At 46.8% G+C, this 67,655-nt stretch overlaps 1 protein-coding gene across 1 annotated transcript; it reads left to right on the top strand.

Moving 5' to 3' along the window:
• The first annotated feature begins 16,724 nt into the window (after positions 1-16,724).
• On the top strand, positions 16,725-62,838 carry LOC142564050 (acetylcholinesterase-like). The gene is made up of 4 exons (XM_075674868.1): positions 16,725-16,825; positions 44,304-44,589; positions 50,537-51,759; positions 62,670-62,838. The coding sequence occupies exons 2-4, from the start codon at positions 44,323-44,325 to the stop codon at positions 62,809-62,811; spliced, it is 1,632 nt and encodes a 543-aa protein (XP_075530983.1). The 5' UTR covers positions 16,725-16,825; positions 44,304-44,322; the 3' UTR covers positions 62,812-62,838.
• Positions 62,839-67,655: the final 4,817 nt, after the last annotated feature.

Genomic DNA, 67,655 nt, shown 5'->3' with positions numbered 1-67,655 from the left:
GAGGCCCAATTAAACGACAATTCGAAGTGCTAGGACAACAAATATATCCAATCAATTCTTCGAACATCCGCAATGTAGATGAATTTTCACGAAATGAAATAATTTTCTTCCATCCGCTTCGAGTTGCGCAATAATTCTGCACTGCTTTGGCACAGTGTTAGCCTCCTGGTTAGCAGATTGTCAGGTAGATATGGTCAGTAATGGTTACACTAAATGGTATTTGACCTATATAGATTTCGTCTCTCACGCCTGCGAAGTTTGATGTAGGTGACACTGTAGAACTGTCAAATATTCCCTGCAAAGAAAGGTATTCGGACAAGGCGCCTCTAGGACCGGACATGTGGGGAAACAGGAGAAGTCTCGGAGTACAAGTGTAATAGTGCAGAGCACGTAGAAATAAAATCAGAAGTGCTTACACATGCTGCTCTCTCACGGACAAAAGGGTGGTGAGATCGCGTACAGGGGTTACCTTGAACCAGTGGTGGTCGGTGGCACTTACGCTGAAATGTCCTAAAAACAGCTCATTTTGGTAGCCATCAACAGGAAAAGTAAGTGTGCACATAAAATAACCAGGGACAAAATAACAGGGATGGCAGTCATCTATTCATGAAACGGTGGTGTCAAAGAATAGTACAGTAAGCTGAACAGTACTGTAATCTCTCAAGAAGAAACGAGAAAGGTAGGGTGTGTTAATAAACGAATCACTTAGCACTTTTGGTTAAGAACAGATGGAAAAAGCACTAGAAAAAAGTACCAGGCTAAATTTTATAGACGAAGAGATAGCAAGCACAGCAGCTAGCATTTGGAAGACAACAGAAAGTAAGGAAAACTCAATAGTTCAGGCCTATATGCAAGATGATAACTGATGTTAGGAGCAAATAATTGTATGTGCTTTTTTCTGTATTAACGAGATTTCCCTTTTTTTTCTGCAACGAAGAACTACATAAATTTCACTTCCTTCGAAAGGAAGGCAAGATAGGTGAAAGCCACCAAGAACTTTGACAGCCGCTAAATCGCAATCTGTTTCAAATGCCGAACATTGATAAACACAAAAATCTTTGTTTTAGCAGCTAAGAGTTGCAAATATGGTTTCCGGTTTAGGAGCGAATAAGAAGCAAAAGAAAAGTCATATAATTCTTGGATAAAGTGCGCCTTCTTTGTTCGCAAATAAAATGACGTTTTCTGAAGAAAAACTGCCAAATCGTTCAAAACGTGCTGGAGAAATATTTTGCAGGAAGCGTGCGGTTTCTATCGTTCTGAATGAGCACAACCGCGTTTTTCTCTGACAAGACGCTAACCCACGCATTCACAAATGCACTTCGACTCGACCTTCCACTAAATATGCTCTTTGAGGCGCTTATTCACTTCACAAATAGACCTCCACGGGAAACGCAACTTGAGTGAAGGAAAGCTCTGGCTACTTACTCGAGTCTCAAGGACTATCCGCACCTACATTGAATCGCTCTTCGTGTGCAGTTAGTGCGTAAAAATCGCTGCCTTGTGATCTGTCGCTCGCTTCGTCGGCTTTTTCAGATGGGCGCCAGTTGCCTCCTGAGCTTTTCTTTCGTTAACGATGCTGCGCATTTTCTAGGACATTGTTTTACGGACCGATGCAACCCACTGGAACGCTTCCACAACGCAGAAATTCTACTGCGGTACCGAGACAGATCGGTCAACTAGTCCCGAAGACCGTTCTCTATTTCGTGCATGAACCAGTTGGTGACGTGCACACGAATATTCTTTGCGCAAGTGCTCCAAAACTGCTATAGGTGCCAGTGCTATCACCTGTTTATTGCCGTTGAAAACATAGTCTCTCAAATGCGACTACATATCTGGTAGCTAGCTGATAAAATTAAAGCAATTAGAAACGTTTTCTTTCTGGTAGTGCTTTAAGAGTCAGAATGTTGAATTCCGAGCTTCGAACACTCCTAAGTCACTTTTTGTGACTATTTCTTATGAGTTCCGGTTTTCTGTGGTATTATGGGAATCAATCACGCAACCCCCCCCCCCCCCGCAAAAGAAAGAAAGAACAAATATTGCACACAATTACGACTACTTAGTGAAATATATTTAGGAACACAGAATATGCGCAGGCACGGATGTTGGAAGTCTACAAGAAAGCGCAACAATAAGGTTACCAAAGCCCTCCAGCTTAAGTCGGGCAACTCATAGGGAGATATAAATTGATATGTGTGCCTCACAAGACAGTCCCTAAAAATATTTGTCACAGCATACTCATGAGGGATCATGTCAGGCATATCTACAATAGCCCCCAATTATAAACTCAGGGGTGGCTCCTTACGTAAATCGATTAAACTGAAGATAGGCCCGATTCTAAATATACGATTCAAGCAGCCCGACTGAAAGCGAAGAGAATATGGCATCTACAGAAAAAGTGTTGTACATTATCATATCTGCCAGCAGGTGAACTTTATATTTTGTAAAAATCCTGCAGACACAAAATTCCTCGTTCGGGAGATAGCACACATTTTTCTTTCAGCTTGCTCTCAATAACCGCATTGTTGGTAACGTACAAACTTTATTGACCATTATTTAACTTGACATGCTGCACAAGAAGCAGCAGTGAACTTTCAACACGAGATACTGACAAGATTGCTTTTAGTTCTTACAGAGATTTTTCAGTGCTTTTGCTGCTGCCAATTTAGCCTGCTTGAGGTATCTATATGTACAATTTTGCCTAAAGCAAAGCCTCCTATAATGTATTTGTTAGAGATTTCACGTTGCTGATAAGAAAGCAGCACAAGTACCATTATATTTAATTTTAACGTGCATTTTACCAATCCACCGATGTCTCAACTGGTTTAAAACATCTTAACCAACAGAACTACGTTCTAGTTTTAATGCGAGATTCGTAAAATTGTAGAATGAGCTCAAATTTGTAAATTCACAAAAAATTCAGGAGATTTGTCCTGTGTGAATTATACTAACAAGACCTGCAACTCCCGTAAGTGGCAGTGATCGCTTTGTACACGCCTTCTCCCAGCGTGCATATCCTATGAATTTCCGTACTGTTCAGGCTACAGAACTGCCGCAGGTCCATATATGGTGTATAGATGCCTCTGGCTCCCAAAAAATCGTGAAATCCCAAAGAAATAAGAAATGTTCAATCTATTGTAATCCCTGTTGAAACTGCCCACTGAACTTGTCATATCATCACAAGATCACGTTACTCTGAAAACAACCCCAGGCCTACATTAAGCTGCATATGGTTGTACAAATATCTGATAGATACATAAAACAGCTAGTTATTTAACATGTAAATAGAAGTCCAGCAAAATTGATCTACTATCAAAAACATCCCACATACGCACACCTGTATAAAGTGAAAAGTGAATTGCACTGCAAAGAAAATGCCGTAGCACATGAAAAGCGCTCCGATACCTAATTTGCTTATGCTGTAGAACAAAGCAGTGTCCCCGAGGACAATGCGCTCAAAATTGCGACAAACCACCTGAATTTCTGAAGATTGAATAAAGGAGGTTTTTTCGTTTAAAAATAAACATTGCAGTTTTAATCTTGGCTGCTCTACAAAATCGGAAACCTTCACAAATACACGAAAACGCGAAGGACACCAAAGCAGTGTATAGAGTGTTGTCAGATACATTCAATATAAGATAATTTGCATACAAGCTATAAATCTGGCCATGCGTCAGACGGAGCACTCGGTAGCCATCTCGCGTAGCCATTAGCTGTGAAGACGCACATTAATACTTCTAGAAATGCCAATACGATTTTTAGCTGGCAAATTATGTACACAAACAGTAAATTTCCCTGCTTGAATGTTTGTGCCCATTTAGATGAAGCAATCAGGAGTGCTACCATACTTCGTGGAAAAAAGCAAACAAACGATAGATAAAGCTCTTGACAACGTGAACACGTCTAAGTGCAGTTTTCATGAAATCGTTCCCTAAATCGGCACTGCCACATGAAGAACGAACATTCGAAAAGCACATTTACCATTTTGGTCCCTTTACTAATTAATCATCTTGTGATCCTTATAAAAGCGCACACTTACCGAACCATAGACTACACGAATGCGCGCAAGCGCCAGGCTTACCTTTCGAGGCGTCAAATGCTCGGCAAATGCTCCTTCGCGTCGCGGGTTCAGCGGCGTCGACTGCACCGACGGTCATTCCGGCGTAAACATTGTTTAATTCGGATGAACTACTGGACGTGATGGGACAATTTTCAACAAATGCTTCCGCGCACTGTGATTCTATGCGAGATTGCCCGAGGCTTTTCATGGAGCCGGGAACAAAGGAACCACGAAGGGGCCATTCCCCATTCTGCTTGCTGCGTTGCTGATCGAAAGCTGCCAGCTTTTCAGAAATCGTTATGGCACGTGGCCTACCCATTTCGTGGCCGGAAAGAAACTGCTCCGCGCGCGCTCGGCTGCGACAGAGAGCAATGACTTCACTACTGGCAGTGCTAATCTAACACCACGTAGATTGCACAAGGCCTTTTCACTCCGGTCAATAAAGTCACGTTACCTGAGTCGACTGTCACGGAATCTAACGGGGATGCTCCCGAGTAGGCAACAGTGATTTTGACGTCACCGCTTTCATCACACCAGCCTTGTTACTGGGAACTTCGGATTAGGGAGCGTGACATCATGGATCGGAGTAAACAGGCCTTGCGGTGTTGACTACTTGCGCGCCTCTCTTTTCGCGCATGCGCATGGGGTTGCGCCGGAGGAATTTTCGCAGTACAGGCGACCGAGAGACGGACGGACGAATCGGCCAGCAATATCAGCTTGGCTTTAAAAAGTTGCACTAACATTTCACTTCGTGAACTCGTGCGATGCGCAAGCGTATGGTTGCTCAAGCGCCCACAACGCTATCGGCCCTCGGTGCGCCTAGACGCCTACGCTGTCCGCACCGCTGATCGTATTCAAGACAGGGCTCGTGAGGTCGCCCCAAACACAGTAGCCGCCGGAGTAAAATGCCCCGTTGTAAACATTCGATTACTATCTAAATTACCTACATGGTCGCTCAAGTAAACATTCACACTTCACACTGGATGGCAGAGGACACAATAATAATATTTGGGGTTTTACGTGCCAAAACCACTTTCTGATTATGAGGCACGCCGTAGTGAAGGACTCCGGAAATTTTGACCACCTGGGGTTCTTTAACGTGCACCTAAATCTAAGCACACGGGTGTTTTCGCATTTCGCCCCCATCGAAATGCGGCCGCCGTGGCCGGGATTCGATCCCGCGACCTCGTGCTCAGCAGCCCAACACCATAGCCACTGAGCAACCACGGCGGGTACAGAGGACACTCGCTGTCGAAACGCTTACGTGAGGAATCGTGGTAGCAGCAGCGAGCGAAGTGGCCCTTGCTCTTCCCTCGCTTCAGCGGTAGCTGCCTATGGCTTCAACGCGAACTGAGTGGTCAGAATACAGCGCACGCAGAGCTGTCGGCCCACCTAGACTGTACAGCCAAAGCATATCGCTTTCAAGATGAAGCCCGCGTGACCGCGCGCGACCGGTGTACAACCACTCCCCCACCTCCCTGCCCTGCTCCGGTGACATGCGCGCGAGGAAATACGGCGCGCTTCCTCCCCTTGCGCACGCGGGATTGAGTCGCCATCGTCAGCTCGCCGCCGCAGGCTTCGTCTCGCACGAACAGCGTACGGGGCGCGAGGATGATAATGGGACGCGACGAATTCTGTACGCGATGAACTCTTGCGCGAAGGCGCGTGGACCCTGCCCAAGCGGATAATCGTGAAACGTTTTGGAAGGGACAACGCCCGAGGTAGCTTGGTGATAGTAGACTGTGACGTCACAGACGGGTGGTCTGCCATTTCTAGCGCGTTGGACCTTGCCCCAGGGTTGTTGATCGTCTCCATCATGTGACTGATTTGTAACGTTATCCTCTCGTAACCTTCCTTGAGGGTCACTACAGTCGTCGCAAGTTTGTCTTGCCCTTCCTTCAATGACGCGATGGTAGTTGCAAGCCCGCCGAGCAGTTCCTTGATTCCCTTAATGTCGCTGTCCGTGCTCGATGGATGTGTGTTTGTCACGGCTTTTCTCTTATGCGGATTGCGCGTGGATTCCGCGACCGGTACTTCCACTACCATGGCTTCTGATGTGGCTTCGGTTTGATTAGAGTCGGAGGGTGGTGGGGTTTTGCGTTGTCTGATTTCCTCGACGAGTGGTGTGATTGTTTGCCTTAGCTCTTTGTTTTCGTGTTCTAGTCTTTTATTCGTATTTGCCATTTCTACTTGCTCTGGCCGTGCCATCGGACTCACCTTGCTGGCGGCCTGCTGTTGGTGCCGCTGTTCTTGTCGCTCCTGCTGTTGGTGCTGCTGAACTCGTTGGGCCCACGTCAACCGATCATCACCACCAACTCGTGGGCTGGAACGAATCGTATCCTTGACGAGGATCTCTGGCTCGGGTTCCTGGAGCGTCCTCGCGCCGGCACCCCATTCCCAACAGACTTACAGTGACAAAGTTCTCAAAGACCGCTGTCGCCCGCTGGTTATACAGAAGCAGAGCGGGCCGGAACATCCGCGTGATGATATGGCAGCAGTTGACAATCAAATTGCCCGCCTTTTAGCGGAGGTATCCAAGCTCCGACAGCACCGTGAACTACTTGCGCGTCGGCGACGTGCAGTGGAATCTCACACCACTACAAGTATCGATTCCGCTGCATCATCGTCTCTGTCACGCCCTGCTGTATCGGTCGCAGAGTCTACCAGATCTTCAGCTCCATTGCCGGATAACTCTACAACATCCCTTTTGCGGTTCATGGTCAGCCAGTTATCGAACCTGACATCTGTGATTTTGCAATGCCTAGACTCGTAATCAAAATGGCGGGCACAGGTGTTTGTGGCATGCTTCAGTGGAACTGTAGAGGGCTCTCCACGAAAGTGGGGGAGCTTAAATCCCGTCTACGTATGAACAAGCTGCAGGTGTGGGCCCTGTTACTACAGGAGACCAACGCCTTGCCTGCCATTCGGGGCTTCAGTGGATACGTGTCGCCTTCGATGAGTGACCGTCGCGTGCACACAGCTGCCCCTCCGGAAAGGCGGCAGTGTATGTTGATACGCGCTATCCTCAGGTCTGCCTTTCTCTTGAAAACTGGTGTAACTCATATCAGGAGGTAGTGGCAGTAGCTGTGAAGTTACCCAAGGCAACTGTTGTGGTAGTGTCATACTACTTAAGACCAGCCGGTGGCTCTTCTTCAAGAATTAATATGGGCTGGTTAGTGAATGTCCATCGCCAAAACCCAGCGTGTCCTATTTTAGTTGGTGGTGATTTCAACGCCCCTCACCCAGATTGGGGTACCCTGCTTCTAGCCCTCGAGGTAGGCGTGTGCGGGACGCCTTCGCGGATGCGTTGTTCGTACTACTGAACCATCCCGATTCAGCAACGCGAGCTGTGCCTCAAGCTCGACGTACAACATACGCACCGGATTTTACGTGGTGGTCGGGTCCCGGCACTCCCACTTGGCACCTGGAGACCGACTGCTGGGGTAGTGACCACCACCCTATCATCATCGGCCTTCATCCGTCGCAGGCCCGCCGATTGCGCCGCAAGTGTTCTGTGGTCAACTGGTACAAATTTCGCGCCGTTCTCCAAGATACCTCTGTGGACTCGTCACCACTACTTGTTGACCGCATACAAAGCGCGCTCAGTGAAGCTACAACCATCAGCTGGGTAGACGTCGATCGACCGGCACCGGATATCGGCCTGCTCAACTTGTCGGCTGCTCACAGAAAAGCTGAGCTGGCAACATCCCGAGATCCCACTTCTGCACAAGCACGTACAGGACTGAATTTCCTTACTGCTAAGGCCCGCAGATATGAACGCGACCTCTCGCGGAGGCACTGGCATACGTGGTGTGAGCGGTTTTCATCCAAGACATCGAATGCTTCTCTCTGGCGAACCTTCCGTGCCATGGAACGCGGTGGCAGCCGTCCAGACGCGGCAGCCACAGCCTGCTTCGCTGCTGGCTTGTCGCCGGATGATTTCGCCAGAGTAGCAGCCCGGAAGTTTTTTCCCGCAGTACGACGTGTTGCCTCAAACAGCCAATGGTGCTTCCTTGGCAGGCATTCCGACACGTATCGACAGGTTACCATCTACAGCAGACTCCGAGGGGATTGCAAGCTCTTTCACCATGCCTGAGTTGCTTGCAGCGATAAATGGTACCAGTCGCAAGACAGCAGAAGGTCCAGACTCTATTACTTATGAGGCCTACAAGAACCTGAGTTCCACTGTGCTGCCTCAACTCCTGGACACCATTAACAGGGTGTGGCTAGATGGCGTTGTCCCTCCAGGCTGGAAGTCAGCTATTGTGATCCCGATTCCGAAACCAAGCAAGCCGCCGACTGACCTTGGCAACTTCCGACCCATTTCCCTAACGTCAACGTTGTGCAAGCTTGCTGAGAAAATGCTAGCCACACGAATGTCGTGGTGGTTAGAGCACCACGGTTTCTACCACCCTGCTCAAATTGGCTTCCGTCCATCCATAGGTACTGAAGATGGGCTGGCTGTCTTGGCATCCTCGGTTTTATCGTCAACTCGTAGCCAAAGTGTCCGTACTGTCCTCGCTATGGACGTCGAAAAGGCGTATGATAACATCAGTCATGCTGCCATCTTGGCTTCAATTGACATGCTGCATTTTCCCCCTAGAGTACGGAATTTTGTCAAATCTTTCCTTGAAGACCGACATGTTGCGATTCGCCTCAGTGGTGACGCCATCGGCTCATTTGTCCCTCTTCGTGGCGTACCCCAGGGATCTGTATTATCACCCACATTATTCAATATTGCTTTCATCCCGCTTTCATGGCGCTTACACGATGTACCCGACATAAAGTTCTTGTTGCACGCTGATGACATCAGGGTATGGAGCACTCATCCCGAGCTGCAGACTCAAGCCGCTGCCGTTCTATCAGCTTTAGATATCACGGCGACTTACGCTTCTTCGGTCGGCCTTAGGCTTTCCGTCAGCAAATCTGCTTACATGTCAGTCGCCAATCGCTGGGGCCGGCGTAAACTCTCTGCAACACCCATTCGTCTTCATCTATCCGGAACCCCTTTTCAACAATGTTCAACTATAAAAATTCTGGGTCTGATGGTACACGAGTCGGGAACCGGAACTGCTTGGCTCTCCAGCGCTAAAAAGCAGGCAATTCAAACGTTGGGTCTGATTAGGCGCATTGCTCCTAAAATGGGCGGCGCCAGCTCATATGTTGCGCGACAATTGGTGAAGGCGGTAGTGCAACCACGCCTTATTTATCAAGCCCAATTCCAGCATTTGACGAGGGCACAGTGGGATCGCCTTGAGGCTGGTAATCGCGAGACAATGAGGGTCATCACTTGCCTTCCCCGCATCACCCCGATCGTGGCTCTCCAAGAAAATGCGCAGCACAACACACTAGATGAGCTGGTGCAGCAGCGACGTGATGCTCGCAGGCTTAAGGCCAGCCTTTCACACGCAACGTGTGCTCCAGGGCTTACGCTTTCTCGAACTCGCTTCTACCACCACCATCGCCAGTTCTTCCTCCCGGAAGTTTTGTACAGCTGAGTGATAACAAGCCAACTGATATACATCGCCCGACATCAACTCACGCGGCGGCGTCGCTTCGTCACCGAATTGTAGATCAAGATGCCCACCTGCCGATGGCTCCATCGTCCTTTACGTTGATGCAAGCATTAAGGGCTGTGAAACAACCACTGCAATTTATTGCCCATGCGCACCTGCCCTTAATAAGACGACCCGGTTTCAAGTCCAACAACCTCCTTCCTCCTTTTGTGCTGAGCTCCTTGCTGTCCGAGAAGCGTTGTGCTCTGTGGCCACCTTTCCCATGTTCCCCACGGCCCGCATCGTCATCCGCACTGATGCCCTCCAGGCGACGCGGCTTCTGCGACGCGTCAGTCGCAGCCCTGACATATGCCAACAGATCCATCTTCTGGCGGCACGCATCCCGCAGTCAATATCTGTCGAGTGGATCCCACGCGACCTTCTAAGCTTCCAAAGCCGTGCGGATTCTGCGACCCGTCTAGCGACCTCTCCATCGTCACTGCCTGAACTCTTTCACCTAGATGATGCCACCCTCCTTTTACCAAGGAAGGAGCACCTCCGGCGCCGCACACGTGCTCTCATACCTGCGTGTGCGGTAAACCTCCCCCGCGGTCTTACCCGTGCAGAGGAGGTTGCGCTTCGGAGGATCCGGGTCGGGGTAGCCCTCACCCCTGCCGTGACTAGGAAGTGGCCGCACTTTCGCCCTCTATATTCTCGTCCTGAGTGTCCACTCTGCAAGTCGCGAAACGTTGAAGCCGACAACCACCACCTGCTGTGGGTTTGCCCTGCACTGAAACCGACGAGGATCAGGCACCTCGCAGCAGCGGGACTCTCGCCGCATAATCTGAGCCATTACACTGTTTGGACGCAGGGACGGCATTATCGATCCCTCTTGGACTTCATTAGGTCAGCAAATCTATTTTCATTCATTTAATCATCCTTATTCACCCCCATCCCATACCCTTGTATGCCCTGAGGCATTTATCCTCGCATAAAAAAAACTCGTCTTCTTCGGACGACGTAGAGGAGTTGGAAGTGGTTCGTGCATTCCTTCCTTGCCGTGACGTGATTTCCCTCGCAGAGCGCACACTTTCTCGAGGTGCACACATGATCTGCGTTAGGGTTAGCTAGTCCACAGCCTGTGCAAATTGCGTCGTCGGGCGAGGGGCATACGTCCGCATGATGGCCGAGTCTGCCGCACAGATGGCACATGGCGATCTGCTTGCGGTAATGAGAACACTTGATCAAGGCATTGTCGTATCTGACATAGTTCGGGACTCGAAAGCCGTCGAAGGCGATGATGACCGTGCCAGTTTCCCTGATTTTCTTTGCCGCCAGAGCGAGCGGGTTTCGTGGGTTGACGATCTTGCGGTTGATGGAGTCCAGCGTCTCATCGAGCGGAACCCCTCTTATAACGCCTTCGCACGTTTTGTGCGGCACCTCCCTATATGCAGTGGTTTCAAACGTTTGCTCTCCTATGGAAATGCTGCGGATCCTGAGGTATTTTGCTGCGTTCGCTTCGGACGATGTGCTGACCACCATGATGTTCTGCTTCAAATTGGGGCATATCGTGTCCTCGCTTCGCTCGTTGGGATCGATGCAAGCAGCCATGCAAATTGCTTTGGTGACCGTGGGTTGGCCTACCTTGGCTATGTTGATACCGCCATGTATGCGAATCACGATCTTGATGTCATCTTGGGGCAGCGCGGGAATTCTGCTTGCTTTGATCGAGGAGTTTCTCGCTGTTGAGACGGTTGCGTTCGTATTTCCTCCCTTTCTCTGGTGGTTAACGAGATTGATCTGGCTCAACGCAGTCTTGATTACTGACGGGCGCGGCGCCACGATAGTCCACCCAGCGTCTTCGGTGCAGACCTCCGGGCTCATGCCTTGACCATTGACTTCGTATGCGATCGCTGTAGGGTCGTTCTTGGGTGGAAGGCTTGTTTGTTGTGATAGCTGTAGGCCCCCGCAGCCGGGGTGGGCGCGAGGAGGTCTGGGGTCGGAAATTTGGGTGGGTAGAAAAAGAAAGACAAAAAATCAGCAAGCATACTTCCATAAATCAATACGCTTAAAAGTAAAGAGACAGTGTCAGGTTTAGAATTTCGCTATCAATGGCAGATGAAAACTGGGTAGTGATGTACTTTTATTAATGTGTACACGAAGTTTATTGCGTTTTGTTATTTCATAATGCTTATGTCTGGCTGGATGTGTTAGCAAGCTGGAGATGTATTCAGCTGCATCAATATTTGCTTGATCATGCGTGAGTAAGTAGATGAATTTCAAACGAGCTATTTTGGCCCTGTGTTGCAGTGTTCGTAATCCAGCGGTTTCCACCAACATGGTAGGTGAATCGTATGGCCCATAACTGTTAGATATAAACATGACGACCTCTCTCTATATAACAACAAGTTTATTAATGTCTTGTTTAGTGAAACGGAACCACACGATTTTTGCGTACTTTGGTATCAATGTTTAGTTTGGTGTCCCCTGGCTCTGATTTCTTTCTGGTTCAGTTCCGGTTCCGACAAACAAAAAAAAACTATAACAGTTCGCAAACCGATTTAGCGTAGTCCACTTTGCGTAGCCTCCTTGCTATACCTTGCCCAGCGCTATCTATTTGTCTACATGACACATGCGCAAATTCACACGGTCACAGCCAAATTGTAGCAGGTTTTATTTATAAAGAGTACATTGTACTTTAGCGGTATAATGCTGTAAACAATAAAGAAATGTATTGAATATAATGAACGAATGATAGTAAGTCTGATACAGAGCATATGCGCAGGCATGACAAGCGATAAAACCTAAAGAAGCATGCCGAAGTATTAAACATACAACCAATCACCCTACTTTCTGTGACTCACAAGTACCACAAAAACAGTTATAAAAAGTTTGCATATTGTGAAGAAGCAACGCGATCGCCAAAGGCGAAGCTCAAAGTGCGTAACCGATAAATATAACTGAAGTTATCCAAAAGCAATGAAAGCAACATAATTAGAATGGGAGCTGTTCACTCAATTTAGTAAGTTATTGTAGAAGCTGCGAAAAAGAACGTCAAGATTCTGTCGTAAATAGCGTGCACGGACGACTTATTATCAAATAGCGTAATGTAACCTGATGCCTGACCTAACTACGTTACGCGAGAGCGCACATGACTGAAATTGCGGCTCACATTACCGTTCAGGAAGGTAGCGCTGGACGCTCAACATTTCGAATGTCCGTGGTTGCTCCACGCCTGCAACAGGAGTACTAATCACCACACTAATTGCACACAACGTAGATGTGTACGCAGCACGCGTAGTGCACCGCTTTGGCATGACATGCACGAAGGCGCTCGGAACGCCATCGCCGCATTCGCACATACAAATAGGACAATACGTTTGTGTAGCATGCGCTTGCACGGCAGAAAACAATGTCGAGCAGGTTCTGAAAACGAATTCTAACTGAACCGAAGAAACTTGGTACTCCACATCAATCGCGATCCCTCTCCAGGATGCTGCCGATATTGCAGAAGGCTAAAGTAAAGGCGAGAGTAACGCTCGTTATGGTGTTATGGTGGAGAGAGGTATGGTGTGAGAGTTAGAAAGATAGTTATGGTGGAGAGATTGAGGCTTCCTCGTTCCCCTCTTAAACTCGCTGCATCATGCCAAGGATGCTGGAGAAGTGAGCGCAGATTTGGGAGCAAAGCGGGAGGCAGCGAGCAGGCAGGCTGGAAGCAGGCGCCGTACATATCGATTGACCGTGGCGGGCGCTGCGACGGCTCTCATCAGACGTTACATAAAACTCGCGCGCGCGCGTGTGTGTGTGTGTGTGTGTGTGTGTGTGTGTGTGTGTGTGTGTGTGTGTGTGTGTGTGTGTGTGTGTGTGTGTGTTTGTGTGTGTGTGTGTGTGTGTTTGTGTGTGTGTGTGTGTGTGCGTGTGTGTGCGTGTGTGTGTGTGGGGGGGGGGGGGTGGGTGTGTACGCGTTCATGCGCCCGGTTTCGTGCTGGATATTTTAATTAGGAAGCATAATATGACCCATTCCGCGAATATCCTCCTTTGTAGTCGGCGGCGTGACCGAATAATGGTGGTGCCAAAAATGGCCGACGAGAAAGAGTAAAACCGGATGAAAAATTATTCGAAGTGACATCAAACTTATCAGGGAGATTCCTGTAAACTAAGTAAATTAATGCGCTTGAAAAGAATATTACGCAAGCTTCGGTCTTAGTGGGAATCGAGCCCGGGCCTCCGGGGTGCCAGACGACCATGCTTCCCCGACTCGATGGCGGCTCGACTGCTTGACTAAATGTGTGCCTAGTGCGTTCTTCATTGGGCACGTGACGGCGCAGCCAATGGGTGTGAGGATGCGCCACGTCTGGAGTATGTAAAATGAGTGTATCAAATAAAAGCCTTCATTCTCCAAATGAACGCCGTTGAGCCATTTTTCAAGTTACGAGTTCCTTGCGGGCAAGCGAGCCCATTGACATGCTTGGCGCGTTTGCATTTGGCGTTACCAAGCCGCAATTAAAACCCAGGCGAGAATTTGCGCGGACAAGCAACTGGCAGAAGAAAGACTATTTCACCATTAGCGACTTTAATGATTTCTCATTCCCACACGTAAGCAGTCTTAAATGTATCTGCCGAATTTCCTTATTGCGATAGCAAATATATGGACACTACAGGCGCGTCTCTGCCGTCGTCGTACTATCCGTATAAAGTCCAAGAGCGATGACATCGTCGTTGAGGACCGTAGGCCACCTTTACGAGTGAAAGCGTGCCAGGGTGAGCCCACGATGACGTTTCCATATCACAGGCGCAAGGGACGAAAGTGCAAGGCACCTGAGGGAGAGGCTGGAAGGGGTTGTTCTATTCCGGCGGCTGCTGCATATGGCGCGGCAGTGGGGGCCCTATCTTGAAAGCGATCGGCAATGGGACAAAGTGCGCACCGAATGCTGATAGATTAATGTGCGCTGCGTTTTCTCCGCTTACTTCGCGTTGACGCGAGAGGCCGCACGAAGGTCTATTCGCTCGCTGCTGCTGCCGCCGTGCTTTTTCCAGGGTTTTCACACCGACTTTCCGCGGTCTTCGAGTACGACGCGTTTGTATTTGCATGTCCGCGTGTGACACCATGCTTCTTAATTTGGTTAGTCAATATCTACAAGTTTCTGCTGCTGATAAATCTACAATCTTTACTTCGTAAAGGTGTCTACCAATTTTCTATCGCTATCGATGCTTCGCCGTTCGGACGAAACTGCGACATTTTCCCGAGTGCGTAGGTGATAGCAAGCAAAGGGCTCCAGAGAGGAATATTGCCTAAGAAGAGCGGTTTAGCTATTTTTTTTTCTTTTTCTCAGATAGCAACGGACAACATAAGCAAAGACGGGTGTAATAGAGAACCACTGTGGAAAAGAAAAAGTTTCAGTGCAGCTTCCACGACCCTGTCACACATTGAGAGCATGGGTCATTTTTATAACGTCCTATTTTCACTGCACTGGTCGGGAACTTCTTCATTGTGCATCATTCTGATCTCTCCACCGGCGCTAGCTTGTTCGGCTGGCAGCGCTAGCCGTGCTGCCTTCACATCCACGCTTGTGTGCAACTAGTGTCGTGATTAGTACTCCTGTTGAGTCCGTGGAGCAACCGCGGACATTTAGTTGTCCGTTGAGATGTACTGCCTCCCAATCTTCGTCGAGTCTTGCATTGCTATAGTTACACCTGCACTTGCATACATATTAAGCTTGACCGCTTTTCACCGTCTAAGCGTGATCGCGCAGTGCAGGGCGCCCCTACATGTGTCGGAAATTACTGGAATGTTATCGATTGTTCTATCCACTGTCTGTTGTCGCCGAAGCTCATGTAATCTGATTGAACTATGCGCGACGCGAATGGCGTAGGAATTTCTGGAAAACACGCGGGCACCAGCGATTACTCTGGAACGATCCGTGGCTCATATGTAAAAGTCGACGCGCTTGATCCGCTGATCAGATTTCGATGATGGCCGACTGCGTTTGCCGCTATCGTTGTGTTTTAATTGCAGCCTGATTTTGTGGGCACAGTTTCGCCCAATAAAAGTTAGTTTCGGCGTTCACAGTATTGACGCTGTGTTCTTTGACGTCACTATTACGTGACAGTATCTATAAAAGAAAAAGTAAACCTCACACGATCATCTCACATTTTCGGACGCTACTGTTCGCGCATTAAATACAACAATGAATAATTGAAGGTGCTCTTTGAAGCGGTCTTAAACAGAAGAAGAACAAAAAATAAGCGTTAAATATAATGCCATTTTCCTTCATGTCATTACAATCAAAATAAATATTATTGAACAATAACGCGAATGGAACAAGAGCGTCTCTTTGTATAGTGAGAAGAACCAATCTGCAAAATAGAAATGCAAGATTATATATGGCCCTGGGGCTCTATTTTAAAACGAGCTATTTGCATATGCACAAGCAATTGCCGCATTTATATATACTACCCCGCTGCTTGGGCATCAGGTTCGCCACACATTCATCTTGATGCACTACAACGAATATAGATTTCGAATATTTGTAATATTCCCTTTTTTGTTTCTTTTCTTGGTTTCAAGGATTCAGTAAACGAAATATGGCCCTCCCTGTGAACAAGCAAAAGTTGTGTTCTCGTCAAGAATACTGGCCGAAAAAATTTACAAGCGGCGTGACATCGGTGCCGAAGTGTACAATGGTGTGGTCCTGTGCCTTAGACGTGGCGCATGGAATGTGTTTCCACAATCGCTATTTTCACCATTCAGGTGTATCTTAGTCATTTAGAAATATTGCCCCGAAGTGATCAAAGTGTAAAGGCTGGGCGACTAGACGTACTTTCTTTAACCAGTATTTTGAGGGTCACCTCAAAGACTCCAGTGCAAATCCAAATTAGGTGACCTACTATCCTACAAGCCTCAAGGACACGGGCACGCCACCAGCGCCAAGTTTTATCGCTGGATAGATACTATGACATTCCTGCGAAACATGTTCAACGGTGGGTGCTCCGTCATCTCGCGCTATGGACGTAGTAGCGGATAGCGCCGTTTATCTATTTCCTCGCAATTCCCTGTAGCAGACTAATCTTATGTCACTCGCATCTCCTCGCACATGCGGCTTGTGTTCCACGGCCACGGCCTGTAGCAGCATATTTATTATCAACCACCCGCAGTACACGTGCCAAGAAAACGAATATTTTTTATATATATATATATTTTGTTGTTCTTGCGCTGTATAGCTACCATTGTGGCTTCGGCTTGACGGACATCAGACGCCATCCTCGGATGACGGTGAGTGCTAGACGCCGGAGCGACGGTGGCTCTGTCTCTCGGTCGGGAAAATGCAGCGAAGGCATTTTGTTGTGGCACAGTTGCTGCTAAAGTCTAGGTCTGTCTTGTTTGTGCAGTATACGGTGAAACGGGAAATTACTGTGTGCATCGCTGTCGGTTGCTCTTGCCGTTTTCACAGGAGCAGTAATGTTACTGTTTTCTATCTTTACCTCATGAAATATGAAAAAAGAATTATGCCCTTATTGTCGCCAATATTATTTGTGCTGTAGGGTTCGAGTTGTATTATTTTTGACGAAGTTTCCTTTGCCTGCTCTTCTGGGCTTGTGGTGACTGTTGGGTGACGCTTGGCGACGAAGCAGCGCGAGTCAGCGCGAGTAATTTTCTCATTTCATGAGCCCCCCCCCACCCCCCTCCGTAGTTTCTGCTCTCCTGACTACACTTCTCTTCCATTTGCATCTATTCTGTCACTCTAATGGGACAACGGTTATCTGGCCTAGGTACTACAGTGCGTCCCCAGCTCCATTTTTTTTCTGTTATTGTCTTAAGGAATACCGGCTATCTCCATTCGCTCTCTGATCCACATCCCTCTATTTCTGTCTTTTAACGTCACGCATACAATATTTTTTTCGCTGTATCGATCTTTGCAGGTCCTTAACTTGTTCTCAAGCTTCTTTGTTAACCTCCAAGTTTATGTCCCTATGTTAGCACCGACAGCACACAATGATTGTGCACTTTCCTTTTTAACGACATTGGTAAGCTTCCAGTCAGGATTTGCTAATACCTCCCATATGCACTCCAAGTCCGCTTTATTTTCCTTTAATATTCTTCTGCAGGCGTAATTTTTAGTTGCGCGGTCATAGCGCATCTACATTATCTACGACAGACATGCCTGTGCGAAACTGAATCTGCACTTGAGTCTTGATATGGCGAATTATTTACAGATTGCGATCTGCTGGCGTAGTGTAGTGGTAATGTACTGGGCTTGGATCAATAGGTCAGACGACTGAATACGGGTAGTGGCATATTTCCTTTAATTTTATTGCTTTAAAACGCTCTTTCTTGCTTTACGTATCCAAAAAGATATATGCGTCCGTCAGACATCGCGTATTTCTGGCTCTAGAGCTGGTTTTCGCTCCAGTACCTAGCGCCTCCCAGTATGCCACGCCTGCTCAATGCTCCAGCATCGTGCGCGCGACACTGTGGCCCTAATCTGGCACGACACTGGATACTGGGTTTTGCACTAGAGCCAACACGACATAACACATCCACCAAAACATCTCAGGTTTCTCTAATGAGTGTGCAGGTGAAAAGCAGACCAGTGAGCTTTCCAGCAGGGTTAAACAGATTTTTGTGTTAGTAATGCATTTAACGATAAGAACAGTGCGCAATGATAGCGGTAATCCAGCGTTTACCTCCAAAGTTTCAGTTTGCAATCCTTGCACTGCTGAAAAGAAGAAGGGCCACGTATTTCATATCACAAAGACACATTTCGCCCACGCTACCTGCAAACTTTCCATAACTCGGCACTCGCAAAAGGAGAACTAAAGTACAACGCAAGGTTTTAGGCACATTGTTAACCAAGCAATGACAAATTCATCACGTTTATAAAGGCCAAATACTGTCTTTCCAACGCTTAGTCTACTGGAAAGCTCCTTGGAGTGGCAATTTATTCGCAAGCCGTAATTCACGAAAGTGAGGAGTTCATATTCGGGTAAACGGGTATGGTCGGTCCGATATGTACGCCTTTCTATTTTTGGTCTTCCCAATTATTCAGGAGTTGAGTTCTTACGCTCACAATATCCACTCATCGTACTGTACCCGCCCTAGTGAAATATTCGCTATGGTATCGGCTACAACTCCGAGGGCACTGGATGGAATCCTGGCCGCGGCTGCCGCATTTCGATGGCGGTGAAATGCAAAAGCGTCCGTGTACCATACAACGGGTGCACGTTGAAAAACCCCAGGTGGTCATGATTATTACGGATTCCCTCACTATGGCCTGAACTCATAATCAAGTCGTGGTTATAGGAAGTAAAGCCCCGGAATTTATGGTTTAGGTTATGGCATTAATTATTCATTTATAATTATGAATTTATGACAGTTAGATATGGTGAGTTCATTTACTGATACGAATGCGGGTGTCAAAAACAGAACTTGCTTAGAGAAAGGGCAGAAACCACGAGGTTAAAGCCAATTCTAATCATCATAAACAATGGAGAAATTTGCTTTTCGGAGAGAACAACACAAAGCGTTTGTGCCTCCGCGCAATTAACCGCGCATATGTCCTGTGCCAGCACTGACCTCCACCGCTTTTTTCATAATTTCATAATTTATTTATTTATTAGTAAAAATACAAATAATTGCATGTGCGTAGTATACATAAGGAGGTCCCATAGTCAAAGACTGTATCGGGACCTCCTTCTAAAGACACTTATGATGTTATACAATCTTTAAAGCAACAGTACTACAGATGAGAGCGAAGAGTAATATCAAAACATGTTTATAGCATATGAGTAATAAGAACACTTGTTAACAGCAAGACGGTATAAAAAAACGGAATAAAATAAAAAAAATAAAAAGAAAATAAAAAACAAAACGAAAAAAAAAACAAGAAGAGTTTCAGTAAGTATTTATTATGAATGATTTTAGTTCTCTTTTAAATTGGTATAAATTTTTTGCATTTTTGATGATAGGTGGTAGAGTATTCCAAAGCGATATTGCGGAAAATTCCGCAGTCTGTTTACCATAGTTAGTTCGCACTTTAGGTAGAAGAAAATTATTATTGAGTGCAAATCTAGTGTGACTATGAGCTATTAGGTCACAAGGTGAGAAGCAGATTGATGGTAGTTCCTTAGTCATATATTTGTAGAATAAAATTCCTAGATTATATTTGGTGAGTTCTGAAATGGTTAGGATGTTGTTTTCATGTAAAAGGGATTTTCCATTAGCAAAGCGTGAACTCCTTGTGATTATTCTTATGGATTGATTCTGGATTACCTGGAGAGATGCCAAATGGGTGTTATAAGTGTTACCCCAGCATAGTATGCCGTAGTTAATATGAGAGTGAATGAATGAGTGGCATAGCGAGATTAATGTGTTATGTGTGAAGAAGGGACGAGTTTTAATTAGAACGCGAATACCGTATGCTATTTTCTTTTTGATGTGAGAAATGTGATCTTTATAGTTTAAGCTACAGTCAAGAGAAATACCAAGAAAAGATGAGCATGGACTGGGAGAGATGGAGTGTGAGCCGAAAGTTAAAGGGGAGAATGCCGATTGTTGTTGATGTGAGGAAAATACAACAAATTTAGTCTTGGTGGTATTAATAGATAACAGGTTGGCATTACACCAACTTAAAACATATTGTAGATCAGTATTTAGCTTGTTAATAAGAAGTGACATGTGTTTATCAGAGGAAAATACGGTAGTATCGTCAGCGTACAGAATGCACTTAGTAGAGGTCAAACAGTTAGGTAGGTCATTGATATAAATCAAAAACAGTAGTGGTCCTAAGATGGATCCTTGAGGGACGCCAATGTTAGTGGTTTGTTCTCTGGAGTAGACGTTAGACACAGACACTATTTGAACCCTGTTTGATAAGTAACTTTCGAATAATGAGAGTGCAGGACTCTTTGTTATGCTTACCAGGCCTATAGCCAATTTTGGCCGCCTGTCTGTAGCTTTTGAACAATAAGTCGTCCTCGAGAAATAATTTTTTGAGGCAAACATTTTTTTCCCCTTGAATTCGATACAATTTCGCTAATAGATGCGCCACATCGGTAGAAAAAATGGTCGCTCGCTAAATATTTGTCGCTAAACCAACCAAAAATTAGGTAAATCTAGCGAAAAAATTGTTGAAATAGAAACATTGTGCTTCAGTTAAGCTTCGTGTTACCTGGATTGCGCGTTGCGCGTTAGGTCTCCATAATTTGTTGTTATATTTTTTTTTTTTTGTGTGGTTGTTGCGGTTGGAACAGTAACTACACCGATGGTCCTTTTTTTCGAACTTCTGCGTTAACAGGCATTCTCTCTATTTATTATTTTGAATGGCTAAGTCCATTGCTCTGTGGAGCTATAACTAATATTTCTTTGATAGTCAATAAATTTCGAAAGGAGCGGTGCGCGTTCAGATTCTTGCGCGTTCAGCGTATTGGAAAAGTTCCCGCTCACGTCTGTGTGCTACTGCCTAGTAGGGCTCTTATAAGCCTAGTGAAGTTGCTGATTCAACTTTTAGCGCTCGTTCTTAAAGTCCAGCTTTCGTTGCCTCTTTCTTCAGCTTTTCAGTGTTTGCTGTATTCCACGAAGCTTCGTGAGGTGGTTCAATGTATGTAGAAGGTTTGTCGGAAGAGATCGGGAGATACGAAAGTCGACGTGAGAAAGGAAGCATCATTTCGTTTACTTGAATAAAGAAAAAATTAAAAGTGTCTCTCGTGGCCAGATTCGAACCAGCGCATTTGCCGGATGCTCTACACATTAGGTCACCGACATTTGGATCAAAGCTTCCTTTGCCTATCTTCCCGGGTTTGAGGTGGTTGCCGTCTGCTTGACCGGTCAGTATCTCGGCGGATACGTTTGCGCCCATACATATATGCACGCAGCATGAAATGCATGAGAGGCACCACAACAAGTTTAGTACGTGGCTTAACAGGAACAGTTAGTATCTTTTAAAACACAACAAAACGAGAAACCGAATTCTTTATGTGATATCAAACGTGATATCCTAAAAGGCGATACAGTTCATATGCAGTTCATATGCGCCCGCATTTATCGGAAGTTTTTCGAATGTTACCGAAGGTTTTACCTGCTGTATCTTGTCACCGAAGCTTGTATATTATGATTGCACGTACAACGCTAATTGTGTCGAACTTTCTGGAAGACACGCAGGCACCAGTGTTTATTCTGGAACGTTCGATGCCCCATGCAAAAAACCGATGCGCTTTACCGTCACATCAGATTTTGACGATCGCCGACCGTATTCGCCGCTATCGCGGTACTTTGTGTGCAACTTGCTTTTGTGGGCACAAGTTCTCCCGTTAAAAGATAGTTTGGTCATGCACACATTGGTCATTGTATTATTCACCGTCACTGCTACGTGACAATATTGTATGATGTCTGTTACAGGATTTTATATGACTTGTTCATTTTAACCGATACATCATTGTCACGCGGAAGATTTGATTACTTAAACAGACCGCCATTTTAACTTAACGAAATCCATAGCCTCACCAGGACTCCAAGCACAAATGTTTATGCATGCTGGCGTATGAACTCGCGGTTCAATAAGTCATCGTTTGGTCTGTCCTCGTGTAAGTTTCACAATAAGTCTGTCGGATAGCAAGAGTCATTATTAAGCAATAAAGTAATCCCCAAATCACCTCGTACAATGTTTAAGCGTGTGGAGTATACGTGTTTGAAGCACTGTTCAGAATGAAATGGAAATGTGTGGAGAAACAGTGTTCCAGGCAATCAGGATAAGTTTACTAGAACACATTTCTACGTAACCAATACGTTTTCTCAAGCATGCGCATAAAACAGATAAAAGTGTAAATGAAAAAACTCAACGGCGTGGGGTGTAATTCGATATGCTTCGTCTGCTTTTATTGGTTTTTCTGGCTACGCTAGTTTTATTTAGGTAGAGAAAGGAAACCTTTCCATAGAATATATGGAAACTAAATGAATGACATAACAGTATAGTATGATATAGTACAACATTTGTTGGCGCGAGATGTACAGCACACCAGGAATACCTCAACAGCGAAACTACGCCTATATACATTCAAAGCAGGGCATAAGTAGGCCATAACAAGCACACATGTATGCCTTTTTTTCGTCTTTCTGTTAAAGTGTGCACTTGTTAAAACCTGCGATAGGGCACTACATGGCGTAGTGAAGTCTAATGAAATATTTTTAAACATATCTTTTCGTTTGGACGAATAGCATTACGCAAATAAAACGGCGCGTGGTACAAAACAGATAAAAACAGTCGGTCAAAAAACATCACCAAAAGTATAGTACTTTCCGACTTTATCAGTGAGAATCGATAATCACCGAAAAAAATTGGAACGCTGAAAAAATTGGTAACGACACTTATGCATGAGCTGCACGAAAACTAATTGTCATCATGGCAAACACCGACAGGTCTCATGGGCGCTGTTTTAATGGGGCACTAAACTGGTAGATGAAATTTGGAAGCAAGAGGCATTAGAAGTCACCAACAGTTGCGAAAATTGGCGGATCGGGAATAGGGGTTAAGTGGAGCTTTCGGTGATGCTTGCGGAAATGGCAAATTATGTGCAAACGGGACCCTTATGACCGAAATGCTGCCAAAAGGTTATGCATGTGTAGTGTTATATTATCCATGAAGATTTTATGACCAAAGAGCTGTTTAATGTTGAAGTCTGCGTTACACAGTCAAGCAAGTTCAATAAGGTAAACGTAATAACGCAAATGTTCAGATACCGGCGAGCCGTGTATTTACAGGGGACATAAATGCATAATAGAAAGAGAGAGAAAGAAAATGCAAAGAGGCTAACTGCGGCGAGGTCCTGTTTTGCTATCCGGCACTGGGGTGGCGTATGCTCGTAACTTCTGTGCTTCTCGGTTGTCGGCTAATTTATTGTTTGCCTCTTGTGAAGAGTAGTGCTTATTGAAGGCCATGAGATACCAACGCTATAATGATGATGGAACGAATACAATGAAAGTTGCATGGCCTGGAAACAGCAGACGACGGCAGCCGAGAGAACGCAGCTGCTTGACAATGACGGTATGCTGCCGACTAGAAAATTACGAAGGTAAAACGAACTCGCGCGAAGAAGAAATGACGACCAAGGAGAGACGAGGCGATGGAATGGCGACTGTCGCTGAAATGAAGCGAGACAGCAGCGTTCGATGCTAATGATACCAAATATATCTTTCATTTATTGCTTTTGTTGTCCACTTCATTTAGTTTCCACAGTCTTTCTTGTTTCACTTCTTAACCGGTCCCATGAGCCTCAATAACTTCCGGGCCACGAAAAATTTTCCGTCTCATCAGTGGAAGCAACATCCAAGGGTGTCAAGATGTTGCTCAGGTTTGCGAAAGAGTTTTCCTTTGGTTCATAAAAGAGGGTGGTGGGCGTCTTCCCCTCTGCCCCAGGGTATACTTCCAGCCTGCATTCAGAAGGATCTTGGAGTGGTTGCAGCGGTTAAAATGATATCCCATCGTTCAACTGTCGTTTCTTGCTCTCTTGTGTTGCTTTGCTCTCTATGTACTTTTAGGTATTTTCTGTTCCACGTTTTCTACCGATCATTTCTCAATATTTGTGTATTTTTCCACAGTACTTATTCGCTCACTTTCTTTTCAAATTCGGTACTATTTTTCAGCCTATGTTTTTCACCTAACATATCAGCTGATACCCTAGGCAAATGCTCATGCAGTTCACTGTACACATCGGTCAACACTCTCCTAATAAGGATTGATTAAACTTCCGTTGTGATTTTTTGCATTCCTTATTTGACAACAGTCTCTACCAACAATTTCACTCATTGCTGATTTCATTCTTGTTACTATTATTTGGTAGAAGCCCCACGACGAAGGCTCTCGTTCGATGATGTACATCAATTTGATTTGATGTACGTGGTGTCCTCTTGGAGATTTCTTCTTCTAGTTCCCCCACCATACGCAACATTTTCATCACGCAACATTTCCTCAGAAATACTACGACGTAAAAAACACATGGTACATACAATATACAAGGTAAATGTCTCCAGAGATATGTAGACAAAAGTCTCAAAATACAAACGATATTGTCGCCTGGTGACAAAGTCTCTAGAAAAAACAGTCAACATAATGTAAACAAACATAAAGAGCTTAAACAAAACAGCCAACATAACGTAATTCACAAATACATGCTTATATACAGCGACAATGAAATGAAAGGAACAATGAAAGCGTTAATAACGTCCAACAATGCCGCTGTCTTGAAGAAAAGTATTTGGTGCTCTTAAAGCGGTCTTCTGAAAAGACGTTGTTGGCCAAGGACCCAAAAGTTTTTTTAAACTGAAAGGTGTGCGGTCTAATTTATTTAGGGTTGATTTTAGTCGGCATCTTGGTGTGTGGTGACGTGGGCAATCTAGAAGGAAGTACTATATATGTTCGTCTACAAATCCACAATCACATTCGGCGGTTTGCGCACGGCCAATTCTGTGTAAGAAATCCTTTGTGTAGGCAGTGCCTAGCCTTAATCGATGAATAAGGGTTTCTATAGTTCTGTCTAATGATAATGCAAATTTGAATTCAATGAACGGATCAACAAGGTATAATTCCGAGCTCTTGGAATTCTGGTCAAACCAAGTTTTTCTACACATTTTCAAAGACGTTGTCCTTATAATGCAACGTAACTCATTCTTTGATATTGGGTGCGGAACCACGTCATCTTTCAGGTGTGCTCGTCGTGCTGCTTCATGGGCTGCTGTGTTGCCAGGAATTTTACAATGTCCTGATATCCACTGAAATGTTATTACATGTTTCGCTGCGATTGCCTTTGTGAGGTTTTTAAGTGTCTCGTATATTATACTATCACTGAATGTTTTCCCTTTTGCGCTGCAGAGTGATGTTAGAGCCGCCTGTGAATCGCTGAAAATTGCCCAATTTTGCGCATCTCCTACTGACAATATAAATTATATCGCACATAGCATCGCGAACAGTTAAGCCGTTGTGGACGAAATCGCACGAGATGATTCTCGTTTGTTGCGGTGCGGTTTAATTAATGATGAAGTTGAAGAGGTTGATGTACTGGAGTCATCGGTAGAGACGTGTGTGTATCCTGAATACCGCATATATATCTGGTAAAGTGCTAGCTGTTGATCACATACTGCCAAGAAATGAATTTTGGAACTGAGATGTCGAATATCCTCCATAGCTGCTTACACTTCCAAAAATAGAATTGTCAGTAGACGGGATATTCAGAAAAAGAGACATATTCATTCTTTTCGTTTTATTGCTTGCACTCCGCGTATATTTTGTACCCTCAGTCTTCTTATTTGTCTTGATGTCCGCTCCCATGCGTTTCAAACACGACATTTGAATGACGCCCGTGAAAAGATGATGACTGAGTGAGTGACGACCACAGATTGACGACGCCGAAGCGACGATGGCAGAACCACCACTACACAACGACCACAGCTACATGGCGATTACGCTAAGCTGACGCTGCATGTTTACAAAAGTGTCACCATGGCAGGTCATGAATGACATGAAGAATGCTGTCAATAATGACAATAATAAAGGGTTAAAAAGTGGTATGAACGCAATCTAACGGCCACGACTGATTGACGACGTCAGAGTAACTACCACTATATAACCACGATCACTATATAACCAGGAGGGGAGTGACGAGTGCATAGTGAAGAAGGCGGAACGGTGGGGATGTAACCACGAAGGCTGGACGACCTCGGCTTGACCACAACGCAATGTTCACAGCAGCATGACGTTAAGGCATTCCGATCAATTCACAATGACGCGAAGTCGACAGAATTATAATGGCGTGACAAGGACGAGCTGACGAAGATTGCAAGTGAACAAAATACGACAAAGAAAAGATAACGTTAGAATGACCACAATTGAGTGATGACATCCGATATCTAGCATCCACTATACCTGGACCGACGTTGGTTCTATAGTTCTATGGTTCGAAAGTTACCTATCAAGAAAGTTCTCAGGCATGGCGACACATTCTCTCCAATGCTATTCACTGCATGCTTATAAGTATTCCAGTTTAAGAGTGACGATCAACGGCGAATATCTCAGCAACGCTCGGCTTGCAGATGACATTGTCTCATTCTGAAACACTGATGACAAATTACAACAAATGATTGATGACCTTATTCGGCAAAGTGTAAGAGTGGGTTTGAAGAATAATATGCGGAAGACAGACAATGTTCAATAGCCTGGCAAGGGAAGAAGAATGCAGGATCGCCAGTGAGCCTTTTGAGTCTTTAGAGGAGTACTATTATCTAGGTGAACTACCCACAGGGGACGCTGATCAACAGAAGGAAACATACAGAAGAATAAAAATGGATTGGAGTCCATACGGCAGGCACTACGAAATCCTAATTAGGAGCTTTCCACTGTCGCGAGAAAGAAAAGTGTACAATCACTGGGTTATACCACTGCGGACGTACGCGGCAGAGAGTTGGAGGATTACAATGAAGCTCTAAAACAAGTTAAGGACCATGCAAACGACCATCGAACGAAAAATGCTAGGGGAGACGTTGAGACAGGAAGAGAGCGGTGTGGATCAGATAGTAAATGGGGTAGCCGATATTCTAGATGACATTCAGAGAAAAAACTAGAGTTCGGCTGGCCATGAAATGCAGAGGGTAGATAACCGGCGGCCATTAGACGTGCACTATGGGCACCAAGGGAAGGGAAGTGCAGTCGATGACGTCAAAAAACTAGGTGAGGTGATGAAGTCAAGAAATTTTCAGGTGCAAGCTGGCATCAGCTAGCACAAAACACGGGCAATTGGAGATCGCAGGGAGAATGGTTTTCGTTATGCATTGAACCTAAATATAGGCTGCTGCTGCTGATGATGATGATGATCATGATACACGGAAGACGAATGAACGATGTCTACAAAGAGAATGAGAGAAGCTTTATTGTAATGTTGCGCCTAGTCCGAAGCTTTTGCTTTCTGATTGGCGTTGCCTACCAAGAAGGCAATGACGTGACAACAAATGTTTGTTTGTCTGAAATCACGTCAGTGCTTGCGCATTTGCACTGATACGAGACGCGCACATGCCAACTAGCCCTCTGCCGCTATCTCTGCCAACACTTCTTTGGGACGAGTGAGGGGTAGTGGCCAGACCGCCTCAGCTTCAGTACCGCTTCTTTTTACTAATATCAGAAGCGTCCTTAACAGGTGCAACTCACATCACCAATCGATACGTGTTCCGCTAAAATAATCGCCCCAGCGGAAACATGGCACACAGCGCATGTCTGCGACGCTGATATCTTTTTCATAGCTCATCGCTTCTCATCCTATCGTTTTGATCGTAGCAGCCAGAGAGGCGGCGGCGTGCTTTTCGCAATTTCCGATGATATACCATCATCATGTATACACGTGCACACTGATATAGAATCAGTATGGTCAGCAATAGCATTTAATCATCAGAACGTTGTAATAGGGACATGCTACCGTCCACCTTCGTCGTCACCTAACCTTAGCAACGAACTTGATGACGCTATTAACATCGTTGCAACAAGCTTTCCTTTATCACCGCTGTTCCTACTTGGCTATTTTAATTTACCGAACATTACATGGAATACCGACCTCCCTTTAATATCCGCACTCTCATCTCGAGCTCGCGACTTTTTATATGTGTGTTCCGTATTCTCACTCGTGCAGATGTCCGCTCAGGCAGCTATAACAACAGCTAGCACGGCGAATGCACTAGATTTAGCCCTCACTAATCGACGCGACATAGTATCACCTGTAACGTACCTGCCAGGAATTAGCGACCACTTGCTTCTACAGTTTGATATTAAACCAGACCGTCCGGAAACTAACAAGAAGAAAAAAAATACGAGACTACTACAGAGCAAATTATCAGGCCATAACTAATGCACTGTCTTTTTTTATCGGCTTTTTTCTTGAGAGCTTCGAACACCGTAGTGTACAAACTAATTGGCACGGGTTCACAGCTATGGTCACCCGTCTAACTGAACAGTACATTCCTCAACGCACCATTTCAATTCACACAAACTCACCGTGGTACAGTAACCACATTAAGCGTTTATCAAATAAAAAGAAGCGCCTCTACCGCATTGAAAAGCTTTCACCCACAGTTGAACGCTGGACATCATGTCGTGCGGCGTCAAACGCATATGTGCAATCGCTCAAAGACGCCAAAAAGCACTTCCATTCACATGTTCTCCCTTCAATGCTTGCCACCAATGTTAAAAAATTCTGTCGTGCAATTATTCTTTCGATTGAAAACAGCCTTGTCTTTCTTAACGGACTCTTCCGGTGTTCGAATTCCCTCCGACTTTCTGTCACCGTACTAAACGATACATTTTCAAAAAAGTTTCACAGCCCAATCTAGCGAACATATGCCAAGTACACAGCATCTTAACTAGGCTAACATGGCCTTCATAATTGTTGCTCAATCCGGTTTCAGCAAGCTTATTGATGGCCTGTCCATTCATTCTGCCACAGAGAGAGCAAGGCCGGCAAACACAAGATGTGCCCCGCTCAGTACCTCCGCGCCCATCAAAGAATGAAGCGTCATCCAACGTGCGTCCAACCTCTTCGGCTGTAGAGTGGCCTTCGCTACCATAAAGGGCTTCAGGTAGAGATACTCCTTTGGCGCTCCCCAAGAGCCGGCATGGTAATGAAAGGCTTGGAAATGAAAAGGTTATAGAAATGCTTAAAGAGCTAGTAAACACTATGCGTATATTGCTCTCTAGACCGGCAATGCCATCTGCACTATCTATCGTGAAGGCGTTAAATGCTATGGAGCCGCTATTAGCGGCTCTAAAATAAGGGGGGGGGGCAGTCATGGCTCTCACGATAAAACACTGGACATCGTAACAGAAGATGCATCACTCTGTTATAATGCCATGGAATGCTCGAGGTCTATGCGGCCGCATTTCTGACTTTAGGCAACCGGTTTTCAAATACCGCTTCCGAGATATCGTGATATGCGAGCCTAATCTAACTTCTGAATTTCGCCTTTCCGGATGCGTTAAGCTCAACTCACGTGAATATGGACACAAGAGCAAAGTGTTAATGTGTATACGCAGTGACATGACGTTTGTTCGGCACACGATCACTCCACATGACAGCAATGAATATGTGAGTGTGATACTAAAACATAAACTACATGTATTTTCGATCATCGGCACCTGTATACCTCCTAGACAAAGACTTGACCTCTCCTACCTATCCACTGTGTTACAAGGTTCCCCAGGCCCTCATTTTATTTTTGGAGACTTCCATGCTCATCATCCTTACTGGGGAAGGGCCGCAATGAACTATCGGAGTAGGAAATTGATAGACTTCATAGACACTGAAGGTATGACTGTCATCACAGATGGGCCTCCAACTTACATCCGCGGCACTACCTATGGAAGTTGCCTAAAGCTCAGTATCGTATCTCCGAGTCTCCTGTCCTCAATGAGCTGGTGCTTGGAGATAGAAACGCATGGGAGCGATCTTATACCAACGTAAGTGCAGACAAATTAGTTTGTGCAATCAACTGCTTCTTCTGTAGGTTGCACTGATTGGCCCACATTCTCTACATGTGTCGAAGAGTATTGCGAAGACATCACTTCACCATCTGAAATAGAATACATTTTTGTATCTTCAGTGCAGAAGACAAGTAAGTTTATCAATGCACCTACATCCAGAAGGGCGATTGATATAGAATATGAACGGTGCCGCGCGATCCGTCGAAGAGCGGGAAGGAAAGTTAGGCGAGCTCAAGCGTCATTAAACCTTGTCTTATGTCTACGATCTCAACGAAAAATACGGCGTCACCTTTGAAAAATGGGAAAACAACAGTAAAGGACCATCTGTTCGTCTCTGGATCTTTGAAAGCCACTTTCTAGGATCTGGGAAGTAGTACGAAGCCTTCGTGCCCCTCCTCAGCAAAAACATCCTTTCCGTGCTCTAGCACTTCACCAATCTCTGACGGAGGTGCAGGTTGACGAAGACTTCTGGAAGAGAGTCACCCGTACCAATGTTTCAACATGTCCAACATTGGATCGATCCATGCCTCCTCGTAAAGATGCACGTCTTGACCTTCCGTTCACGATACCGAAATTAGAAGCTGCACTTGCTGCTTCGAGACGATCATCTGTACCTGGACCTAACGGTATTTCATAATTTGCTCTGTGCCGCCTTGGTGTGGAAGGTCGGAAAGTCCTGCTGTCGTACTATAACGCCATGTGGTCCTCCAATGCAATCCCGAAGCAATGGAAAACCAGCCGTTTGGTTGCCCTCCTAAAGGCAGCAAAATCGCCTTACGAAATGTCGTCTTACCAGCAAGTAGCTTTAGCTAGCTGTGTCGGTGAGGTGAGGAAAAGGATGGTGCTCACTAGATTAGAATGGTTCATGGAAAAGAGTTAGCTTTATCCTGAAATGATGACCGGATTTAGACGTGGGCGGTCTGCAATAGAGGGGGTCATTCATCTCGTGTCCACGATCGAACACGGAAACAAGCGACACCGACTTGTAGGATCAGTTTTCTTAGACATAAATGAGCCTATGACAATGTACTGCACGAAGCCATTCTTCATTCCCTAAGTAATTTGGGCATCGGCGGCCATCTCTACAGGTGGATTGAAAATTATCTAGATGGTCGCACAGTCTTCATGTCCACGAATGATGACGAAACGAGAAGACACGTTGTGGTCCGTGGACTGCCTCAAGGAGGCGTGCTCAGCCCGACTCTTTCCAATGTTGCCCTTATTGGCTTTGCGCAAATAATTCCTGATACAGTACGCATCAGTACCTACGCAGACGACATTTGCATATGGGCGTCTGCAGTCACGCGACTGCAAATTCGTGCAAGATTGCAGCGAGCTGTTTCTTTAACTTCTCAGTACCTGTAGTGCCAAGGACTGCAACTTCCCCAGATAAGTGCGCTGGGATAGCGTTCACATGGAAGCTTATGTGTTGGTATCCAATTATGATCAATGGCAATGTCATCCCACAAGTGACCCACCACAGATTCCTCGGCGTTTCATTGACCGCGGTGTTTCATGGTCGAAGCAAGTGGTAATGCTAAAGAAAAAGATTAACTGTGCTAGCTCCAGTTTTTCGCTTTCCGGCCGGTATGAAGTGGGGTAGATCTGAGCATTCGCTACTCCGGCTGTACCAGGCTCTCTACGTCGGCTACATTCCGTATAGCCTGCCAGTTTTATCAAATATGAGCTGGTCATATTTGCGTACGCTGGAAAGTGCTCAGGGACAGATGCTGAAAACATGTCTAGGGGTTCCACGTTGCACCTCAGCCTACGGAACAATTGAGGAGGCTAGCGTCACCCCTTCACCTGTCTATCTACGATGCGAAACTCTTCAAGTATTCCTGCGACGGCTGTGCCGTCATGGACGCCACCCCTTATCGACACGTCCCGACATATGGCCTGACTCCACATTTTCAAGAGCCATTAAATGCCAAGAATCTGCCATACCATCATACTTTACCCCTGCTGACCTTCCACGTATGCCCCATGGGTAATGCCCAAAATACGGGTGCGTCTATCTATTCCCGAAATTTCTAAAAAATCGCGAACGCCTACCGTCGGCCTCAGACATTTAACACTTTAATATATGTCAAAAGAATATGACTCCTCGGTGAATGTGTATACAGACGGATCGGTCTTATCGTGTGCATCTGGTGCGGCTTTCGTCGTGCCTGCGCATCAAGTCATTCGAAGGTTTCTTCTGTGTAACAAGACGACCACAACATCTACGGAACTAGTGCCAATCAGAGAGGCCGTTCAATATATTTCGTGACAGCCTCCTCATGTATGGACAGTCTTCAGTGACGCAAAATCGGCTCTGCAGCTACTTAGAAAGTTGTTGAAAGAAAGCGCTTACAGAGTGTTGCCTCTTGAAAATGACGAGCTCTACACTTTAACGCAAAGACAACGGTCACCACATCCCATTTCAGTGTATTCCAAGTCACTGTGATATACACAGCAACGAACTGGCCAATGCCGAAGCCAAGAAAGCAATCGAAGAACCAGAGTCATTGCTTGCGATTCCTTTTTCAGGAGCGGACGCCAACTGCACCCTCTCCACTGGCATCCAAAAATCGACAGAAAAGCACTGAGGCAATCGGGATAATCGCCAAAAACGACTCCAGAGATTAAACCCTACCATGATATTTGCCTAGGCTACCACCAAAAATTCAACGCAGCTGTGCCAGTCTTCTGTACAAAGACTGGGGGTAACGTTTACGCGCGGATACGTGCACCTCGTGCGACGCGCTGTGTCTCCACGGCATCACCGACCGCCTACTCGACCACGTGCGAGACTTCTTGCCTGATCGCACGCTTCGGTTGCGGGTTGAGAGTGCGCTCAGCCGGCCGCGCAGTGCGTTTTCTGGTGTTGCGCAGGGCAGTGTTTTGAGCCCCTGTTTAATCTTGCCCTCGCGCGACTTCCGGACTACATCTCAAAAGCGGTGCCGCACGAAGTACGGGTGGCCATCTACGCTGACGACATCGCCCTCTTTGCGACTGGCCCTACTGAAGTCGGCTATCAGGTGCGTGCATCCGTCCAGACTGCAATCGTCGCGGTGGATCAGTACATAAGAAGCATCGGCCTCCAGCTATCGGCGACCAAAACAGAGGCACTGCTGGTACACCCACGAGGCACGCGAGCACGTTCCGAAGTGCCACCGCTGACTCTACTCCGTTGCCCTCTCCCGTGGCGCAAGAGCGTCCGTTACCTCGGCCTGCAGATCGACTGCCGCGTCAACTTCAATCCGGCCGTCTCCCACATCTGCAAGCAATCAAGGATAAATCAAGGAAAATCGCTAGCGCCGCGCGCTCTCTTCTCGCGCGTAGACACGGATGCACGCCGCAGCTCGCACTGCGCGTGTACAACTCTGTGGCCACATCGAGGGCACTCTACGCCCTCCCCACCACCAACGCTCGAGCGGCGAATTGGAATGCTGTTGACATGGCGCACCGTACTGCGGTGCGAGTACTATACGGCTTCCCTCGCTCCTCCCAAGTAGGGGCGACACTCGCGGAAGTGGGCAACTGGCCGCCATCCCTTCGTGCATGAAAGCAGGCTCTCCACCATATTGAGCGCCTGCAGCGCTCACCACAGGGCCAGCGGCTTGTCTGCAGACTCCACTCCCTGCCGAACTCGGGTATGGGCAAGCGCGCCACCGAGTTCTCAAAGCTCATCGGGTCGACGCCACAATTCGTCTTCCTGCCGTACTACTCCAGTCTGCTCGACGTGAACATGGCGGTGCCTGGCGTCGCATCAAAGCGCCGAACTGCGGTGTGCGCCATGAGACAGGTGACCGCCTCCCTACTGCACGAGCGACTGGCAGGACGACTACTCGTCTACACCGATGGCGCGGTGATGCCGGACAGGTCCGGCGCTGCGGCTTGCACGGCACCGGACATCTCGGCAACGCGCCAGTGCCGACTGCGCTTTGTCGTGTCGTCGACAGTGGCCGAACTCGCCGCCATCGATCTCGCTGCCGACCTCCTTTTGGAACATCCGAACATTGTGTCAGCGGCCATTCTCACTGACTCTCGTGCGGCGCTTTGCATGCTGGCCAGGGACTACGCCGGAGTGCCCCTTGTTGTTCGAGTTGGCTGCAAGCTGTGACACATCGTCAGTCAAGGCTGCGACCTGGCGCTCTAATGGATACCCGCACACATGGAGGAAGGAAACTGAGGAGAGGCCCTACCCCCTCCGCGCGCTAGGAGACAAGGGTGGATGAAATGACGTAGTAGGTTCGCCTTTGTTTTGCTGTTTTTTTATTTCTTTGCTGTGGTGGCCCCGCCTTTCGGGACACAATGGCGGCTTTTCTATTGTTCTGTGCGCTCACACGTGTTGCTCCGTAGGTTTCGTACCGCGGCAAAGCCGCCGTGCGGGCAGGTTTGCGTTGGTCTCCGTGATTTGTTGCGCTGCGTTATCTGGACCGTGCTCTAGGGATGTTACTGTGGCCAGGTGGGACAGGAGGAACTAAAGTTCGTGAAATGAATGCGCATGCACCGCTGTACGCAATGTACCGCGCCACGGCAATGGCTACGGACGAAGGAATATCCGCGGGAAATGTTGCCTTCTTTCGCGCAATCATGCTAGCGTGCTAACGATTGCTTAGTATTGCTGCGGAGCGCGCGCGTCCGGGCAGCACAGTTGCGCGCAGCGTGGCGTGGTTTCGCGAGAAATGTAAACAAGAGAGGAGAGCTGGCCCGACAGGCGGAGCAACGCCATGAGCAACGCCAACTTCCGGCTTCACTTTAGCTTCACAAAGAGTGACGTCAGGGCCTCTCCTTAGTTTTCTCTCTCCGTGGAGCGCACAGAACCAAAACAAAGCCGCCATTATGGCCTGAAAGGTGTGGCCGCCACGGCAAAAAATTAAAAGATCAGCAAAAAAGAGGAGAACCTACTACGTCATTTCCTCCACTCTTCTTTCCTAGCGCGCGGAGGGGGTAGGGCCTCTCCTCAGTTTCCTTCCTCCATGTCGGATTGCCAGGCAACGAGGAGGCTGACTCCCTCGCCAAGGCGGCGCACGGTGAGCGCTTTCCCCTCACCCACTTGGTGACGAGCATCGACGCGGCCAAGACAGCGGTTCTGCGCAGCCTCACTGCGCAACATCCCAATCAGCGCGTCGCGGTGGGAACGCCCCCGCGCCTGCTCCCGCGTGCGGGCCTCTCGGGCTGACTGCGCCTTCATTCTCCGCCTCCGCATCGGCTGCTACAAAACAGGGGCGCGCACACACATGCTTACGGGAACCGGCAGCCCCGTGTGTGGTAGCTGCGACGGTATGGAGACACTCGAGCATATTCTGCGTCACTGCCCGGCCTTCGGGACCGAGAGGGAGGCTCTGTACGCCTCCTACCGCCGATGTGGCTTGCCATCCACCACCCTGCAGTGCCTACTCTTCCCCAATGCTCACAGTTCCATCACCAAGCGTGCATTTTCGGCATTGATGGAATTCTGTGAAGCAACACAGCTCAGAGCGCGGCTGTAGGCCCCGCAAACGCTTAGCTACATTGTCTTTTTTTTACTATTCTGGTCTGTCTCTTCTTTTTACGTCAGATCTCTATCTCCTTCATCTTTTTCTCCCCATACCCCTTCCCCGTGCAGTGCTTTTGAGGTGTCCTCCTGTGAGAGACAGTTACGGCACTGCACTTATCTCTTCCATTTCTCTTTAAAAATCACTTCACACACAGACTGTGAGTTGTGCATTGCGAATGAGACTATAGGTCATCTGCTTTGTGACTGCCCTAAGTACGTGGAAGAGGCTCAAAAGTTGAACAAGGACCTTACGTGTCTTGACAACCCACCGTCGTCGAGGACGTTATTTTAGGCCCTTGGCAGGACGCTCAATCGAGTTTCTAGGTCATCCAGGCGTTACTGAACTTTTTAAAAAGAACGGGCCTGGACTGTAGGCATTCAGCATGCCAAATTGCTCGCCATATATTTTACATACTCCTTCTGTCGTCATCGTCACCCATCATGCGCCTCTTTGTTCCCTCTTTCTCTGCCTCTTCCCCTTCCCCCAACGCAGAGTAGCTGGCTCGAGGAATATACCTCAGGCTGACGTCTCTGCATTTCCTATCATTAAACTTCTCTCTTTCTCTCTCTCTCTCTCTCTAACTCAAAATTCTTAAAAACACTTCAGATTATTCTTCTATCGTACTATCCAAACTTTTCAGCAATCCCTTGACCATGGCACGCTACCTAATGAGCGGAAAATAGGCAAGGTGATTCCAGCGTACAAATCCCGCAGCAAAGTATTCCCTAATATTTATCGTCCAATCTGTCTCACCAGTACGTGCTGTAAAATACTCGAACATATTGGTTTTACCAACCTGGTTAATTTCATTGAATTGAAGTAATTTTTTACGTCAGCACAACACGGTTTCCGGAAATCTTACTTCTGTGAAACCCAATTAATATCGTTTGCACATGCACTACACCATATTGTACTCCAATCATCACTAGCCGATTGTATATTCTTGGATTATTATAAAGCATTAGACAAGGTGTTTGACAAACTATTGCTTCACAAACTAAAACAACTTAACATTGGCTGTAACCTTCTCAAATGGATTGAGTGTTTTCTTCTCAACCGCTCGCAATTAGTTTGTGCTAACGGCATTGACTCCGATTTTACAGAGCTCCGCTCAGGTGTTCCTCAGGGCTCCGTGCTTGGACCCCTATTGTTCCTAATTTAATTGATGATCTTCCCTTGCTTATCAACTCCCATATCCATCTGTTCGCTGATGATTGCGTCATTTTCAGAGAAATTTCCAGTGGTAACGATATTGAATTACTTCAGTCGGACCTTACCACAATAGGGAACTGGTGCAATGAATGGTTCATGGAGCAAATGCAAAGTCGTGCGTGTGTCTAGGAAAACCTCTACCATACCGTCGTACTACATTGACATGTCATTGGAATCAGTTTCTTGTATTCACATCAATTCTAACCACAGCTGGTCGCTTCATACTGAGAACACAATTGAAAACGCTGATCGCATGCTTGGCTACCTACGTCGCAACTTTTTCAACGTGCCTACTAAGTTGAAACGTTTGTTATACAAAACTTTAATACGACCCAAACTCGAATACGCGACTCCGGTATGGGACCCTGTTCATGAAAACCTAATAACTGACCTCGATATGGTTCAAAATAACACTGTACGTTTAATTCTTCCTAACTACAACTGCACAGCGAGTATAACTAAGGTGAAATGCAATATTTGCCTCCCATCGCTGGCATCTCGCAGAAAAGTGTCTCGTATTGCCCTCTTCCACAAGTTGTACTATCATCATACCCCATGAGATCACTTCATCCTCCATCCAATTTATGTATCCCGTCGCATCGATCATCAGTACAAAGTCCGCATTTTGTCATGCAACACTAAATGTTTCTCACATTCATTCCTGCCGCGAACCTCACGTGACTGGAACCATCTTCCTGCTGCAGTTGTAGGCCTTACTAATTATGAACAGTTCCGTGAAGTCTTAGCTAATATGCTACACGCGTGTGATATTTGATTGTTTGATTGTTGATTGCGTCACTGGCATTTCTCACAAGAAGCTACGTATCTTCGAACGGAGCGAGCAAGCCCTCGCCAAAAGAAGCGCCGGCGGATCCGGTCGTAGGTACGTGACACACCCAGGTGACCGGCAGTAGGGAGGTCGTGAAGTTCGTGGAGCGCAGCCGAGTGAAGGTGTTTAGGTATCAGAAGGAGTAATGCAGGGACGTCGGGGTGAACGTCATGGCGGTAGAGTATGCCATCTCCAAGGGTGAATAACCGAAGGGAACTGTCGACGAGTGACGATTCTAGGCGGCCAATGATGATACGCAAGAACGGGTCACGGCGCTGCTCGTCGGTGAATGGAGCAGTGGAAAAACAGAGAACACAGGCGTCGGTATCAGTATCAGACGTAGAGGTCGCGTCTTCGACTGGGTAGCGAGAGAGGTAATCTGCTTCCTGATGTTGGGTTCCCGACTTCTAAGTCACGGTGTAAGGATATTCTTGTAGTCTGAGGGCCCAACGACCGAGCCGGCCAGTGGAATCCTTGAGCGACGAAAGCCAACGGAGCGCATGTAGATCCATGATTGTTGAGAAGTGCTTGCCATTTAAATATGGGCGTAACTGTGAAACAGCCCAGACGAGAGCAAGGCATTCGCGCTCCGTAATCGAATAGTTGCGCTCTGCAGTTGTCAGGAACCGCCTTGCGTAGGCTATAAGGCGGTTGTGTCCGTGTGGGCGTTTCGATAAGACGGCGCCGATCCCATAACCACTGGCATGGTTTCGGACCTTCGTAGGTGCGAACAGGTCAAAGTGGGCCAAGACCGGTGGATTGGTGAGAATCGGGATAAGGCGTGAAATGCGGCAGCCTGAGGGGAACACAACGTAAAAGGCACGTCTTTCTTCAGAAGTTCAGTGAGTGGTCGAGTGACTGCTGCGAAATCTTTGACCAACCATCGGAAATAAGAACAGAGCCCCACAACACTCCGGACGTCTTTGACAGGCTGATATACAGGAAAAGCCGTTGCTGCTTGAAACATTTTCGGGTCGGTTTGTACCACTGAAGCATCGACGAGATGGCATAGCACTGTAATCTGTCGGCGCCCAAAGTGGCAGTTTGAGGAGTTTATAGGAGCACAGCTTTGGGGAAGACGTCAAAGATAGCTGCGATGCGCTCAAGGTGCGTCTCAAATGTAGGAGAGAACACAAGGACAACGACGAGGTAAAAGGCATGTTGACCCTTCGAAACCTTGAAGCAGGGAGTCGGTCATCCGTTCGAACGTCGCGGGGGAAATGCATAAACCGAACGGCATAACCCTTAATTGGTAGAGGACATCTGGAGTGACGAAAGCGGTCTTTTCTTCGTCTTGCTCATCGATGGAAATCTGCCTATTGGCAGATTTCCGTCGCATCGCAGATTTCCGCCACATCGAAGGTCGATTGACGAAAAGTATTCGGCACCGTGAAGACAATAAAGAGCGCCGTCGACTTATGGTAAAGGGTAAACGTCCTTTTTAGTAATTCGGTTTAGGTTGCGGTAATCAGCGCAGAAATGTCACGTGCCATCTTTCTTTTTTACGAGCATGACCGGCGACGCCCAAGGAGTCGACGAGGGCTCAACAGTGCCTCTGGCGAGCATCTTGTTTACTTCCTGCTGAATAACTTGCCGCTCTGCCGTGGAGACGCGATATATTCAGTGGTGAATTGGGACGGCATCACCATTGTTTATCCCATGCTTAGCAAGGGACGTCTGACAACGTGGTTGATTGTCAGTGTCAACTATGTCTTGGTAGGAAACCAAAAGGCGAATTAGGGCGGCTGCTCGGTCAGAAGCGAGGTCCGGCGCGACCATGGGACGTAATGGGCCATTGAGGTTCAAGGCATCCTGCGGGTAATTAGGAAGATCTGGAGACTCGTCGGCTGCAAAAGCAGTGACGTGATCGTCTGTCACAGACCGGAGCGTGGCCAACGCTAGCGTTCAGGTAACACTTTCTTCGTCGAGCCAAAATTCATAACCGGAACACACATCTGATTAGCGGCAAGGGTTACAACGGAGTGTGGCACAGGGATGTCACGCACCAGGAGGACATCATGAATGGGTGCGACGACATAGTCGCCATCAGGCACGGTTGCCGCTGAGGCCAATTCGACGAAGTTTAGGGCTTTTTGAGGTAAGCGAACAAACACGGTAGCGCTGAGGGTGTTCGGTTGTTCGGGGCGAACGTCTTAAGGAAGAAGAAGCTCAAGACATAGCGTACCGGTGGAACAGTCAATGAGGGCAGAATGCGTCATCAGAAAGTCGAGCCCGAAGATTAGGTCATGAGGGCAACTGGTCAGCACGGTGAACAGGACTGGAACTTGGAGGCCAGCAATTCCTATGCGAGCAGTGCACATACTCCTGACGGCTACAGTGACTCCATTGGTGACGCGTACAGCTCGAGTGAAGGCAGGCGTAAGAACTTTTTTGAGGCAGCGACATAGATTAGCGCTCATTAATAACACTTGGGCTCCAGTATCAATTAATGTCGTCTACGGAACACCATCTAGGTCTACTTCAATTAGGTTCGTGTTGGTGAGGAGTGTCAACGGAGGATGCGGACCGGACGAACGTGATCCAGCACTGCGTCCAAGATCTACATGGCCTAGTTTTCCGTCCGGGTTGATCCATAATTGGTCGGCGACGAATAGCGGCGTGGCTGGGGTGACGCGGACCGATGGCGCTAAGATGACGGCGAGCGAGCAGGACTACTGACATTGACGGATACGTCAGAAGTAGGCGGCATACGGCGAGGAAAGTAACGGCGCGGGTCGGCATATGGACGAGGAGACGGGGAAAAGGAGCTTCAATACGGCGACGTTCAGGTGTTGCGGTAATGGCGAACGACGTGGCCAATGCAGATACAACGGAATCAAATGAGCTTGTCGTCCGGAGTTCTCCTCTAGGCAGGGTTGAGGTATCTCAGAGGGGAATACAGATCGCCGTGAGGCGGAGCATTCGGCACCGGAAGGGCATCAGGGCGGCAGACGGAGCAGGCAACAGGGAAACCTAGGTTTGCAAATTCTTTTCAATTCATTTGAAATTCATTTGCAAATTCATTTGCAAATGAGGGAGATCGCTGGAGTTGGTTTGTCAATGGTGGGTTCAAGTGGGTGTGAATGGACCGGCGCAAGACTCGCGGCGAACAATACGTGGGACGTGCTCAATTGAATGAAACGGTAAATTCGACGCAAGTAGACATCGTAGCCGTGTTAGGGAGCCGGGAGAACTGTGAAATGACGTGGCGGCATTCATTGACAATGACGTCGATGGTGGACACATTGTTGAAGACCAACGAGTTGAAGGCGTCGTCCGTGATCCCTTTAAGTACGTGGCCGACTTTGTCAACCACAGCCATTTTCTCGTCGACTTTCCGGCAAAGAGCGAGCACGTCTTATATGTACCAGACACGATTCAGTGGAAAACTGAACTCGGATAGTAAGCTCTTTTCCAGCAGCCAGCTGCCGACCGGTGGGATTTCCAAAGAGGTCGACGAGCTTCTTCACAGCCTCTCAGCTAGAGATCTCGTCCTCGTGTGTGCGGAACCAGACACGAGGAGTTCCGCCCAAGTAGAAAAGGAGATTGGCTAGCATAATGGTAGGGTCCCAGCGGTTGGTTTACCTATCACACTCATATACGTTGAACCAGTCCTCAACGTCGACATTATCTTGGCCGGAGAATATGCCAAGATCGCGGGGATATGTAACCGTAACCTACCTTGTTGTCGGGGTCGCAGGATTAGAGGGAGTCGAGGTGTCGTCACTGGGAGCCATTGCGGAAAGCGAAAGAGTGCGGCCGCTGCGGAGCTCCGTGGTGAGGACGGGGAACGGCACCCTCCACCACAATATTACCCGAAGTACGAGTCAGTAAGACGAGCAACTACTTACAGCTTATATTTACAACAGCGGTCGCAGCGCTGACCGGTTAGATTGACAGCGCGAGCCCAGTTCAAACAATCAAATATCACACGCGTGTAGCAATATTTTATATACAAGGGCCATTTAAACACTCATGTAACCAGCTGCGTCTGTCTTCTTCATGTTTTTGAATTTACCACTCTCCCACTGTAGTACCCTTGGCCCTGAGGGGTATAATAAAATGAAAAAAAAAATTAAATATGACATGCCACCGCTGGCCACCTTATTTTGCACTATATCTCACGCTGTTCTGCACTACACCAGAAACGGCAATTGTGCGAGGCAGCGGCTGACACAATAGCCTCTGGCATAGTAATCCAAGTTCCACGCGTATACATGGCTCATACCAGAAGTCAGTGGCCTAAATCTAGGGAGAGCAGTCAAGAAAACCATTCCAATAAAATTATGCAGATCTTACGCACCGTGGGAATTGACGCTATGCGAAGCATTTTGCAGGTACCTGTCTACCCAGCATACCTCGAGGTTCAGTAAAGCGTTACTATGCGGAACAACGTGCTCCTAATGAGAGCAGTTGTGTGTGCAACACAAGCTTGTGCGTAACAACACTACCGGATTTTGAGATCTTCATACCTGCTGGACGGGCATGTGCTAGACAAACATGGTTTGAGGCGTCATCTTTGTCATGTTACGATTTATGAAATGATAGGTTAACTTAGTTGTTCTTGTAACCCCTCCATCTGTACTGTAAGATGGGAAAATAAAATAAATTGAAATTAAATTAAATTGTTCGGCAAAAACCATCATCTCAACATGTGGCAAGCCGTACTGGGGGACTACGTATTAATTTTGACCTTGTGGGATAATTTACCGTGCACCAAATTCTAAATCGACGAGCTTTTTAACATAAATGTGTTTTGCATTTGTCCCCATCGAAAGGCGGCCAACGCGTCCGCATCGAGGTTAGCACGCACCGCCACAGCCACTAAGAAACAGCGGCGGGTCGTCATACGATGTGAATCTATGTCTATGTCACATGGTTTTCACAATTACTTTCGTACTTCTGCGAGGAAAAGACAAAACCTGTTCGACCTGGGCCGACCATTAAGGTGGTACAATGTCTCACAGCTTCTACGTAGCGTTAGCTCTTCCGTGGAAAGGACTGGAGCATGTGGGTCGATCGCGAAGTTGCACTTCCATGTAACACATCGTCTCAAAGCCCTAGCTGCGAGGGACGAATGCGAGTAGCTGGCACGTGACGCACCCGCCAAGCTTATAAAAGAGTCTGGTTTTGTTTGGAACGATGAATGTGCGCCTGCAACTGCGGCCTATTGATTAGAGCATTGTACTTATGTGCAGGAGGCCAGACGTTTGATTCCACCATCGTCTTTGCATTTCTTTTAATAGAAGAGACCTGGAACTAAGCAAGGAACAAACCTACCTACCTACCTACCACAAAGAGCCTTTAATGAGGCAGAAAAACTTCGCTTTGAGGTAACATTATAGGGTAACCTGACGGCGCCTCACATAGCGACTTTGCATTTATTCAGAAAGGCAAAGGCCAAGCGGTGAGCGAAGTGGCGGCCGCGGACAAGTTTGCTTTTGGTTTCAGAGGATGCGCCATGATTCGAGCGGCAGTAGCCGGTCGGTGCAGAAAGCGCGTTGCATTTGCGGCTCGCGACTCTAACTACAAACCGCAGTCTCCTAGATAACTTCTGTGCCAGTCGGATGACCGAAAAACGGCCGTCGTTTGAGGAAATGCCACATACTTAGGGTGAAAATCAGCATATTCAGGGTAGTGGCAACACTCACCAGGCGCTAGGCGACCAGGGTGTGGCATTGCCGCAGAGTAGCGGCAGCAGACCACCAAAGTTATTAGCACACTTCACATAATAATGATATTGAGTAGTGGTTGCGGGCGGCTCAACTGCCGTGCCTGTTTGGGGTGAGCTAGCCGGAGACCTCAACCTAAGTGGCGCCTCTCTGTAGAAATTCAAACAGCGGCTGGTATTTATTGATTCGCTATAGCTTCGCTAATAATTCGGCAATCAGATGTATGCTGCTGCTCTTTTATTGACGCACATGCTTTTTGTTGTCAGCAGCGAACACCAAAAACGTAAGTGTGCTCGATACCACCCTACGTAAGCAGCGCCACAGCCATAGTTCCAACCACGGTCGCTTTCCATTGGTTCACCCATCATCCGACAGGAATAGAAGTTATATAGGAGGCTATGTACAGGCATACACACGACGCTGATGATGATGGCACATGATGTAAGGCATGGTGGTGAAAATGACAATAGAAAGGATTCCTTCCACTAGCCGCACTAACCATGACAAGAGCCTGGTTGAATGAGAATTGTCTTAAAATGATATTGGAGCACCAACTCCCTCTAGTGACACCTGTCATAAGAGCGCTTACTCGCATCTAACTTTTTAAAATAAAGGAAGGACGATAAGGTGGTTTCATAAACTTTTCCTGTGCCAAAACGGCCCAAGTACTCGAAAATGCGTGCCATATGAAATCAGCGACGTCACATTGACGTGTCGAAGCTGAGTTGCCGCCGCAAGATTCTGCAAGTGAGGCGTTTCGCGTCCGGTCTCTCGACTAGAATTCAACTTTGCTCAGCCAAATGAATACTAGAAATTTTAGGAAATACTAGAAATACTAGAAATGAATGCTAGAAATACTAGAAAAAAAGGATATTTTGCAAGCCTAACCTGACCAAGTGTCGCTCTTGGTGTCCCTTGAGAAGCAGGGCAATAAATCAACCAATGTAAAAAATTATCACTGTGTTTATTCGCCTAATTCCTTTTCACAAAACCTTCTAACGTGCAGGTAAGCAGAGTGTAGAGCAATGGCGGTCAAAGCAGCGTGGTTGGCGCTCCTTGCCCTCACGGCCCTTCTGAGTGCCACGGCTGAAGACATGCACGTCGAGAGGCAAACAACCGAGGGCCGTGTTCGTGGCAAGATTGTCCGCAGCCTCGGCAAGATTGTGGAGGAGTACCGCGGCATTCCTTTCGCGGAGCCTCCCGTAGGCAAGCTCAGGTTCCGTCCTCCACAACCAAAGGCACCGTGGGAAGGAACGTTAGATGCCACTGCAGGATCTACAATGTGCCCTCAGGTACGTGTATAGAAGACTGCGATAACGTGCGACAGGGGCAGGTTGCTTAATATTGTTACGTGTGGAAAAACACGTGTAACAGAAAATCATGCAGCAAATCAAAAACTGACAAAAGGGGCACGCGCTTAGTATTGTCACATTGTAGTGTAGATGAAGACTGCAGTCGCAAAAAACTGTGAATGACGAAACTGACTTTTTATTGGGCGAACCTGTGCACACAAAAGAAACTTACACTCAAAGCAGAACAACAGTGGCGAACACAGTCGGCGATCAATCAAAAATCTGATGAGTGGGTCAAGCGCGCGGCTTTTATACATGAGTAATCGGAACTACCAGAGAAACGGCTGGTGCCCACGTGTCTTCCGGAAATTACTACACAATTCGCGTAGCGCATACATGCAATCAGATTGCACAAAGTTCGGTGACACCAGACAACGGATAGACCCATCGATAACATTCCAGAAACATTCAATACACACAGGTGCGCCCTGCGCCAAGCAATAACATTTGTTGGACGATGAAACGCGGTCACCCCATCAAGATGAACAAGTACACGTGTCAGTATTTATACCGCGGGAGCTCAATAGTCATAGAACAAGGAACGTCGCTTGAGCCAGCATCTCAACAAACGGACTTGATTTCATCAGAGCAGCAAATGCTTTCTTTAGCCGTTATGTGCTCCTAGCTTGCAATCCCCCGCCATCAGTGTAGGAGGAGGAGGAGTAGAAAAGGCTGGTCTGACACAGGCATATTGCACTCTCCTATTGAGTATAGGGGGGAGTTAACTACGCGTACGTCAACGCTCAGGAAAGCAGTTGCTGCATTCACGTTATCACTTCATTGGTGGAAATGTTGGCCCCAGCGACATTCCATGTTGGACAAACTCTAGATCACTTCGACCTCATACCTCCTGGTCAGCTACTGTTTTGTTTACATTCCGTGAGAGTCAAATTCATAGTAAACATTTAAATGATAATCCAGAAGAAAAACAACATGCATAGTTGACTTTTGCGTCCTTGTGGAGTCACAGCTTAAGTTTCAACGAAGAGTTTCTTTTTTACAAAAAGTTCTGTTGAACATTTTGGCTGCCCCTAGTTAGATTACACACTCTAACGCTCTCACCCAAGGCACTGTGCCCTGTTATCTTTAAGTTTGAACTCAATCTGGCTTTTTGTTCTCCCAGGACGCCAGTAAAACATGGGCATAACGCTTGTAAATGCCGCATCATTGACACATACTTACTAAGCTTAGCATACGCATCAGACGTGCCGAAAGAGCTACAAATTTTAGATTTGTCCACCGCCAAAGTCTGTCTCAACTACGCTGTGTGGAGAACTTATAGGTCAATTAAAACGCATGCCACTAATTAACTTTTCATTTTATAGGGTAATACAGAAACAACGCCTTCAAGTCGCGATGCTGGCCTTCCTTCTACGGAAACCTGATTAAAAGCGCTTGACATCAGACGCACCAGAAGACAATGACGCCACTCATTTTCGTATTCCGTGGGCTTTCTTCCGAGTCCAGCAACATTACCCTCATTAATGATAACGCGCGAAGAGAGTATTTCTTTAGGTGTTGCTAAAGCCGAGTACAGCCTGCATCATTTCCAATCATGCCAACCTACTTAAGTGACCACTAAAAATTTGCTCGAATACATTCACCTTAAATCAAACATTAAAACTTAATCTGCCTGACTCCTGATGACAACACGCAATATATAGCTGCTCTAAGATGGATAGCCTGGCTAAAAAGTAACATTTATTATGAGAACCTTTAAAGCGCAATAAAGACATGGGAAACCACACGACAAGGCTTTTACTCCAAGTGAAAGGATGTATTGAAGAAGCATCACAACTATGAACATATAAGTCAGCGAACATACCAAACAAAGCACGGAATGAACATAAAAACGATACACCGATACTTACACGCTAAAGACCCGAAAGCACAAATCTGAAAATACATATGTGCCAACGTTCGTGAAATGTTTGCACCACAAAGGGATGGCTTGACGCAAGCATCCCCTCTTTTCCTAATACGGAAGGCCTATGATAATTGTCGCGTGATTTGGTTAAAAAGTTTTAAAAACTATCTCTGTCCCACATAAAACGGGAACGCTCCCACGCCCTCCGCAATGGGCAACAAATGCGACATCCCAGATGATTTTATGACGTCTGAAGATGTCTTTCATGTACGGGCATACAATGACCAAATAAGCCTACATGAACGTTGTGACAGCTAAACCGCATAGGTAAAGGTTATGCGTGGCTCTGCTGTCGCAAACACGAGAGAATAGCGGCGCTGGGGGAAGGCCAGTAAAATAGTGCCAAGTTGCAAACACGACACACGAGTGCCGGCAACGCATCCCTAGGGTTTCCGCCAAAAGGTTGTTTCGCATGGCGCGATTTTCAGTCAGCGATACAGCGAATTCCATCGCTCAGCGACCGCCGCAACGTGGTGGGTTCTCCGCGGCTGGATTCCAACAAGTTGGTCATGCCGTCGCTGAGTCTCAGCGATCGGCGCGATGTGGGAAGGGCAATGTGGGAGGAAACAAAGAGCCGTCGAAATAGGCACTCTCCTGTTTTATGGCGCGTTGTTAGCTCTGTGGACCAATGTCGCGCGCCTGTTTTCGTTATGTTTTAATAGGGCGAACCTACCAGCGCCTGCGGCTCAGGAGCTTCGTAAGCATTTTACTGTGTCTTACGCTTACACGATTCGTTTAAAAGAAGAAGCTGCGCGCTATCCAGGTCGGGAGCGGACGCTACCTCAACATAAGGCACGTGCCCACTTCCCGTGCCCATCGCCACCGTCGTCAACCTCCTCATCGCTACAAATTGTGCCAGCTGCTTGTACTTCCACACGCAATAGTAGCATGTTCTCCTGCAAAAGCAAATACTCCTCCAGAAAAGAAGTTGTGGCTTCCATAGTAACAACGAAACTAGAGTGTACTAAACGAAACCACCCCTCCGACGCTGCACGAGCCACACGCTCATACTTGCGGTGTTGTGCAACGTCTCACTCACCACATCTGATAGTGAAGTCTCAATGCTATTAAACGTTAAAATATGGTGTACTCATATTATTATAGAGGAATAATAGAAAAAATCTAATATAGGACTAGTTTCCATGTTGCTTTTATTTAATGGTAGAGGCATATATAGTTAGTGAGCAAGGGGCAACATTGCGCATCGCTGCGACGGAAATCGCGCTGTCGCAGACGCATGTGAAAGATGTCAGCAAAAATCGATTCGCGACGTGCGCGGCAGAACGATTTTTTTCGTCCCAATTGCGCCATGTGAAACAACCTAAAGTTGTCCACTACGGCGTCCGCTTTTCGCGTGGCCAACTCCGTAGTAAACGCCGCGGTTGTCTCAACGCTGTATAGAGCGGCGGGCGAGGCGGACATCAAGGCACGCTAGCAGCAGCCGGAGGAGAACACCCCTCCTCCCTCGCCTCACATACTCACCCCCTGCTTGGCCAACGTTGGCTTGGCGCGCCACAGGAGAGGGCACGCATCCGGGCTGCGTTCCTCGCTCGCGTACGCACCGCTGCTTCTCCCCCGCTAGGCTCCATCCACTCTCGCCGCGTCGCTGTGCTGTGCAATGCTATTTTTATGCTTTGCTTTCACTCTCGTAGCTCTCTCTCCCCTAACTCGGGTAAGCTGCGGACGTCAAGAGAAACCCAGCGAGGCTCTAACAGGTCCACTGTAATAGACTGCATGAAATATATTCCAGAAATTCTTCGCTGTGTACAGTAGTAAAGCTATGGAACTTTCTAAGATCACGGGAAGAAATACGTTGAAACAGGACGTCAATATTAAGTCCAGCTCCTAGGGGCTTCACTTTATAAGTTATCCTGCGTAGGTACGGAGTAACTGGAAATCTTGTTTTACGATCATCTCTAAGGCTGCGCACCTTTCTCTGGGTGCCCTTCAATTTCTTAATAAATTTAGCACAGTCTAATGTGGTAACAATCTGCGCATAGCTAGCTTGTTGTGACTTGTCGACCTGTGATTGTAAGTTCAATTCGTTTAGGGGCTCGCACAATTTTTTCTACGTTGAACCATCACTGACGTGCACGATTCCTATTTTCGCCAGTTTAAAGGGCACTTAACTGTAAACAAGAATAGCATTAACATATCTGCGTAGTCGATAAAAGCAGACATGATGCGCGTTAATGGGCTATCTTGGTTCGATGAACTGTAACTAATAATCATAGGGCAAATAAAAATTATTTAACTTGATGCCTTGTCTCCTAATTTTTCTTCAAATGTGTGCGACATCGCGTTAGGCATTAGTCACGTTACGACGCAATACAGAAATTATCTACGTATCTAAATATATCTTAAACAAGCTGAGAGAAATTGGCTTCCTACTCCGTCCCAAGCTTCTTCTGAAATATGTCGCTCCACATGGGAGTTACAAATAGTCTGTGCATTTAAATAAAGGAAGAAGAAATTGGGAAGGTGAAATTATAATATTTGAGACCACATGGGATGCTTTCAAGCGATATATTTGTTAAATTCTACCCTACTGAAGCCAATCGACCTAAAGAGCATCGAACCATGAGTGAAAACCGACTAAGGAATGGATATGTCACAGTGGATCAGATCCATGTAGTAAATCGAGTAATTAAGAAATCTGGGGTGTAGTACTGCACCTAGTTGATATCACAGATTACAGGACGGCGTTCGCTTCAGTAAGGATACAATCAGTCACCGCGGCGCTGTCTAGTCAAGGAGTACGGGAATCACATGTAAATATCCTTGTGAATGTGTATAAATAATACTCAACTACCTCAATTCTTCACAAATAAGCGGAAAAATACTAAACAAGAAAGTGGTCAGGCTGGCACATACAGACAACTTCTACAATATTATTCACTGCATGCTTAGGAGCTTTAGGGTGGTTAGAGTGGGAACAGTTAGCAGTGAGGATCAAAGGAGACCATATCTTCCACGTGCAGTCTGCAAATGACGCTCTCTTTTCCACCATTGATGTAAATGACTAGCAAGAAATTATTGACTACTTTAGCTGATAAAGTGTAAGAGTACCTTTGAAAACAGTTTTGAAACATGCTGACTACTATTGAGAATTGTAGAGCACGAGAATTTGTGATTAACACTCAAACTCTAAAATATATCCACAAGTAACATTTACTATACTAATTATTCACAGGTGAGCGGGGCAACAGGAAATAAGTTTACAAAAGAATCCTGATGGGACAGACCGCATAGGGCCGGCATTAACAAATCAGGACCGTCAGCCTGAAATCAATGCTTTCTACCGGCACTAAGGAATGGGAAAAAACTGGGGTTAGCAAAGAAGCTCGCGAAGCACTCAACGAGTGATTCAACGTAAAATGTAGGCATATCGTTAAGAGATAGCAAGACAGCGGTGTTGATTAAAGAGCGAACTTTCGTAACCGATATTATAGTTCATACAAGGAAGAAGAAATGGAGATGGCTTGACCATATGTGATGCACAATACAGATAAGCGATGGTCTACAACAATTACAAATAAGCGCCCAGAGAAAGCAAGTAAAGGCAAGTACAGCACGTTACTAAGTGTTGAGAAGAAGTCAGGAAATTCGCAGGCGTGACATGGTGTCGATTGCGCTAAAGAGGGGTAATTGGAGATCGCCGGGAGAAGCCTCCACCTTGGAGTAAGCATAAGTAGGCTGACGATGATGATGATTCTACTCTAAATACCTTCTTGTTTCACGCCTCTAATCTGCTTGTAAAATGTCCAAAGTGCAAATAGGATGCGAGTAATTTTGTCGCGGTAGATGTTCGCCGTTGCGGGCATAACTGATGAAATTTGTACTGGTGCCCTTAAGTTTATTCTAGCGTCAGTGTCAGATAAATATCAAAACTCACTGCGAGCATTACACGATGTTACGCACACATTACACACCTCGGGTGCCTACGTTTTTGATGTGCAGGTAACCTTTCCCGGCTTCGGCATGGACCACCTCAACCTTACGGAGGACTGCCTTTATCTCAACGTATGGGTCCCCGAGCTCGCCAGGAACGCCGGTTCGAGTCGACCGGTCTTGATCTGGATCCACGGAGGGGGCTTCGCGTTCGGCAGCGCCAATGAGGCGAATTACAGCGGAGCCGTGCTTACTGCGTTCGCGGAGGTCCTTGTCGTGTCTATGAATTACCGCCTAAGTATCCTGGGCTTCCTGAACGCGAACTCCCCAGATGCGCCGGGGAACGTCGGTCTTCTAGACCAAGTCATGGCGCTGAAGTGGGTGCAGCGGAACATCGAATTTTTCGGAGGCGACCCGCAACAAGTCACATTATTCGGAGAGAGTGCGGGGTCAATGAGCGTGCACGCACACATCATGTCACCGATGAGCGAGGGTCTCTTCAAGAGAGCACTCTTGATGAGTGGCACTATGTTCAGCATTGATGTATGGGACACGGTTCATGAGAGCATGGTCAAGGGTGACAAGGTGGCTGCCATCGTCGGCTGCTCCGAGGGGGGTACGATCGACCTGCCTTCCAATCCACAGAATATCATAAATTGCCTCCGCAACAAGTCCACAGAGGAGCTCGTTGCCGCGGCTGGACAGAGTGTGGCCCCCAAACTTATGTCTTTCTTTCCAACCTATCACGACGCCTTCCTCCCCAGGAATCCAATAGAGGCAATGAAGCGTGGTTTTTTCACGCCTGTCGATGTCATGGCGGGAGTCACTTCCGACGAAGCGGCTATCTTGTTCATGTTCCCGCCGGTGCCTGACTTCATAATTGAAGACCTTGTTTCGGTGTCTCCAAATAGAGTCACTGAGTCTCTTGAAGCCTGTTTGTCACGTTTGTGGAAGCAAGACACACCAGACGTGCTACGAATGTACGTTGACGACGCACCGCAAGGTGACAACAACGCTCTCAGGAGGCAGTACGTCGACTTTTCGTCAGACAGGGTTTTCAACTGCCCGTTACGGTTCATGGCAGACAAGCACAGCGAACGGGGAGGTAAAGTGTTCACCTACGTCTTCGCCCACAAGTCGGCGACAGCCACTCTGCCTGGCTGGATGGGGACGCCCCATTGCTTCGAAATACCGTTCGTTTTCGGAGAGAAGTACGCCGCGGAGCCAGCATCGCGGGACGGCCGCATGAGTGAGGCCTTCATGCGGATGATGGCCACCTTCTCTGAAAATGGGTTTGTTGCGTATTCTCACCTTCACTTGACTAAGAACCAATCTATGTTTAGTGTGAGCATGTCCGGAGGCATATATTTAACTGAAATATAAGGTATTTGTTTTCACTTACCGAAAGTGCACAGGAATGAAGTAATCATGAACACCGTCATGGCGCATGCACTCCCCATTACGTTGACCGCTTTGAGTTCCGCAAAGTGCACCTAAATGTCAAAACACAAACCATGCACTCCGAACACCTTCGTACTGCGGCTGACAGGAGTGGGAAGGAAACGTGTGATCTCGTTTTCAGACGATATAATGCATTTTCGTCCCGTGTGTTTAAAAACGTTATAACTAAGTTTCAACAACTCGAGTAAAACAAGAATAAACAGAGATACGAATAACTGAGAGAAAGCGCTAACAAAATACTGACTTTTTATTTGAAGCACGCCAGCTTGTATATTTATTGCTCAGAATATGCATGGGTACAGCCCCCCCCCCCCCAGATACGTATTTATTTATTTATTTAAAATACCTTACAGGCCCCATGGGGGCATTGTGTAAGGGGGGTCACAGAGTAAGCAGCCTTCTAATGTAGTACACAAAAGATATACCTCAATACAGGCCTCATCAACAATACTATCTAGATTAAAACATGAAACAGGAACTACTGATGTAATGAAAGGCCACAAAGGTACACTTAAGGAAATAACATGAGTAAAACGTAACGCAAGGCATTAATACTAGAAAGTAAAATACACAAAAGATGAACACATCAGGGAGCACAATTCTTCAAGTGATATTCAGGGAAAAAGACGCTAAAAAGCAATAATATATACAAGGCATACAAGTGAACACACGACGCAGCATAAAATAGCAATTCACAAGAGCGAGATAGCAACGCATCAAAAAAAAAAATATATCACAGGATGTTCGAAGCAGATTGCAAAGTGTACGAAAAAAGATAAAGTGATTTGTAAGTGCTATTATGAAAAATGCTCGTGTAGGAGATGACGAAATTTTTCTTGATCTGACTCAGAAGCAATGTGCTCAGGCAGATTGTTCCACAAGCGAATGGCCGTAGGGAGTGCGGAAAAGTTAAAAGCATGTGTCGTACCGTACATGCGCGCAAAACTTAAGTGGTTATTTAATCTACGAGACGTGTTCGAGGCGGTCTGGATATGTAGTGTGGATTGTGTGGCATTATAAACATATTTGTGAAACAAGGATAACAGAGCGATATTACGGCAAAGAACTAAAGGCTGTATGGAATGATCGAGTTTCATTTGCGTTACGCTGGAGTGATGGCTATAATTACGTGAAATGAAACGGGCAGCTCGGTTCTGGACTGATTCAAGCATGTCGATTAAGTATGTAGGATGTGGGGACCAAATGGATGATGCATACTCGAGCTGTGGACGAACAAATGTCTGATAGGCCAATTTGTGGATGTTGGAAGGTGAATTACCCAGATTACGACGTAGGTAACCTAGTGTCCTTGAAGCTTTTGCGCAAACGGCTGCAATATGGTCTGTCCAGGAGAGGTTTTCGGTTAGGTGAAAACCCAAATATTTATACGATACTGTATGTAACAATTCTTTATTATTGACGTTGTATAAAAAATGTGAGTTGGCACGCTTACGACTAAAAGAAATAACCTGACATTTTGATACATTTAAAGCCATTAACCAGGTGTTACACCAATTATGAATTAGGCTAAGGTCATTTTGAAGGGCTAGGTGGTCGTCAGTACTGTTAATTGATCTGTAAATAATGCAGTCGTCAGCGAAAATACGTAAGCGAGAAGAAACATTAAGTGGCAAATCATTTATATAAATTAGAAAGAGTAAAGGGCCCAGAACGCTGCCCTGAGGCACACCAGAAGTAACGTAAGTAGGAGACGAAGCAATATTATTAACAACCGTGAACTGTTGACGATTCGAAAGAAAATTACGAAGCCATGTTAGAGTGAAGGAGTCAATTCGAACTGCAGTTAATTTAGCAATAAGGCGACAATGAGCTACACGATCAAATGCTTTAGAAAAGTCAAGGAAAATGCAATCGGTCTGCTGGTTATTGTTCATGTTAAGGTGCAGGTCAGTCGTGAATTCGAGTAACTGTGTCTCACATGATAATCCTTTCCTGAAACCATGTTGATGGCGAAAAAAGAAATTATTGGACTCTAGGTGATTATAAATATGAGAAGCAATTATATGTTCGAGCATTTTGCAGCAAATGCAGGTCAATGAAATTGGACGGTAATTTTCCGGGGAGTGTTTATTCCCAGTTTTAAATATGGGTATGATTTTGGCCATTTTCCAGTCATTGGGCAGTTGTCCCGATGACAGAGACTGCTTGAATATATGGTACAGAATGTTACTGGATATAGAAATGGTATTTTTTAATATCTTGGAACTAATATTGTCAATACCAGATGAAGTAGAAAACTTCAAATTATTAATAAGACATGCAATTCCCTCCACCGAGATTTCAATACTTTCCATGAATTGCCAGTCATAATCAGCAACACCAGGTACATTGGTATGATCCTCGCGGCTGAAAATCGATGAAAAAAGGTATTAAACGCAGAGGGGCACTCACTGTCAGGGAGGGGAGTATTTGTATCGCTATGCAAGGCTATCCGGTTAGAGTCACGGTCAGGTGATATAACTCGCCAAAACTTTTTCGGATTCGAATTTAAGAGAGAAGGTAAATCTGTGGAGAAATATTTATTTTTAGCTGTAGCTAAGGCAGAACAGTACGTTTTTAAGCAAAGGCTGTACCTTTCCCACGAAGGAGCATTATTGACGCGTTTAGCGGTATTGTACAGACGTTTCTTTTTATTCCTGAGCTTACGTAGGGCATTAGTAAACCAAGGATTTGTTTTGTCATTTGTTATCGAGATCAATGGGATATATTTGTTAATTAGAGCAGACATTTTATTCTTGAAACATACCCAGTTATCTTCCACCGAGCGATTATAAAAGGAAGGAAGTAGCGTGCGGTTGAAAAATACTTCAAGTTCATCGTTTATTTTGGAGTAGTTTGCTTTGTTATAATCACGTATTATTTTCTTTGAGATCCCTGAAAAGGGTAGTGGAACACTGATTGTTACCTGAAGTAGATCGTGATCGCTAAAGCCGTTTAGATTAACTACGGATTCAATCGTATCGGGAGTGTTGGTGAGTATAAGGTCTAGAATGTTAGTACCACGGGTTGGTTTGTTAACGACCTGGAACAGGTTAAGATCTAAAGTTAAGTTAAGAAAATCCACAGATGTTCGACAAGATGATGATAGACTACGCCAATTTATGAGCGGAAAGTTAAAATCACCGGATAAGTAAACAGAATGCGCAGGACAGAGCTGGAGGACCGTGGTTAAGCTATTGCGTAGTTCTGTAACGAAAGAAGTGCTGTAGTCAGGTGGACGGTAACAGGCACCTACCAGTAGTTTGGTTGTATTTATTATTACTTCAACCCACACAATCTCAAGAGGTGAGTTCGAGTCTATAATAAGTGAAGATAATGATTTTTTAACACCAAGAAGAACACCCCCGCCTCTCTTGCTAGTTCGATCTTTGCGATAAATATTATAAGAATGGTTATCAGGAAGAATTTCGTCGTCTGTAACGTCAGGATTTAGCCATGTTTCGGTAAGAACAAGAATATTAGATTCGTTATCGTCAAGCAGAGAGCAAACTAATTCGCGCTTGGGCATGATGCTTCGTATGTTTGCGTAAGATAGTGTCAACAAAGACCCATTGATAGGTAGCTTTGACTGTGGAAGAGCCCGTGGGCAAGTGCTTATGTCTAGCTATCTTTGTGACATGACAATGGTATCGGTGTTCTTGTCGTACGTGTAAGTCTGGTTACTTATAAGCAGCCGATCTACTGACAGTTTAAAAGGAACTTTTTGAGGTTTGGCGAAGTCAAGCAGCTTCCTTCTAGCTTGTCGTGTAGCTGGCGAGAAATCTTCACCGATTGAATACTTTAAGCATTTTAATTTGTGTGCGGATGACAAGATGCGTTGCTTGTCTTTAAAAAAGGTTAGTTTAGCTATTATAGGCCTGTTCTTTCCTTCGTGATATTTCCCAAGCCTATGTACGCGTTCGAATTGTGAACTGATTGTTGCAGTTTGCAGTTTTTCAGAGCAGAATTTTATGACTTTCTTTTCAGGGGTAGCCCTGTCCTCTTTAGGGTCATCTTCTATCCCGAAAAACAGCAAATTACTTCGTCTGAGCCTGTTTTCTGCATCTTCACATCTTGAAGTTATTGTTTGCAGCTGATCTGAGACATCACGTAAAGTTCTGCTTCCTTTTTCCTTCACGCTCGAGTTTGCAGCGCTTTCTGAGGAAGTGGCCAACTCAAGCGCTGCAACCTTGGCTGTTAGAATGATGAGTTCATTATCGGTGGCAGCTTGTTTGTCCTTTGCGCTTTTTAATTCCGCCAAGAGCGCCTCTTGTGCGGCCTCTAGTTTCTTTATCGACTCAAGAGCCGAGGCAAACGCATCTGCCTCAGCTTTTGACATTGGACCTGGGTTCGTCTCAACGTCGCCAGAAAGCAAGAGGAGCAACTCAAACATTGCAGAGTAGAGCGAACACAGGAGTAAATTAGAACGCTTTAAGACATCAATCCACTGAAGTGGGCACGACACCGCGATCAAACAGCAGTTGTTACTCTTAATGCATGAAGCACACCGTACGTAACTAACCTGCAATAGCAGTAGCTGAGTACGCTGCATACTCGATGCGGTGCCGTGCCCGAAGTGGACGCTTGCTGGCTGGCTTTTAAGTCCTCTTCCGGTGGTGTCCGTTGTAGTCCCCAAACGCCGTTGCCAGATGTGCGCGAAAGTCTGGCCTGGATTCGGCGCCGTGATTGCCAAGGCAAGCCGAGGTGGTCTCGCGTCATCGGTGCGCAGCCTGCACGTGCCGGGAAGTGCTGAGCAAACGGCCCAAGTGACGGTCACCTGCAATAGCAGTAGCTGAGTACGCTGCATACTCGATGCGGTGCCGTGTCCGAAGTGGACGCTTGCTGGCTGGCTTTTAAGTCCTCTTCCGGTGGTGTCCGTTGTAGTCCCCAAGCGCCGTTGCCAGATGTGCGCGAAAGTCTGGCCTGGATTCGGCGCCGTGATTGCCAAGGCAAGCCGAGGCGGTGTCGCGTCATCGGTGCGCAGCCTGCACGTGCCGGGAAGTGCTGAGCAAACGGCCCAAGTGACGGTCACCTGCAATAGCAGTAGCTGAGTACGCTGCATACTCGATGCGGTGCCGTGTCCGAAGTGGACGCTTGCTGGCTGGCTTTTAAGTCCTCTTCCGGTGGTGTCCGTTGTAGTCCCCAAGCGCCGTTGCCAGATGTGCGCGAAAGTCTGGCCTGGATTCGGCGCCGTGATTGCCAAGGCAAGCCGAGGCGGTGTCGCGTCATCGGTGCGCAGCCTGCACGTGCCGGGAAGTGCTGAGCAAACGGCCCAAGTGACGGTCACCTGCAATAGCAGTAGCTGAGTACGCTGCATACTCGATGCGGTGCCGTGCTCACGGATTCTTTTGCTCACGGATTCCTTTTAAAATAAGGTTATTGCGACGCATTCTGTTATTGAGGTCTTCAACTACTAAGCTTCACTATATGTAGCACGTCACTAATAAGGACATGTATTTAATTTTGCATCCCCCGTACCCGTAAAAGAGTCCCAGTTGCCTAGGAAAAATATATTCAGCATTACCGCTCAGCTGTACGAAATATTTTACATCAGTTTGCTTTCTTTTATTGATTTGCTTCCTTCTTTAGGGTCGAGGGATGATTCAACACTTGGAATGGAATCAGGCATAGACCACGGCTATATTGTTATACCTCTGTAAATGGGTAATATAAGGCGTAAAGGGGAGGGGGGGCTATAATAATAAACATTGACCATTCCATTGGCAGTGGACGTTCCAGACAAACAAAGATAAACATTGGACCAGTCAAAAGAGCGCAATGTCGGGCTATCTCTTTGTTAAATACCATGTGACTGTCACAAGCCCACATAATGATTCCACAGCTTGTGCGAGTAGCTGGAACGCCTGTGTTTGTGGTTGAGGGCTTGCGGTATACCATACATGTAGTATGAGGACTTCGTTCACAATCAGTGCTCCTTTATTTCCCCTTTTCGGGGTTGCCATTATTACATACAACCGTCGTATTAGCGCACGGTCAAACTTAGGCTTATTATACAGCTTAAAGCTTCGAGCATAATCACCATTGGATGGTGTTACGAAAGAGACTCATACAAACTTAATAGCTTGTTCTGAAACGGGAGCTCTGGCCTTCGACAAAACAAGCCACTCCTTTTCGGCCTTAAATGAAAGCGTACGGAGATCATTATTCTTGCACGTTGGCATAAGATCCACTGCAAAAATCAACTAATAACTTGCCAATGCAGCCATCCAGATATCACAAGCCACACTACGTCACCGACTGCGGAGCGACTCTTTAACTTTCCCTCAGGGCGTCAATTTCCTTTCGAGACATGTTAATGGCCAGTTGTTCAGCACTGATGTCGGACATCTTGGCTATATTCAAGCTGGGTGACTTAGATTGCGCAATTTGATCAAGAACAGCGGTCAATTAGTTTCCGCGGCATATGAGTCCAACTCTGCCAAATAGTCCCTCTTCAGCAGATAAGAAACACTTTTCTGCAGTACGATGGCTGGTGATTTTTCAGTAAATTGTACTGTATTAGGCAAAGTTCGTAAAGCTACTTCCCCGAGTGCCACTCCTTCAGGCGACTCATCTTATTTGAACCTCCTGTAGTATATGAACAGTGAACTCGTTCTCGAGCCACAGCAAGTGTTGTTCATCCTCATCAGAGATGCGTTCCATGTATCGGCTTCATAGCAAGTGTCATGGACGTGAAAACGTTCATCAATCTTTTTCCTTTCAGTATTTTCAGTATATCTTTCAGTATTTTCACATACGGCTCGTCTACACCCTGATTCCGCAATGCCTCCATGACTGCTGAGGTTTCGACTAAATCAAACGCTTTCTCGTAATCAATGAAAGCTATATATAAAGGTTGGTTATATTCCGCACATTTTTCTATCACCTGATTGATAGTGCGAATATGGTATGTGTTGAGTAGCCTTTACTGAATCCTGCCTGGTTCTTTGGTTGACGGAAGTCTAAGGTGTTCCTGATTCTATTTGCAATTACCTTAGTTAATACTTTGTAGGCAACGGACAATAAGCTGACCGCTCTATAATTTTGGAAGTCTTTGGCGTCCGCTTTTTTATTGATTAGGATTATGCTAGCCTTTTTCTTATATAGGAAGTTGTGGCCGAGTACTGCATCAGGGTGGCCAATCCTGCTCTGGAGAGGGAGTGCGTTACCGGTTCTCGTCACCGGGATCAGGCCACACTCCGGGCCTGTATATGCAATTTTATCAACACGCGGATTTTTTTTAATCCGGTGGAAAATTGCGCGGCACCGGGATTCGAACCACGGACCTCTTGCACGCGAGGGGGGTGTTCTACCTCTACGCCACCGCTGCACCCAACCTTGGTAGAGCATCGTACACGTAACCCTTAATGACCATCGGTTATCTTCCCTCCTCAGTACATGTCCTGCCCATGCCGTTTTCTTTTTCTTGAATTCAACTAAGATGTCATGAACTCTCGCTTGTTGCCTCACCCAATCTACTCTTTTCTTATCCCTTATCGTTACACCTATCATTCTTCTTTCCATATGTCTTTGTGTCGTCCTCAATTTAAGTAGAACCTTTTTCGTAAGCCTCCAGGTTTCTGCCTCATGCATTTGTTTACATTTGTCTTGTTTACATTTCTCGCGAAACCTCGCCGCGCTGAGCGCAACCGGGCTGCTCGCACGCGCGCGCTCCGCAGCCATACTAAACAAAAGGATGCAATCGCGATGTCTCGTTACATTACCCTTGCCGAAATCATGTTGAAGGAAGTTCATAATGAACTTCGAAAATTGGGCCGTGAGGTCGAATCGGCAGCTTTTACCGGTTTTAGGAAAAGAAACATGCTTTCTAAGGCCAGCCGACCGAACTGTTCTCATCAACCACATGTACTGGCCGCTTCCCAGTTCTCCCGTGTTTTAGAAAAAGGTCGCCTTAATCGCTCCCTTGTACTTGCTTTTTTCTACTTGGGCTTCCTGAGGCTCTCAGACAGACTTGCGAGCTAGACATGTGTTGATACGAAAAAAAAATGTACGCATTCTCACTGCACTGCAAGAATGCACTGGAGACACGTACGACATACCGACCCATTTGCGACCCATTCATAGTTTATGAGCACAAGCACGTATTCTCGCTGTGGCTTTAGGAATCGTCGTGCTTTATTGAACAAATTTCGGGTGGCCGCCCATCACCACGACAGCACGCCGGCGAAGAGGCACAATGCCCTTCCTGACTCCGCGTTTAGATTCATTGACTGCAGCCTCAGGTGTCTTCTTCCAACGGTAAGTGACGCTTAACGGAACCAAAGTTTCGCAATGGCCGGTGCAGGGTGCAGAACAGTATACGCGCGTAAAACGGGTCTACGTGCCACCATGGAACAGCTGTTTGATGTGCTCGCAGGAGAACGTTCTCCGGAGCCTCCTCACTCTTGCAGCGCATCCGCTAGCCTTCACTTCCCTGCTCTTCTCGCGTGCACAGATAAGATACGCCTGCAGTAGGGAAGATTTGTCCCCAAAGTCAAAACAGCTGCTTCTTTCCCGTGTTCCCGGATGAAGCGTCGACTGGTCAGCGCACGGTGGCGAGGGCATCGAAATTCACATATTCTGCTCAACGCTCTATCAGCCCGCGTATCGTGTTACACCTGTGCAGGTGTGCGCGAACCTCGAACTCACTCTTCTTAAAATACTTCATGCTGTCGCTAGTACTGCGAGAAACAAGCAACAGTTAAGCAACGTGTGTTTTAATTTGCGCAAAGGCAAGTTACTGAACACTATATAATCAAATGCACCATGCGCGGTAAAAAGCAGGAATCACTGACCTGCAAGGCGTTCATTGTATAGATTCTGAAACGCATCGGTTTCGGTTTTCGCTTGCATGTTAGAATGATTTCGCAGAAGGGGGCAAAATTTCTCGCGGATAATCCTTCGTCCGTTAATATAGCCGTGGCGCGGTACATTGCCAACAGCGTTGCATGCGCCTTCATTTCACGAGCTTTAGTCTCTCCTGTCCCACGTGGCCACAACAACATCCGGGAGAGCATGGTCCTGATGACACAGCGTAACAAAACACGGAGACGAACGCAAAGCTGCCCACACGGCGCCTTTGCTACGGTAAGAAACCTACGGAGTCACACGTGCGGGCGCACAGAACCATAACAAAGCCGCCATTGTGTCCCGAAAGCGTGGCCGCTACAGCAAAAGAAACAAAAGAACAGCGAAAAAGAGACGAACCTAATACGTCATTTTCTCCACACTTTTCTCCTAGCGCGCGGAGAGGGTAGGGCCCCTCCTCAGTTTTTGTTCCTCCATTGAAGCCAGAGACCCCATATTATCAAGTTTTGACTGGTTGCCCGGATGATCTTGTTTTGTTCTCAAAACTCAAGACCACTTGAAGGTCGCCGACAACGAGGGCGACAAGCGTTTGATGCTTAAAAAGATTTTGCCCCACAAGAGGGAGCACACAGAAAAGCAGTTAGGTATATTGGCGGCAAGTACAGGAGACATGACTCGCTGACACACCTTAATAAACTAAATGGCATAGCAGCGTTACTAAAACGCAAAAAAATTCAATTGCCTACCGTTTGTACATCAATTCTATTTTCTAGTGAAATGTCACTGAATTTACAGAGTGTGTAAAACAAAACCCGACATATCATTGGCACCCACTTTTGCTCAAACTATAGCATTCCGACAACAGTGAATGATTGGAACTCCCTGCCAGTAAGTCTTTTTGAGTCCTATAAATTTGCTGACCAGCTCGATAACATCATTTTTTTACTGCGTACACTACGCTCTGGCAGAATGTGATTGTAATTTGTGTAACTTATTGTACTTATTTATGCTGCTTTATTTTTTGTAATATAATTGTCTCTGTTAATTTGTATCTTAAGTTCTCTACGATATCTATTGTGTACAATTGTATTTTACCCATTTCTGCTGCAAGGTTTCTCATTCTCATGTATTGTTGCTTGTGATGTTTTAATTATTTGGTTGCGTTCATTCTAGGGTCAAAAAAGGCCTGCAGTATTTCTGAATAAATAAAACTTAAAAAGAACTCGCCATCCCGGCCCTGCAAAAGTGAATGTCCAGCGAAGCTGTTGAAAACCACCAGAGCAACTGTTGAGGGTTGTGTGCAATGCTTTGTGGCTTTAGTGCGATGGTTGTAGTGCTATTTTAACGTAATGGTAGTAATGGGAGTAGTCCTAATTCCGAAGGCACGCCTCTACCAATGGCAGTGCCGCAACAACATTGAAATCAGTTGCTAGGCTGCTCATTTTAGGTACGAAAGGCTAGGGACGTCACACCCCACGTCGCACGCTAGCGTCGCCGCGGCAGCTTGCTCAGCAGTAATGCTCATCAGGCAACGGACACGTGGAGCGTCACGCACTTCGCATTGCTATTATAAGCGTCGTGTCATTAGTTATGTTGTTAGGATGCTTGTTTTGAGCTTGTTCTTTATTGAAACATATGTTGTTCTTTGTGTTGTATGAGTTATTCCAAAGAATGTATGCACCATTCGCTGCACTTTGCTGAGTGCTTCTAGCATCTGCCTTACGGGGGTATGAGCCATTACATATTTTGCTTGCTTACGGGGGTATGAGCCATTGATGGTGACAGCTTTCTGTCGACGGCGGCGATGAAAACCCGGGATCTTAGCCATATACAGGTTCACTGTAACAAAAAATACACCGTTGCCGTGGACTGCTCACGTTATTTTTTACGTAAATTAGTTCCGGTGACAAGGACAATATCTCTCTTCTCCCAGGGTTCCAGAATTGCCGAACAACCAACAATGGCCACCATACACGCAGAGTTCCCCCATCGTGGTGGTGATGGACCACGATACCTTCAACCAGACACAGGATTTCCGTGCAAGGCACTGCGAGCGATGGAGGCCACTGTTCTAAAAGAAATTAAAAATGGGTTTACTTATCCATGTGTATCATCATTGATCAAACCTACATTCTATGACGATAGTGGTTAATTTGGCGAATTTGCTAGTCTTTTTCCCCTCTAGAAGAAGTAAAATTCGCTTGTTCATAAATAAGTTGTTCAGCATTAGAAGTGTTATGTTTCAGAGCTAATGGCAGCGACAGCGCACATAGTCTCCTTACAAGTATTGCAGCAGTTCAGTATCGATTTTCATTCCCTTGAGTTTTTCTTTGAAGCATACACTTAGTTGAATTTGCTGTCGGACGCACTGGAGTACTGTTACGGAAGAAAACTAGAAATTTCAAAAGTGTGATTGTCACGCACCACGCTGCACAAATGAAATCCTCATGATTTTGTGTTAAAAAAATCTTCGCAACTGAACGAATACGGGCCCTTGTCCGGCAATCAAACTCTCGACGAACGCGCTTACGAGCTGGTCACTTTAACCTCTGAGCTAACCAGGAGGCTAACAGATCGCAGAGCGAGGCCGAATCAAACGATGACTCGACGCACTGGGAAAACAAATATATAAAATCAATTCTTCGGACATCCGCCAAGTGGATGAATGTTCATGGAAAGAAATAAGTTTCCTCCATCCACTTCGAGTTGTCGAATAATTCTGCCCTGCTTTGGCACAGTGCTAGCCTCCTGGTTAGCAGATTGTCGGGTAGCTTCGGTCTGTAATTGTTTCGTTAAGTGGTATTTGACCTCTCCAGATTTCGTCTCTGACTCTTGCGAAGTTTATGTAGGAGACGCTTTAAAATGGGTAAATATTCCGTGCGAACAAAAGTATTCGAAGAGGGCGCCTCTAGGACCGGAGATGTGGGGAGAGAGGAGGGGTCTCAATGTACCAGTGTAGAGCACGTTGTCATAAAATCAGGTGTTCTTAAACATGCTACTCTCCAATGGATAAAAAGACGGTGAGATCGCGTACGGGGATCACCTTGAACATGGTGTGATTGTGCTACGTCCGTCCACGTCCTGTCCTCCACTTAATATCATCAGTGTAAAACTAAGCGCAATATAACCATGAACCTTGACACAGTGGTGGTTGGTGGCACTTAAGCCGAAATGTGCTAAGGAAACAGCTGAATTTGGGAACGACCAACAGGAAAAGTCAGTGTGCACATAAAATAACCTGGCAATAGATAACATGGATGGCAGCCATCTATTCATGAAACGGTGGTGTCAAAGAACAGTACAGTCAGCTGAACAATTCTGTAATCGCCGCGGAAAAACGAGGGAGCTAGGTTATGTTAATAAACGCATCATTTAGAACTTTGGATTAAGAACACATGAAAAAGTACTAGAAAAAGCATACCAGGCTAAATTTTATAGACGAACACATAGCAAGCACAGCAACTAGCATTCGGAAGACAACAGAAAGTAAAAAAAACGCATTAGTTCCGGCCGAGATGCAAGATAATCCCTGATATTATAGCAGTTACGAAGAAGATGCACCACTACGTTGTCACGGCTCACTTGAGACAAAAGCGGAGAGCCGCATGTAATCGCGACTATTAGAACAAGCGTTCAGTTCAGGCTTCTTCTCTAGCACCTCGCTTGCACCCACGAGGTCGTCGTCTTCGTCGTCCGCGTGGTTGGGCACAGATGGCGTCGCGGCATTTTCCCCCTCCAGAAGGAGCATCGTCCCCACGCTCGGAGGGTAGCACCCGGTGTACAATCAACCAGAGAGCGTCCATGTCATTCAGAAAAATAAGGTTTCATGCCCACCACGTGCACAGTCTCAGGCAGGTCCTGCCGGCTCCTCGAGCAGGATGGGCTGTCAGGAACGACTTCATAGTTGACGTCGCTAAGGCGTCGTAGGACCTTGTATGGACCGAAGTATCGGCGCAGAAGTTTCTCCGCGAGCCCTCGGCGGCGTACTGGAGCCCAAACCCAGACTCTTTGGCAGGGCTGGTAGACGACGCATCGATGGTGTTGACTGGCACCACGGTCTTGTTGGCTAGTTATGCGAACGCGCGCGAGCTGTCTTGCTTCTTCAGCGCGCTCTGTAAAATCTCCGGCGTCAGTCTCGGAATCGCTGAAACCATGAGCAAGCATAGCATCCAGCATTGTAGTCACTTCTCGACCATGGAGGAGACCAAATGGCGTCATTCTTATTGTGTCCCGCTGAGCCGTATTATAAGCAAACGTTACGTACGGTAATATTTGGTCCCAGTTCTTGTGTTACACATCGACATACATGCACAGCATGTCTGCAAGAGTCTTGTTGAGGCGATCCGTAAGTCCATTGTTTTGCGGGTGATAGGCTGTCGTCCTTCTGTGTGCCGTGCCACTGAACGTGAGTACAGTTCACAAAAGTTCAGACGCGAACGCGGTTGCCCTGTCGGTTACGATGACCGGTGGAGCACCGTGTCTCAGGACGACGTTTTCGATTAAGAACTGTGTGGCTTCGGTTGCTGTGCTGCTCGGAAGTGCCTCGGTTTCTGCATAACGCGTGAGGTAATCTGTCGCAACTATGATTCACTTATTTGTGGCCGCAGATATTGGGAATGGGCCCAAAAGGTCCATCCCTATTTGTGCAAACGGCGTTTCCGGCACTGGAAGGGGATGTAATAGTCCGGCAGGTTTCGTAGGTGGCACTTTTCGTCGCTGACAGTCAAGGCACGTTCGAACGTAGTGCTTCACCTGTGCTGTGGGCCGTGGCCAGTAGTACTTGTCTTTGATTCGTATAATGTTTTTCTGTAGCCTAGGCGGCCTGAGGTAGCTTCGTCCTGACAGGCCTGCAATATTTCACTGCGGGACGACCAATAGGTATCTCTTCCCTGTTGAAGAGAAGTTCCTCCTAAAAAGAACGCTGTTGCGTAGCGAGAATGATGATACGTGCCTTGAGAATAATCCAGGCTTATTTGTGGTTCGGCCTTCTAAGAAATAAATTTGGGAAGCGAGCTCCTGGTCCTCTTCCTGTTGTTGAGAAACGGCGGCCGCATCATCAACTCCTAAATAGCCTGCGCATTCGTCATCATCTCCGCCTGACGACTCGATCGGCGATTTGGAATGGCAGTCAGCATCTAAGTGCTGCCTTCCCGATTTATAGACCACTGTCACGTCGTACGCTTGAAGCCGTAGGCTCCAGCGTGACAAACGTGCAGATGGATCTTTCATGTTGGTCAAAAAACAGAGAGAATGGTGATCACTTATGACTTGAAATGAACGGTGGTGTATGTAAGGGCGGAACTTGGTAACTGCCCATACAACAGCCGAGCATTCCTTCTCCGTGGTGGAGTAGTTCGACTTGGCACGTGACAGTGTTCTACTCGCGTAAGCTATGACTCGCTTAGCGCCGTTTTGCCGCTGAACAAGGACGGCGCTTAGACCCACGTCACTGGAGCCGGTGTGGATCATTGGCGCATCCACGTCAAATTGGGCAGTTTGTAGACGGTGCCGCAACTCGTTAAATGCCGCCTCCTGCTCCTCGCCCCACACAAACGTGACATGTTCCCTGGTTAGGTAGGTGAGCGGTGAGGCCATGCGTGCAAAATCCGCAATAAATCGCAGGTAATATGCGCACAGGCCCAGGAGGCGTCTGACTACCTTCTTGTCCGTTGGCCTTGAAAACTTTGCGACAGCTGCGATTTTCTCAAGATCAGGTCTGCGATCTGTGTGACTTACAACGTTGCCCAAAAACTGTAGTTCTTCATAGTTAAAGTGGCGCTTTTCAGGTTGTGAGGTAAGCCCAGTGGACCGTATGGCTTGAAGAACTGACCGTAACCGTCTGAGATGTTCATGAAATATGGCAGAATAGACAATCACATCGTCTAGGAACACTAAGCAAGTCTTTCAGTTAAGGTCTGAGAGAACAGTATCCATTGGCCTTTGGAATGTGGCTCGGACGGAGCACAAACCAAAAGGGAGAACTTTGAATTCATAGAGCCCTTCAGGCGTCACAAAAGCAGTCTTTTCGCGATTTCGCTCATCAACCTCTATTTTCCAGTATCAACTTTTGAAGTCTATCCATGAGAAGTAAGGTGCATGCCCATAGCCAGTCGAGGGAATCGTCGATGCGTGGTAAGGGATACAGATGTTTCTTTCATAACCCGATTGAGACTACGATAATCGATACAAAACCGAAGGCTACCATCCTTCTTAACGAGTACCACGGGCGATACCCAAGGGCTTCTTGACGGCTGCATGACATCATCTTCCAGCATTTTCTTGACTTGCTGCTGTATTGCTTCACGCTCTTACTCAGCCACTCGATACGGATGCTGTCGGATGGGTATTGCTGTTTCCTCCGTAATGGTGCGGTGTTTCGTCAGTGGTGTTTGACGCACTCGGGACGTTGTAGAGAAGCAGTCCTTAATATCGTCAAGCAGTTCCCTGAGACTTTGTTTCTATTGCGGCGCTAAACCTGCGTCAACGTCGACGACGGGCACAGGTGGTATCATATCGGTGGTTGACTCCTCTTTTACAGCAATTACAGCAAAGCAGTGTTGGACGCGGCCAATTTCGTCGAAGTATGCCACAGCGGTGCCTTTAATGATGTGCCGGCGTTCATTGTAAAATTTGTCAGTATTAACTCTGTGCGACCACCGATTAGGCTGACGATACCCCGAGCGATGGCAACACCTTGATGGAACAGAAGTGCAGTTAGTTGTTCGGCTACACCGTCCTCGCTAAACTGTTCTCCGCAACTGACGCAGACAAGACTGCATGATAGTGGTGGTATGCAGACGTCGCCGTCGGCGACACGTAACGATATACGTTGGTGCTGTTCGTCGTGGCTCGTCTCTGTACTAGTTGACAAGGTTATCTCGCCGTCCCGTATGTAAACCACGGCGCCGTACTCCAGCAA

Source organism: Dermacentor variabilis, chromosome 11, assembly GCF_050947875.1.
Source record: "Dermacentor variabilis isolate Ectoservices chromosome 11, ASM5094787v1, whole genome shotgun sequence".
Taxonomy (NCBI): Eukaryota; Metazoa; Arthropoda; class Arachnida; order Ixodida; family Ixodidae; genus Dermacentor; species Dermacentor variabilis.
The sequence above is the reverse complement of the archived record's forward strand: the minus strand, read 5'-3'. Positions and strand labels throughout refer to the sequence as shown.

Bases quoted from the DNA above. Each gene is read 5' to 3' on its own strand.
- LOC142564050 (XM_075674868.1), top strand. From the start codon at position 44,323: ATGGCGGTCAAAGCAGCGTGGTTGGCGCTCCTTGCCCTCACGGCCCTT. The intron at 44,590-50,536 runs GTACGTGTATAG...TTTGATGTGCAG, and splicing joins GATCTACAATGTGCCCTCAG to GTAACCTTTCCCGGCTTCGG. The intron at 51,760-62,669 runs GTTTGTTGCGTA...CTCTTCTCCCAG, and splicing joins GCCACCTTCTCTGAAAATGG to GGTTCCAGAATTGCCGAACA.